We start from the raw sequence: 55,845 nt of genomic DNA, 5'->3' as shown, positions 1-55,845 counted from the left end.
TATCGGCCTATACGATATTTCGATGACTCTACTCGTATTGGTTAAACTCATAAATAATAACTTTATAATTTCATGTTAACTAAGCCAATATGATCTAATTTATTAATGTAATAGCCATGTTTTTACTCTTAATTAGCACTTGATAAGAATATGAATAAGTGAATTGATATACAAAAATAGGCCTCAAGAGCCCATAAATATAAAGGTGTGTTATCCATACACCCATTTCTACTTCTCACACATCCTCTTAATTTTCAGCCGTAGAATTAAATGAATTGAAGAAGATCAAATGATAGAAATCAACAAGGGTTGTGCGAGAAGTACACACCCCTAAATATATATATATATATATATATATATGCATGTTATGTAACTAATGAGTGAGTGTGATACATAATCTCACACCATCCAATTTTCATCAGATGGTTCATATCCAACGTACAGGTGTCATTCTCACGTAATTCCAACAATTAACCAAAATTGAAAATGTTGGATTTTAATTGAAAGACTGTTTGTGACCCAAAATAATGCAACTGGCTGCAGTTGTAGCGTACCCCATCGATTGCATCCATACGTACAACTAGAAAGAAACAAACATTACTAAATTACAAATGCCCGGTTGGTGCAATGCGACCTCAGTAATTTAGGGTTTCACTTAGTCGACACTTCTTCTTTTGGTGGAACAAAAGGTGAATGATTAATTTTTGTGCTTTCAGTCTTGACACCACATAGCTTTAGTGTTAGGTCCACGCGGATAAAAATCTTTTGGGTCCACTCTCACCCATCCATAGGGGTAATGGTAATGTCTCTACTATTAGTCGAAGAAAATTATGTTACAGTCAGTTGTTAATGCACATAAATGATCGTCAAGCTTATGTTTAGTATTATCACAAAAAATTTGATACGTGTACATGGTAGTTTCAAATTGTTAATCATTGTAAAACTAACATTTGATCCATCTTTCAAAATAGCCATTGAGCATAAACGATTGACGTTAACAAAATTCATGATAAAACCTAAATGATAGGGGTGCAACTCGAATGGGTTGGATAATCAACCCAATCCCAACGTAATCTTCACAATTCGGATTTGAATTGGGTTTGAGTTCATGTGGATCTAGTCGGGTTCAGATTATAATTTTGTTCAAACAAACCTATCAATGCTTTATTCAAGGTCTTTAGTAGTCGATCATTCGTCGAGGGACAATGCACCCCAAACTCTTCAAAATGACTAAAAAGCTGCTGTCATCGCTTTTGCTTGTGGCTCCTCTAACATTCTCTATTTTAGGAGTTTCATCTTTTATTCAAGTTGGGTTTATGTTTGCCCAACATTATCAAGTTCAATCTTATAACATCTTACTTTGTATGATTTTGCAAAATTTGGACTAAACAACCTCAATATTAGTTAAAATTTCATTTACATATCACCATCCACACTCGAATACTATTTCTAATGTTTCAATTGTACAAAGTTGAAATTAAATAAAAGACGTATATCAAAGCTTTAACCAAAAGAATTGTAAAAGTAACACTATCACTCATGATCTATATGAAAAACGACAATAAACTATGTAGTCATTCCAAAATTTATACATAACTTATATAATATGAAGTCGAATTGGTAATATGTGCATAAGCGTCGGGCTCAAAGTTGGATTGAGTTTGGGTTGACATGAGCAGATAATGCATCAACCCGACCCAACCCCAATAGTGGTCGAATTGAGGTTGGATTGGGTTTGGAAGAGTTTTTTTTTTCCATCCTAACCCTCTCGGTCAAGTTGGAAACTGAATTGAATATGGTCAAATTCAAATTAACCCAACCCAAATTGCACGATCGAGTTGAAAATTGAATTGAATATGGTCAAATACGGATTGATCCAACCCAAATTTCATGCCTACTAAATGGTCACACAGTGGTAAAATGCCTAAATGGCAAATCCAACATGGACTTTATGTAAAGTAGGTAATCACCAGCTCGATAGTGCACCTCCATTGTGCTTAAATTTTAAAAAGCCTTGACCAAGCTAAGTAAACCAGCAAATCAAATGTGTTTATTTTGGAATTAATTAAAAAATAAAAATAAAATATTGAGAAAAAAGGTTAATTAAAGTGACTCCACAACCGAAGCATGTTGCATTTGGGCCTCATGGGTAATGATGGGCTTCACTCACATCATCATCTTCTTTCACTCTTTTTTTAACACTGACTTGAGCTCTACTCTTTGCATCAATCCCTTCTAAAATACTCTCTCTCTCTCCCTCTCTCTCTCTCTCTCTCTCTCTCTCTCTCTCTCTCTCTCTCTCTCCAAATTCAGTAGGGGGAAAAGGGGTCGTGATTCAGTCTAAAATTAAGCATATTTTACTAATTAAAAACAAAGAAAAAAAGAAGAAGAAAGGTGTTGTGTTCCATGAACCCTTTTCTTTTATGTTTAACTTGGATTTCACTCTTTGTATCACTTCCTTCTGAGAGACTTTTTCCATGTTCAAAAAAGTGAATTTGGTTAAAATCCATATTGACTTTTAGTCTGTCATGGTTTAGGCTTCTAGCACCATGAACATGTAGTGGACTTGGAAATAGATAAGACAATTTCTCAAACGCTATTTAGACAGTAAAAACTAATTCAATTTGGTGTCACATCTATGTTAATGATAGGTCATACAATCGTAAATAACACTTGATTGAATCAGATAGTGCGTTAAACAAGATGATCAGTCGTATGTGTGTGTGCCTAAACAACATTATTCTAAGAAAATACTAGGTCAAACTAATTAAAAGAAGCCTTATTGGCCAATCTTCATATTAACAAATCTAAAAACATGTTTTGGGAATATGCCAAATCATTGAAAGCTTTTGGGGGTTTTTGTTTCCTCATTTATAAAATGCACTCCAACATGACCTCTCACAATTAATGTTTAAACAATATTGCAAGGACGTCCAAGGACAAGCATTTCAGTATATACAAACCAAAGAAACTAATAAATGACAGATTACTTCTTCCCTTCAAAGATAAGGAAACTATAGATTTTGTGGTACCATTATTTACATATATATATATATATATATATATATATTTTTTTTTTTAAATGGGATTAGTTGTGGGGCACACACCACATCAAACTTCAATAATCTGAATCGTTTATTTTACAAGTTTCATCTCATAGATCATCTTTATAAAATATTAGCAAAATCAGAAATATTTGAGACATAGAATTTAGTTCAAAGAAATAGACGGTTCGAATCGTTGAAGTTTGATGTGGAATGGGTCTCACAAGATCCCATTTTTTTGGATCCCTTGGCTATATATATATATATATATATATATATACACATATATACATATATGTATATGTAATCATACATACGTGCGCGAATCAAATTAAAAGTAAACCTTTTTTTTAATGTAAAATATATGAAAATATAACAAATTAGGAACCAATGAAGCCCTAAGATTGTTGCACCGACAAAATGCATGGATAAATAAGGCAACGTGCATGGAAATGGGCACACATGAGAGACCCAGTGCTCCATTAATTACATTCGATAGCCATTTACCGGCACGACGTCGTGTCGATCAACATTGTGAAAGTAACATCTACAATGTCCCCAAATTACTGATCGATCCCGAGAGAGAAGACCAAATTAATCACACTAAGATCATGTGTCGTTGTCACCATTTAACCTAAATTAATATTAATTAGCCATATTAGAAATTAATAAGAATAAAAGCAAATCACAATCTTGCTAGTTGCTCTCTGTGATCGACAATGTGTCGGTGAGAAAAATGTTTAGGGAAACAACACATCAGCTACCATGCACATGCCATTGTGCCCAAATGGCACTATGAGGTGACTACGTCACCATGCATAAATTATTATTATTATTATTATTTTGTTTTAACAAAAATACCCAAGAATAAGAATATCATATTAATATCAAGTCATTGTAGCTTTGATTAGCAACAAATCACCCTAAAAAAGGACTTAATTTTGATTCTTGTACATCCCCGGCTTCATAATTGGTGTCTGTCTTTGCTAAACTTACATATTACGTTGAAAACATCAAGTGCAACTGTAATCGGAACAAAGTGAGACTCATTGGTATTTGGTGAGTTGAAGCTTGATTAACTCGTCAATGTATATAAAACATATCCTTTTTATTTATACTATATTTTATGCATGCGCTGATGTGTGCTCGAAAAGCCTTTACATTTCCTGGGAAAATTCTTGGAGTATATATGGTATTGCTTTATAGATTGGGTGGTTCAATGGGATTTCTGGGGTTTTTTCATTTTTGTTTTCTTTGTGAGGTAGGTTAATTAGATACAAATGTATTTGATTTGATTGGAAGGCAAGAAAGATGAAATGGATTGCATAAAGTGTTATAATAAAAAAAAACATCGAAATTGACAAAAAATCGAATCGAATGAAACCAAATTCATCTCTACTAATCAGAACAGAGTGACTAATTGTTATTTGGTTACTTGAAGCATAAAAAGGAAATTTTCAATTATACCATAAACTTTGTTTTATTTAAAATCAATGTTCTAAAAGACGCTAGACGCTAGTCGGGCCATGGGCTGGGGCCTAGCGCTTAGGCGGACTAGGCGGATTTAAGTAAATCTATTATATTTCGTTTAAATATGTATCTACTTATACTTAATATATATATATATATATATATATATATATATATATATTTCATTATAAACTACAAAATAAAATAACAGATATATTATGAAATATTTGAACATAATGAAAACATGGGACACGCATATAATGTGTGTTCATTTAAATATGCAACAAATCTCTTACAATTTATTTTAAAAAAATGCAAAATAAAAGTTATCTATTTTCTGTCTAAGTAAGTCGCAACCTAGGCGGGCGCCTAAGCAAGTTTGGGCGGGCTAGGTGGGCGCCTCAGTAAGTCTAGACGCTCTAGGCATTAATCGGGACGGTGTCCAACCGGCTAATGCTACCCTGCCTAAACATTACGCGGAAATTTTTCGAACAATGTAGAATTTAACTAATTCAACTATCATGACACAAATTAATGTTAATATTAAATATTGCACTGTGTAGTTGGTCATTCACTGTCTCTAAAGTCCAACATTAATCTGCTACACAGTTGTATTTCACGCGCCAACAAATCACAGTTTTGGTGTTAAGTGTTGGTTGTCACGTACCCATGGAGTAGTTACTCGAAAAGACCGCGTAACCTTCCACTTACAAAAGGACATATTTGCCCTCGAACTTTGCAGCTTCTCATTGTTGATACGCGGCTATTAACGTAAATTCGCTCCTGCTCGCTGAGGTGGCGACCCGACCCGGTGTGACAGGCAGGGGTGGGGGTGAAAGTCGTAATGTCCAAACAGTCATACGCAATTTGCGTGCGAGCATGTAGAAAGAGCCCATGTTGGGGTGAGACCCACATAAAATGGTCTACATTGAACGCTTATGACGTGGCGCTGGTGGGTTTGACTGCATACGGTGGAGCCCACGCAGGGAATCAACTGCTCAATGCCAGCTTGGCGGTAAGCAAGTTCTAACTAAAAGAGGGCATGAGACGTGGGGTCGGGTCACGTGACTCTGCCTCGGGATTTGTCTTCCCTTGCACACACTCACTGCTTTGCCTACTTGGACTTATCATTGCCCGCCATGTTGCACGATCTTACTTTTCTGAGACGAAAGCGTCGCGTACCGTTGGAATTGCTTTTTCCTTTTTTAATTTTTAATTACGAAAATTAATGAAAAAAAATTTAAAAACTTTAAGTTTTAATAAAAAAAAAAGATAAAAAGGTATTATGAGTGAATAGTTAAAAAGGTATTTAACGTTAAAAGTTAACAATATCAAAAGTTTTTCGTTAAGACTTCCTTTTTAATTTCCCTTTTCACACCTTCTACTATTCATGACCAAGACATTTTAGATGGAACGAGGATCCTCTCTGGATCCATTTTGTGAGGATTTCCAGAATCTTCCAATCGCATCCGTTTATTGTACATCGTGTGATCAATTTTTATCAAGTACTGTTTATATTTAACTTTAAATAAAAAAAATTACAATAATTTCTGACCGAACGATATACGATAAACGGATATGATTGGAGAATTCCCAAGATAATCACAATGAGGATCCGAAGAAGATCCTCATTGTTTTAGATGGGCGGTGGGCCATGAGCACAAGGCTTTGTGGGCCTGGACAGAACTGCCGTACAGTGCATTGTTGGCGACTAAATTGTGACGTGGGGCCCATATGTGGGCCATATCTAAAAAAATCAGTTTGTAGTTTTGGAGAGTTATTTATGAAAAGTATTACTCACTCCATTTTTTGTCTTTTACGTCTTATGCTCGTAACAATTGAGCTAATAAGGCAAGCAAAGTTTTTACCGGAGAATGGGCTCTTATTGAATGCCTGCTTGTATTTGCATGTGATTTGTAACAAATAGCTTTTTTCGTGTTGATAGCAATTAAAGCTCTTCTCTGCTCACTTATATTTACTTGAAAATTAAAATGAGCGTGCGAGAAATAAAATAGATGTGTTGATAGCATTACTCTTTTATTTACCCCGAAATATCGTGGGTTCTGCAAAATGTTCCTATTTTATTTTGTTTTATTAAGGGATTGTTTGATTGATTCGCTATTCAAAATAGTTGTATAAAGAAAAAGGTTGTTTTTCTAAGAACAGGACTCTAACCATGTGCATAATGGTCGACATTATGCGTATACCAACTATGTAAAAACCTATACAAAACTGTGTAGAGAAATGTTCAGTTTGAACCATTCTATCTAAAGTCAACCTGAAGTTTGAATGCGAGGACAAATCATATTAAAAAAAAACACATATTAAACTTGAATTAACAGATGATTAATTGTTTGTTCCTTAGGTCGTACTATAGGCTAGTGTTCTTAATTAAGTTAATTTGGAAATCAGATGAATCATCATATGCCCAGGGATTCAATTTGTGACATGTGGTCGAAATCGTCGGTTGCTTAGGTCGTTTTCAAGGGTTTTCTCACCAAATAAACAAAAATTTGTATTTTTTTAATGGCATGTGCCCATCTTGTAAGTAAGGTAATAAGGATTATAAAACCTAGCGTAATTAGAATCCTAACCCGATTCTCCTACACCAAGTTGCCCTATTGGACGGGAGGATTTAACCAAGTTAGGGTTATAACGAATAAACATACATAGAAAAAGTTAAAGAGAATAGAACTTTGTGTTGGAATTTAGCATGAAGAATTTCGTGACTTACGTCCCTTTGTACTTCTTTAATGAGATTGAAATAAGCATATAACTAACGTTCTTAATCATTTAAGTTATATATATCAGATGTTGAATTTCATTATTAAATTACTTTTAAGTAAAACACACACAATGTTTAAAATATTAATATAGTTGGAATATCGATATGCAAATTTATGGAAATATCGATATTGATATCGGTTGTCTTTGACGAAAATTATGAAAATTTGCAATAGATGGTATAATTCAAAAGTTTGAAATTTGTAATGAGTTTTATCAAATTTTCTATGCCATCAATATTAATTAAAAGGTGAAGTTTTCATTTCACTTTCTTTTCTAAATCGATCTTTAATTTTTCAAATACTTCGATGAAAATGAATAATTTTATAGATATTTTAAACCTTTGACATACATAATCGTACATTTAGTAAGAAAAACAACTGAAAACCGTTAGAGATATGGAGTCTGTCACGAGAGTCAAAAATAAACACACCGACGATTTTAGGATCCCCGTGTATCGGTATTGGGGCCCATCAAAACCGTCCGTAACGGGTATGACACAAAATTTGTCAGACCCGTTCACCTCTCACTCCCGGTTACTCTCCCCACTCAAACTTCAAACCTGCTGTCGGCACTGACACGCCAGCTCCATTCCTGGTTACATTCTATTTATATATTTTCCGATTGGATATTTTTACTCTGACACATATTTGGACGGTAGAATGTGCTTACTTTTCCATTGGCTGTCGTTGTACGTTACACACAGATGACGTGGAACTTGTTGGTATTTGTGTTGAAGGTACAGGAAAACCGATGGGGTTGAGGGCGAGGGATTGCGTGTGGTTCGCTGTAGGGTGGTGTCGTGGGAGAAATTTGTCATTGCTGACCGGAACACGGGTGGTACATCATGTATTTTTATATAAATAGTAGGAAATTATATTTTTTAAGTTATTAAGTTATTAACACACATATCCTACTATTTGTATAGTAACACATGATGTATTATCCCGTGTTCCGATCACATTGAAAAATCTATCGTCTCGTAAGTGCCCATAGTAAATGCATTGATTGGTGGGACTGGGGGACCATATGTTGAGCTATTTGTTCGTCACGTGACTTACAGCTGACATAAAAGGGACATCTCTTTTTGTTTTTTGTATATTGGGCCTAGTGAAGTCTTCGTACAAGGGGGAATGTGGAGAGAGAACTAGGATTCTCTTTATCTCATTTTTTTCATCCTCTTTTTTCATATTATTTTATTTTATTTTTCTTTTGTTATGAAAAATTTAATATAAGATATTAACGTGGTTTAACTGTGATCGTTCAATTAGGTGGGCAGGGAAGGGGAGAAAAAAAAATAACGGAGAGAATCCTATTCCATGGAGAGGCACTCTCTTAAGTTAAAATGTAGGGCAGTGCTATTCACACATTTTTTTATCATTTTTGTTCATTGATTTTTTTTTAATTTATTTGTTCGACAGTTAAAAAAATTTGAGAGTCTTGTGAAAAAAATAAAAATATATTGTTTTAAAATGTACAGTGATGCTATTCACACACTTTTGATAATTTTTGTTCATTGATTTTCTTTAATTTATTCGTTCGACAGTTAAAAAAATTGAAAGGCATGTGTGAAAAATAAAAATATATTGTTCTAGCATTACTCATGAATAAATAATTGTTATGTATTTTAAATAGTAAATTATTTGTTTGTTAGTAGTTGTCACAGTGTCAACCTTTCTAAAATAAAATTTCTTTAAGAAGTGGGCATTTGAAAAAATGCAATATGTGGACGGTGTTAAAAAAAATCGAAAAAAGTCCGCTTGTGCTCAGTTAGTTCCATTTTTTGTTTCGTCACTTAAAATTCAAATCGGACTTGTTATATTAACAGTAAGCCTGCCCTCAGAAATAGGCAACTCAATTCCTTTAAATGAACAGTAAGTGTCTAAGCACATCTTCATCCCTAAACTGAATATATAGCCCAGACAATTCGTATTAAAATATTAGTAATTTTTACTTTATAAAATAATAATAGATAACTTTATTTTCAATTTCGAATAATAATAAAAGATTGGTTGAAGGTATTGAAAATATTGAAATGTACTGTAAAGTGGAAGAACATGATTAGATATTTATACAAAAAAATTATAATTTTTTAGTTTTTCTAATAATTCAAATTGTGAACGACGTCATACGTAGAGCACTGGGCTAAGTGATTATTGCCTGACTTCTCCATCCGGCTCCCCTTGAGCCCAATTGCCCGAGTAGGCTGGAGTGTTTTGAGGTGGGGAGCGGGGGGGGGGGGGGGGTTGGCGGCGGGACTGGGTTGCTTATCCCCAAGGCAATAAGCAACGGTGGAATTGCTCTTATGTCAACAAATGTATGGATACATAATTTTATTTATTTAGGCATGAGCTTCCATGATGTTGTAAAAAGGCTAAGAAGAGCAAAAAATGAGCTCAAGGCCAAACTGAACAAAACCGATCAAACTGATCTAAATTGAACATAACGGTTTATTTTATGCAGCTTAATTTTCAATTTTTTCGACTAAATCGAACTGAATTCGACGTGCTCACCCCTAGATCTTCACTTCTATATCTTAAATCTTTGCTCCTTTATCCTTGAGTTAATCTAAGTGGTAGGGATGATAAGTTTATGGGATAGCACTAAGACAAGATCGAAGTTCGATTACTAGTACTAATTAAACCTTAATACATCTGCATGGAGACCCATGCACGTATATCCTTTCGACGCGTTTCCAAGTAATTAACAGAAGGCAACCAAAATATATTATAAGACGTCGTTTAAATTTAAAAACAAAATAAAGTATCAACAGACTAAGAGTCATCAGTTAATATCTGATACATAATATCTTCGAAAGTCGTCAATCAAGAGATATGCACTTCCCATATATTTAGGGACAATGTCATGGTGTCATCTATTTTAACCACAACTACTCTACTGTCTTTATGGCCATTTTTGTCAGATAATAAGGATAAATAATAGGTCAATAATTCAGCTGGAAGCGATCGATCTTGCAACATGGCTGTCATGCAACAAACATATTCTTTTATTCATATATTCATATTCATATTCATACATGTGCAGCTGGAATTATATGTATGGCAGAGGCCAATTCCAAGAATGATACATACTCATCCACGTGGTCGTACTCGTACCACAGTGGCTACGATATGACCTTAGACGAATACACACATTATACGCAGTAGCGGAGCCAAAACTTTACGATAATGGGGTCATATAATTGTAGCAAAAACAACTTCATTGGATTATTTCGTGAAGCTTCTAGTGAGGCCTATCATGGGAAGTTTTTTTATCGAAACATGAGAAATAGGAGAAGAAAGACAAAGAAAAGAAAGAGGAAAATCTACAATACATGGGGTTGCACAAAACAAGCAATAGTTTGTAATTCAGTGTTTTCGATTCATTCTTTCAGTTTGTTAGAGTTATGTATAGGTTTCATACACAAATATACAGATAAATATACATTGAAATTATGAAACTATTGGGGTCATGAGCAACCAATGACCCACTGTTTGCTTTGAAACTGTATATATGTGTATATCTTTCAATACAACAATATATTTACATTAAACAATAAAAGATATGGGCTAAGCTACCTAATGTATCAACTAATAATTCATTCTCTAACTTTAATTCATGGAAATGAACTTAAAATTTCTGATTTAGAATTGAGAAGAAATACCCCGTAGCGCTATGAAACGAAAATACATAACATATTTTCAAAAAAAGATAAGGAATAACGCGTTGGAATTTTATAAGGTGATGGACTGATAGTGGTGTGGAAAATTATTTAAGCATTTGGATTGGGCGCGTTATAAGCGCCGGGAACAGGTGGAATATGAAAGCGATGCTCACATGTGAAGTTTTTGTCAGATAAATAAATCACACAAAATTAGTAACTAATGAATTCAAAAAGGACCCAACAAATTTCTTTTTTTTTTGTTGGAAAAAATATAGAATTTTTAGTCTCTGATTGTGGCCACGTGCCACGTGGGCGCCTCAATCAGGTGACACAACGTGGGGACAGCGTTTGGTATTTTAACTTTTTCATCAGTTTAAATTATCAATCAAACATTCAAACCATGGTATGATGCAGTGTTCTTGAGAAGGGCATTGTGGTCATTTCATGATTCGAGTAAAAATAAAATAAAATTGGAGGGTGGCTTGTCACACCTCTTAATTATTTTTATTTTATTTATTATTTTTATTGTTGAATATTTTGTTCATGTGGGAGTGGGAGCAGTGTGCCTATCACTCCACCAGTTTTCGTTAAAAGCGTATGGTTCCCCACAAATTTATGGCATTTAAAAAATAATAATTATTTTTTTTTTATTGTCATTTTTTAATTTTAGTTTATACTTTGTATTTTGGCTTATTTGTATTAGGGAAGTGTTTTTGGCACTTCAAAAATCACATTTTACACACCTTATAAGTGTATTTTTCTTTCTAAATATAGAAAATTTGGAGTGTAGAATGAGAAATTTAGAGTATCAATAACAACTCCCTTCGTATTATTGTTGTTATTATTTGATTTGATAACCATGTAAGTAACAGTAGCGTGTGAATGGATTGTTTGTAAGTATTTTTAAAATGGCTGAAAGTGTTTTTGAAACCAATTCTTAATAAAAATGCAAATGAATCTTAGAAAAACATTTGAAGTGCTTTTTGCAAAAAGTACATACTAGTGTTTCTCGTAGGAAGCATTTAAGTGATTTTAGAACCCAAGAATATTCTCACTAAAAACGGTTTCAATCATTTTAAAAACACTTTCCAACGAATTTTAAGACATGCCATTAAATTCCAACCACAATTGTAATTTGTACTATATATTTGAATTTTCAGAAGCGTTTCTTTGGATTTCTCGTTATGTTTTGATTGTAGGGACTCAGATAATATGTCGGTAATTCTATACATAATGTTGTAGAGAGAATGTATTTTTAAAGGGTTGTGCTAACTTGACCTGGGTTGATCATTGCCGAGATTGGTTGCATGATTGATTAAAATATTTTGTGGAAAATTTTGAAGTTGCGTTTGGTATGAAGTGACAGGTCCTTGGAAACCCTACTACTAGTTCGTGCATGCAGCATCTAGGGATGAGAGGACGATATAAAAATATTGGATCTGATACTAAAATGTAACTTTGTATGACCTTGTCGGTTGGGTTAACATATTGTAATTTTGAGTTTGTAAGAATTCTAGCTAAACATGTTGTATGTCAGTTGATTTGTGTTTGACACTAACTCGACTTTGTCATTTTTTTTTGAGAAAAACAGTACAGTATTCATTTATAAGAAAATATCGAACAAGAGGAGATGAGCATGAATGACCTCATCAAAACCATGGTTTAAGTTAATCAAATTTTTGAGTGTAGGAGCTTGTGTAAAGTGTTAACACAAACTTGCTAATTTCGTGTTAGCTTTGATTCGTTTCGTATTATAAATTATCATCCCTAATCTAATACTACGCTAATCACTTAAAATTACTTGTTACAAACCCAAGCCAGGTTAAAGCCTTTGCAAACTTGGCCCAATTTTCAAGCTGCTACATATTCAACATATTTGAGCTAACCATCCTCATGTTTTATGCATTTTGAAACGCACCCAAGAACCAACTAATTTTTTTATTTCTATTTCTGTACCAACATATTAGCGGACGACGATTCATACTAAGCCATGCAATAAGACATCCATAACTAAGTATCGAGTTTGTCATTCATAAGAGTCGAACATAAAATTTCATAAGAGTCGAACATAAAATTTCTTACTTACAAGTGAATCTAATGACGAAACCAACTAATTATTAGTTATATGATATTTTATGAATATACAACGGTGAGCAGGAAAATTTTAACATGATAAGGTTCCAAGGAAGTTTGAGATGTTGGCGCTTGCATACAAATTAAGAAATGGCATTTCTGTAAGGAGCCATCCTCCTTGCAAAGAATACACTATTTGATATGTGAGCATAAATTTTTCCTTGTGTTTTCGATGAGTAACTTTTACAGATAACAAACTTCGAATAGACCGTATGGATGCAGCAACGGAAATAGTAACATGTTTTGAGCTATATCTGGGAGGGTGAGATTCAAATACAGAACCTCCGAATTTAGGAGTAAACGCTAATAAACACTCATCTACATTGAGTGAAATTAAAAAGGATTCAATAATCAGTAATCGGATGATTCAGGAATCGTCCATTCAAATTAGATCTCAGGATTGGACAAATTATTCATTAACAAAAAAAAAAATCCATTCTATCGAAAAAAAACTACAATTTGCCTTCTGTGATGGGCTGGATTTTCTTTTTTTGAGTTGGATAACAATTCAATCACACCACAACGGATCACGCTCCACACGACTAGTCCTAAAAAATTATATCATTTCAAGAACATGGTGCACCTCTCTTTTTACATAATTTTTTTTCCATTTTTTTTACTTGCTGGGAGTTCCTATTTTGGGCACCCTCCTCATAAGGATTTGATTTATGTAGATTTTCTGGGTGAAGAAAATCACGGTTTTACAAGAACTGATTTCGATGCATCCAATTGGTTAAGTCTACATGTTCCAAGAAGTACTTCCGGCAGTTCTTCTTCAGTGTTGGCCTGCAAAATTTTTTCTTACTTAGGAATCACTCACGGTAGCTTGTATCACAAGGTACAATGAAATTTTGAGAACATCGTTTACCTGTATCAGAAATGCCATTTCCATGACCAAATTGTTAAGGTAGCCTAGAACAAGATTTGCCACCCCCCTTGCCACTGTTGAAGACCCGACATTGATCTCAAGCTGGTATCAGAAATCTCATAAGTTAGAATTAGATAAAATGCCATGATTCGGCCTTAATCTGAAATGTCATTAGCATATTCAACTGTCACTTAACACGATAAAGGGTTTGGTAAAGTGGTAACTTACCTCAAGATAGTTCATCCCACGGAAATAATGCATTTCGAGCCGTTGCCCTACCAAGCAGGCTTTCTTCCCTACACTCTGCTTGACTATCCATGATCCCTAAGAACACAAATAGACCAAAGTAAACGGTTAAATATGAAAAATATAAGTGTTATACGAATATATGTTCTTGAGGTACTGACCTTAGAAATGTATGGTTAGACAGTTGAATATGAAAGATATACGTGTTATACGAATATAATGTTCTTGAGGTACTGACCTTAGAAATGTATGGTATTAGCTTAAATCTCGAGTTCCTATAGGAATCATCTCCATTGACAAAGTCATGTAGCAAAGGAGTTTCCTCCAGAGGAGTTTTCATCATGTAATAAAACGCCAAGGTATGCATGGTTGTTCCGGGTATCTGATTTATCAAAATGTGTACTGAGTTATCTGCTACTTGATGATGATTGCAGTGCTATTACTTTATGAAACTCGAATCAAAACTTACTTGCATATTAACAATAAAGAAAAACTCTGATCCACCTCGTTCTGCATATTTCTGCATGCATCCATCCAATAGCTTGTATAATTAGTACTTTATATGCAGGTATGTGGAATCAGGTTGCCGAAAAGTTCATGTATAAAAAATTAAAGGTACTAGAAGAATTGATGGATCGGACCTGAACAATACTACCATAACGGCTGCTAATATGATCTTCTCGCTTGTCAGATCTTAGCCAATCTACACCAACCAGTTGCATCAAGGTGCTTTTTGCCTTGATCTGTCACAAAGAAAAATTACTCAGTTCATAAATTAAAGAAAGCTAACACCAAGTTCACTTTCGGAATAGATAAATTGGCTCTTAGATCTTTGAAAGAAAAGGATCCGAAAACAATATTTCAAGACATGTCCTAACTAGAGCATCAGCACCAGCAAAATCAGTATATGATATTACCACTGATTTATCCCATCTATTTGGAGTAGGTTATGCAAATCGTATTCTGTATCTGTTTTGCTATTAACTCCATCCGGGGAATCTGCGTTCACTTAATTATCAAGATCAAGGTATGAACTAGCAAGAATGTGCATGCCTTTCATTTACTTCTTACATCAGAATCATTGTTTTAAAAGGCTCGCCTCAGGGCACGCCTAGGTGGCCTCTAAGGCTGGGCGTCAGTGTTCCCGCCTTTGTTTTGAGGGAGTGGGCGGAGGGCTTCACCGGAGCAAGCTTGGGTGGCAGAGGCGCGCCTCAGGGCGTGTGGGGTGTTCATTTGAGCGTTTTCTTTCTTCAAAATCCAGGTTTTCTGAAATGTTTTCTGCCATTCTAGTTTCAACGAAGAAGGAGAGACCTTCTCTCTCCAAATCCCATAAATTTCCATAATAATTGCTCCACTTAGTCTTTATTTCATTTTAAATACCCAATAAATACTCCACTCAACCTTTTATTTTCGCCATTTATTTCATTTTAAATACCCTATAAATATCCGCCCCATTTATTTCATTTAAATACCCTATTAATACACCACTCAACCCTTTATTTTCCTTTAAATTCCCATAATTATTGTTTTATATCATTTTAAATACCCTATCACTACTTTACTCAGCCTTTATTTCCTTTTAAATTACTTATAATTGCAACATTCAGCCTTTATCTTGCTTGAAATTTTCCTATAATTGTGATCATTCATCCTTATTTTCCTTGAAGTTCTCTATAATTGCTTACAATTAAATAAATAATTATAACATTTTGAGACTCTATGACATAGTTTCCAAGTACAACTAGACCTAGTAATAAAGAAGATGATATTATCTTTGATTTAGTTATAGTTATAATTGTTTTTACAAAGTATTATATTGTTATAAATATAATTTTATATCAATGTAGATTAAAATTTTAGGTTCCGTGAGGCTTACTTCCCTAATAAACCGTCCTGTCATAAACTTAACCAACTTCTCAGAAATTCTTGTTTTCCAATTCCAGCGGAGTCTTTGCATGATTACTCTCTTCCAAATTTTCTCAGTTGAGAGGAAACTAAGATATTGATCCGGCCAGCAGAGCTACGCTTATATCTTACCTTTTACAGAGGTGCCTAAAACTTTTTCCACCACCTTCTGCAATTGAAGATTGACCAAAATACTAACACTCGTTCGAACCACATCATGTATTTTTGAAAAAGTTCACTTCTACTTGGAAAATCAAGCATCACATGGTACATAATCTGAGTTTCTTCTTCACATCCGCATTTCCTTAACCTCTTAATGGTAAGATGCTCAACGCATCGTGCAATAAGACCATCTTAATCAACTCTTAGATATTATTTACCCCATCTAACAGAGTAGATCAGGTTTGCAGTCAAATTATGCTTCATCAAATTTGGTTGGTGTGTAGTAATTGAATTACAATTTACAACAGGTTCTATGCAAGTCAAAATTACTACTCATAATCTAGAACTTTCAAGGAATCTTGTTGTATTTCAAATTCTTTGGCTTCTTCTAAAACATAGCCTAACTGAAAAATAAATAGTTACCTTCTGACGATGTTGTAAATAATTTGGCCCGCGTATCAAAAATGAAGAAGGATCGGCTGATCCCCAGCTGCAAGGTAGAGCACAACTTGGATCCTTTTGAAGGGTTGCCCCATAAGGGCAGACATTATTTTCCTTGGACACCTCTTGTAAGTCCGTACAACCCTTCTTTTGAACTGCAGTGTAAGAAATTTTAGGCCAAAATAATCAAAATACAACCGAATACACTAGACATCCCCATCCATCCAGAGCAACTCATGCTGATGAAACAAACTGACCTCTAAGTTCATGCAATCTCTTCACGAGAATGGCAGCTGATGACAATTTGGGATGTTGTATACTCTGCAGATCCAGTGTTGACACACATAGTCAGAAGATAATAGATTGTATTGCAACAGTGTGCATGACAGAATATAAAACTTGACAGGAGCAATTGGAAGCGAATATTGAGTCTGAAAATTTGGATATCTAAGAGATAGTCTTGGTGATCAGTGAAGTTACCGGGGGGTTCTGTTCCATGCTCATATCTGAAGGCCACTCGTTCTCGAACTGGTCATACTCTGTTGGTTCTGGAACATCAAAGAACTCGTCTGCAGCGTCGTGCAGCCCGTTCAAACTTGTGTGACCTTCTGGTTTTTCCACCTCATCTTCCACGAGAACACCCTCCATCTCTTTGACTTCTCCAGGGTGCTGAACTTCGGTCCTGATATTCTGCTGTCCACTTTGAGATAATCTGATCTCTCCTGACATGTCTCCGGACGAGAATTCAGGGGAGCTAGTTCCAGCTTTTGCTCTGAACAGCTCTCTTAATGCTGCGAATTACGGAAACAATGAAGGTTTGCATCGACAAGAACCTGAAAATGGAAAGGGAACAAAAAGTGCAATCCTAAGCAAAGAATGGAAGGGTACCGGCAACTATCTCAAGCATACGGATGGTAATGCATCTTGCTGATGAATGGAATAAAGGAAGGAAGAAAAGAAGAACAATCATATATTCTGTGTTGACATTAGGCAAAAATTTTCAGAACAGTGTAGAATTTAACGAATTCAACTCTCATGACACAAAGTAGTTAATATTAATATTGCACTGTGTAGTTGGTCATTCACTGTCTCTAAAGTCAAACATTAATATGCTACACATTTGTATTTCACGCGCCAACAAATCACAGTTTTGGTGTTAAATGTTGGTTGTCATGTACCCATGGAGTAGTTACTCGAAAAGACCGCGTAACCTTCCATTTCCAAAAGGACATATTTGCCCTCGAACTCTGCAGCTTCTCATTGTTGATATGCGGCTATTAACATAAATTCTCTCCTGCTCACTGAGGTGGCGACCCGGCCCGGCGCGACAGGCGGGCGTGGGGGTGAAAGTCGTAATGTCCAAACAGTCATACGCAATTTGCATGCGAGCATGTAGAAAGAGTCCATGTTGGGGCAGGACCCACATAACATGGTCTACCTTGAACGCTTATGACGTGGCACTGGTGGGTTTGACTGCATACGGTGGAGCCCACGCAGGGAATCAACTGCTCAATGCCAGCTTGGCTGTGTGCAAGTTCTAACTAAAAGAGAGCACGAGACGTGGGGTCGGGTCACGTGACTCTGCCTCGGGATTCGTCTTCCCTTGCACACACTGACTGCTTTGCCTACTTGGACTTATCATTGGCCGCCACGTTGAACGGTCTTACTTTTCTGAGACGAAAGCGTCGCGTACCATTGGAATTGCTTTTTCCTTTTTTAAATTTTAATTAGGAAAATTAATGAAAAAAAATTTAAAAACTTTGAGTTTTAATAAAAAAGATAAAAAGGTATTATGAGTAAATAGTACTATAAATGACTTTTTAAAGTAAAAATGTATTTAACATTAAAAGTTAATAGTATAAAAAGTTTTTCGTTAAGATTCTCTTTTTAATTTCCCTTTTCATTTTAGATGGAATGAGGATCCTTTCCGGATCCTCTTTGTGAAGATTCCGGGAATTTTTCAATCACATCCGTTTATTGTACATCGTGCGATTAATTTTTATCAGGTACTGTTTATATTTAACTTTAAATAAAAAAATTTACAATGATTTCTAACTGGACGATATACAATAAACGGATTTAATTGGAGGATCCCCAAGATAATCACAATGAAGATCTTTAGAAGATTCTCATTGTTTTAGGGACAAGGATTCTCTGCCCTCCCGTGTCCTTCTGTTTGTGTGGTCACGGTTAAACCACGTCAACATTTTATATTACTATTCATTTTTGTCTTATTATATCTATATAAAAAAAATAATATAAAATATTGACGTGGCTTAACCGTGACCACACAAAATACGAGGGGCACGGGAGGGCATCGGAAGTGGGAGGGCAGACAATCCTTGTCTTTGTTTTAGATGGGCAGTGGGCCATGAGCACAAGGCTTTGTGGGCCCGGACAGAACTGCCGTACAATGCATTGTTGGCGACTAAATTGTGACGTGGGGCCCATATGTGGGCCATATCTAAAAAAATCAGTTCGTAGTTTTGGAGAGTTATTTATGAAAAGTATTACTCACTCTTTTTTTTGTCTTTTACATCTCATGCTCGTAACAATTGAGCTAATAAGGCAAGCAAAGTTTTTATCAGAGAATGGGCTCTTATGGAATGCCTGCTTGTATTTGCACATGATTTGTAACAAACAGTGTTTTTCGCGTTGATAGCAATTAAAGCTCTTCTCTGCTCACTTACATTTACCCGAAAATTAAGAGGAGCGTGCAAGAAATAAAATAGATGTGTTGATAGCATTACCCTTTTATTTATCCGAAATATCGTGGGTTCTGCAAAGTGTTCCTATTTTATTTTGTTTTATTAAGGGATTGTTTGATTGATTCGCTATTCAAAATAGTTGTATAAAGACAAAGGTTGTTTTCCTAAGAACGGGAGTCTAACCATGTGCATAATATTCTATCTAAAGTCAACCTGAAGTTTGAATGCACGGACAAATCATATTAAAAAAAACACATATTAAACTTGAATTAACAGATGATTAATTGTCCGTTCCTTAGGTCGTACTATAGGCTAGTGTTCTTAATTAAGTTAATTTGGAAGTCGTCGGTTGCTTAGGTCGTATTCAAGGGTTTTCTCACCAAATAAACAAAAATTTGTATTTTTTTAATAGCATGTGCCCATCTTGTAAGTAAGGTAATAAGGATTACAAAACCTAGCGTAATTAGAATCCTAACCCAATTCTCCTGCACCAAGTTGCCCTATTGGACGGGAGGATTTAACCAAGTTAGGGTTATAACGAATAAACATACATAGAAAAAGTTAAAGAGAATAGAACTTTGTGTTGGAATTTAGCATGAAGAGTTTCGTGACTTACGTCCCTTTGTACTTCTTTAATGAGATTGAAATAAGCATATAACTAACGTTCTTAATCATTTAAATTATATAAATCAGATGTTGAATTTCATTATTAAATTACTTTTAAGTAAAACACACACAATGTTTAAAATATTAATATAGTTGGAATATCAATATGCAAATTTATGGAAATATCGATATTGATATCGGTTGTCTTTGACGAAAATTATGAAAATTTGCAATAGATGGTATAATTCAAAAGTTTGAAATTTGTAATGAGTTTTATCAAATTTTTTTTATAGTGAATCAGTACATGTCATCAATATTAATTAATTTTTTTTATATCTCACCAATATAAGGTGAAGTTTTCATTTCACTTTCTTTAATTTTAATCGATCTTTAATAATGAATCACTTTCTTTAATCGATTTTTAATTTTTCAAATACTTCGTTGAAAATTGATAATTTTATAGATATTTTAAACCTTTGACATACATAATCGTACATTTAGTAAGAAAAACAACTGAAAACCGTTAGAGATACAGAGTCTGTCACGAGAGTCAAAAATAAACTCACCGACGATTTAGGATCCCCGTGTATCGGTATTGGGGACCATCAAAACCTTCCGTAACGGGTAAGACACAAAATTTGTCAGACCCGTTCACCTCTCACTCCCGGTTACTCTCCCCACTCAAACTTCAAACCTGCTATCGGCACCGACACGCCAGCTCCATTCCCGGTTACATTCTATTTATATATTTTCCGGTTGGATATTTTGACTCTGACACATATTTGGACGGTAAAATGTGCTTACTTTTTCGTTGGTTGTCGTTGTACGTTACACACAGATGACGTGGAACTTGTTGGGATTTGTGCTGAAAGTACAGGAAAACCGATGGGGTTGAGGGCGAGGGATTGGGTGTGGTTCGTTGTAGGGTGGTGTCGTGGGAGAAATTTGTCATTGCTGACCGGAACACGGGTGATATATCATGTATTTTTATATAAATGGTAGGAAATTATATTTTTTAAATTATTAAGTTATTAACCCACATATCACTATTTGTATAGTAACATATGATGTACTATTTCGTATTCCAATCACATTGAAAAATCTATTGTCTCGTAAGTGCCCATAGTAAATGCATTGATTGGTGGGAGTGGGGGACCATATGTTAAGCTATTTGTTCGTCATGTGACTTACATCTGACATAAAAGGGACATCTCTTTTTGTTTTTTGTATATTGGGCTAGTGAAGTCTTCGTACAAGGGGGAATGTGGAGAGAGAAGTAGGATTCTCTTATCTCTTTTTTTTCATCCTCTCCTTTCATATTATTTTATTTTGTCTTTCTTTTGTTATAAAAAAATTAATATAAGATATTGATGTGGTTTAACGGTGATCATTCAATTAGGAGGGAAGGGAAGGGGAGAAAAAAAGAAGAAGGAAGGGAATCCTACTCCGTGGAGAGGAACTATCTTAAGTTAAAATGTACGGCACTACTATTCATACATTTTTTTTATCATTTTTGTTCATTGATTTTTTTTTAATTTATTTGTTCGACAGTTAAAAAAAATTGAGAGGCTTGTGTAAAAAATAAAAATATATTGTTTTAAAATGTACGGTAGTGCTATTCACACACTTTTGATAATTTTTGTTCATTGATTTTCTTTAATTTATTCGTTCGATAGTTAAAAAAATTGAAAGGCATGTGTGAAAAATAAAAATGTATTGTTCTAGCATTACTCATGAATAAATAATTGTTATGTATTTTAAATAGTAAATTAGTTGTTTGTTAGTTGTTGTCACAGTGTCAACCTTTCTAAAATAAAATTTCTTTAAGAGGTGGGCATTTGAACAATGAATATGTGAACGGTGTTAAAAAAAATCGAAAAAAGTCCGCTTGTGCTCAGTTAGTTCGTTTTTTTGTTTCGTCGCTTAAAATTCAAATTGGACTTGTTATATTAACAGTAAGCCAGTTCTCAGAAATAGGCAACTCAATCCCTTTAAAAAATAATTAATTTCTTTTTTTTTTATTGTCATTTTTTAATTTTAGTTTATACTTTGTATTTTGGCTTATTCATCTTAGGGAAGATTCTAAAAATTTCATTCTACACTCCTCATAAATGTATTTTTCTTTCTAAATATAGAAAGTTTAGAGTGTAGAATGAAAAATTTGGAGTGCTAATAACAATTTCCTTCGTATTATTGTTGTTATTATTTGATTTGATAACCATGTAAGTAACAGTAGCGTGTGAATGAATTGTTTGTAAGTGTTTTTAAAATGGCTGAAAGTGTTTTTGAAACCAATTCTTAATAAAAATGCAAATGAATATTAGAAAAACATTTGAAGTGCTTCCTGCAAAAAGTACATACTAATGTTTCTCGTAGGAAATATTTAAGTGATTTTAGAACTCAAAAATATTCTCACTGAAAACGGTTTCAATCATTTCAAAAGCACTTCCAAACGAGTCTTAAGACATGCCATTAAATTCCAACCACAATTGTAATTTGTACTATATATTTGAATTTTCAGAAGCGTTTCTTTGGATTTCTCGTTATGTTTTGATTGTAGGGACTCAGATAATATGTCGGGAATTCTATACATAATGTTGTAGAGAGAATGTATTTTTCAAGGGTTGTGCTAACTTGACCTGGGTTTGATCATTGCCGAGATTGGTTGCATGATTGATTAAAATATTTTGTGGAAAATTTTGAAGTTGCGTTTGGTATGAAGTGACAGGTCCTAGGAAACCCTACTACTAGTTCGTGCATGCAGCATCTAGGGATGAGAGGACGATATATAAGTATTGAGTCTGATACTAAATTGTAACTCCGTATGATCTTGTGGGTTAGATTAACACAATGTAATTTTGAGTTTGTATGAATTCTAGCTAAACATGTTGTATGTCAGTTGATTTGTGTTTGACACTAACTCGACTTTGTCATCATTTTTTTGATAAAAATAGTATGGTATTCATTTATAAGAAAATATTGTACAAGAGGAGATGAGCATGAATGACCCCATCAAAGCCATGGTTTAAGTTAATCAAATTTTTGAGTGTAGGAGCTTGTGTAAAGTGTTGACACAAACTTGCTAATTTCGTGTTAGCTTTGATTCGTTTCGTATTATAAATTATCATCCCTAATCTAATACTACGCTAATCACTTAAGATTACTTGTTACAAACCCAAGCCAGGTTAAAGCCATTGCAAACTTGGCCCAATTTTCTAGCTGCTACATATTCAACATATTTGAGCTAACCATCCTCATGTTTTATGCATTTTGGCACGCACTCAAGAACCAACTAATTTTTTTTATTTTTATTTCTATACCACCATATTAGCGGACGACGATTCATACTAAGCCATGCAATAAGACATCCATAACTAAGTATTGAGCTTGTCATTCATAAGAGTTGAACATAAAATTTCTTACTTACAATTGAAGCTAATGACGAAACCAACTAATTATTAGTTACGTGATATTTTATGAAAATACAACGGTGAGCAGGAAAATTTAAACATGATAAGGTTCCAAGGAAGTTCGAGAAGTTGGCGCTTGCATACAAATTAAGAAATGGCATTTCTGTAAGGAGCCATCCTCCTTGCAAAGAATACACTATTTGATATGTAACATAAATTTTCCCTTGTGTTTTCGATGAGTAACTTTTACAGATAACAGACTTCGAATAGACTGTATGGACGCAGCAACGGAAATAGTAACATGTTTTGAGCTATATCTGGGATGGTGAGATTCAAATACAGAACCTCCGAATTTAGGAGTAAACGCTAATAAATACACATCTACAAAACCCATTCTATCGAAAAAAAAACTACAATTTGCCTTCTGTGATGGGCTGGATTTTCTTTTTTTGAGTTGGATAACAATTCAATCACACCACAACGGATCAAGCTCCACACGACTAGTCCTAAAAAATTATATCATTTCAAGAACATGGTGCACCTCTCTTTTTACATAATTTTTTTTCCATTTTTTTTTACTTGCTGGGAGTTCATATTTTGGCCACCTTCCTCATAAGGATTTGATTTATGTAGATTTTCTGGGTGAAGAAAATCACGGTTTTACAAGAACTGATTTCGATGCATCCAGTTGGTTAAGTCTACATGTTCCAATAAGTACTTCCGGCAGTTCTTCTTCAGTGTTGGCCTGCAAAATTTTTTCTTACTTAGGAATCACTCACGGTAGCTTGTATCACAAGGTACAGTGAAATTTTGAGAACGTCGTTTACCTCTATCAGAAATGCCATTTCTATGACCAAATTGTTGAGGTAGCCTAGAACAAGATTTGCCACCCCCCTTGCCACTGTTGAAGACCCGACATTGATCTCAAGCTGGTATCAGAAATATCATAAGTTAGAATTAGATAAAATGCCATGATTCGGCCTCAATCTGAAATGTCATTAGCATATTCAACTGTCACTTAACACGATAAAGGGTTTGGTAAAGTGGTAACTTACCTCAAGATAGTTCATCCCACGGAAATAATGCACTTCGAGCCATTGCCCTACCAAGCAGGCTTTCTTCCTTACACTCTGCTTGACTATCCATGATCCCTAAGAAAACAAATAGACCAAAGTAAACGGTTAAATATGAAAAATATAAGTGTTATACGAATATATGTTCTTGAGTTACTGACCTTAGAAATGTATGGTTAAACAGTTGAATATGAAAGATATACGTGTTATACGAATATAATGTTCTTGAGGTACTGACCTTAGAAATGTATGGTATTAGCTTAAATCTCGAGTTCCTATAGGAATCATCTCCATTGACAAAGTCATGTAGCAAAGGAGTTTCCTCCAGAGGAGTTTTCATCATGTAATAAAACGCCAAGGTATGCATGGTTGTGCCGGGTATCTGATTTATCAAAATGTGTACTGAGTTATCTGCTACTTGATGATGATTGTAGTGCTATTACTTTATGAAACTCGAATCAAAACTTACTTGCATATTAACAATAAAGAAAAACTCTGATCCACCTCGTTCTGCATATTTCTGCATGCATCCATCCAATAGCTTGTATAATTAGTACTTTATATGCAGGTATGTGGAATCAGGTTGCCGAAAAGTTCATGTATAAAAAATAAAAGGTACTAGAAGAATTGATGGATCGGACCTGAACAATACTACCATAACGGCCGCTAATATCATCTTCTCGCTTGTCAGATCTTAGCCAATCTACACCAACCAGTTGCATCAAGGTGCTTTTTGCCTTGATCTGTCACAAAGAAAAATTACTCAGTTCATAAATTAAAGAAAGCTAACACCAAGTTCACTTTCGGAATAGATAAATTGGCTCTTAGAGCTTTGAAAGAAAAGGATCCGAAAACAATATTTCAAGACATGTCCTAACTGCAGCATCAGCACCAGCAAAATCAGTATATGATATTAACACTGATTTATCCCATCTATTTGGAGTAGGTTATGCAAATCGTATTCTGTATCTGTTTTGCTATTAACTCCATCCGGGGAATCTGCGTTCACTTAATTATCAAGATCAAGGCATGAACTAGCAAGAATGTGCATGCCTTTCATTTACTTTTTACATCAGAATCATTGTTTTAAAAGGCTCGCCTAGGCGGCCTCTAAGGCTGGGTGTCAGTGTTCCCGCCTTTGTTTTGAGGGAGTGGGCGGAGGGCTTCACCAGAGCGCGTCTGGGTGGTAGAGGTGCGCCTCAGGGCGTCTGAGGCGTTCATCTGGGCGTTTTTTACTTCAAAATCCAGGCTCTCTGAAATGTATTCTGCCGTTTTAATTTCAATGAAGAAGGAGAGACCTTCTCTCTCCAAATTCCATAAATTTCCATAATAATTGCTCCACTTAGTCTTTATTTCATTTTAAATACCCAATAAATACTCCACTCAACCCTTTATTTTCGCCATTTATTTCATTTTAAATACCCTATAAATACTCCGCCCCATTTATTTCATTTAAATACCCTATTAATACTCCACTCAACCCTTTATTTTCCTTTAAATTCCCATAATTATTGTTTTATATCATTTTAAATACCCTATCACTACTTTACTCAGCCTTTATTTCCTTTTAAATTACTTATAATTGCAACATTCAACCTTTATTTTGCTTGAAATTTTCTTATAATTGTGATCATTCATCGTTATTTTCCTTGAAGTTCTCTATAATTGCTTACAATAAAATAAATAATTATAACATTTTGAGACTATATGACATAGTTTCCAAGGACAACTAAACCTAGTAATAAAGAAGATGATATTATTTTTGATTTAGTTATAGTTATAATTGTTTTTACAAAGTATTATATTGTTATAAATATAATTATATATCAATATAGATTAAAATTTTAGGTTCCGTGAGGCTTCACCTCACACCTCACGCCTCGTGCCCCCCCTTCCCTTTAAATACATCGATCAGAATGGTCACTTCTACTTCCCTAATAAACCGTCCTGTCATAAACTTATCCAACTTCTCAGAAATTCTTGTTTTCCAATTCCAGCGGAGTCTTTGCATGATTACTCTCTTCCAAATTTTCTCAGTTGATAGGAAACTATGATATTGATCCGGCCAGCAGAGCTACGCGTATATCTTACCTTTTACAGAGGTACCTAAAACTTTTTCCACCACCTTCTGCAATTGAAGATTGACCAAAATACTAACACTCGTTCGAACCACATCATGTATTTTTTAAAAAGTTCACTTCTACTTGGAAAATCAAGCATCACATGGTACATAATCTGAGTTTCTTCTTCACATCTGCATTTCCTTAACCTCTTAATGGTAAGATGCTCAACGCATCGTTCAATAAGACCATCTTAATCAACTCTTAGATATTATTTACCCCATCTAACAGAGTAGATCAGGTTTGCAGTCAAATTATGCTTCATCAAATTTGGTTGGTGTGTAGTAATTGAATTACAATTTACAACAGGTTCTATGCAAGTCAAAATTACTACACATAATCTAGAACTTTCAAGGAATCTTGTTGTATTTCAAATTCTTTGGCTTCTAAAACATAGCCTAACTGAAAAAATAAATAGTTACCTTCTGATGATGTTGTAAATAATTTGGCCCGCGTATCAAAAATGAAGAAGGATCGGCTGATCCCCAGCTGCAAGGTAGAGCACAACTTGGATCCTTTTGAAGGGTTTCCCCATAAGGGCATACATTATTTTCCTTGGACACCTCTTGTAAGTCCGTACAACCCTTCTTTTGAACTGCAGTGTAAGAAATTTTAGGCCAAAATAATCAAAATACAACCGAATACACTAGACATCCCCATCCATCCAGAGCAACTTATGCTGATGAAACAAACTGACCTCTAAGTTCATGCAATCTCTTCACGAGAACGGCAGCTGATGACAATTTGGGATGTTGTATACTCTGCAGATCCAGTGTAGACACACATAGTCAGAAGATAATAGATTGTATTGCAACAGTGTGCATGACAGAACATAAAACTTGACAGGAGCAATTGGAAACGAATATTGAGGCCGAAAATTTGGATATCTAAGAGATAGTCTTGGTGATCAGTGAAGTTACCGTGGGGTTCTGTTCCATGCTCATATCTGAAGGCCACTCGTTCTCGAACTGGTCATACTCTGTTGGTTCTGGAATATCAAAGAACTCGTCTGCAGCATCGTGCAGCCCCTTCAAACTTGTGCGACCTTCTGGTTTTTCCACCTCATCTTCCATGAGAACACCCTCCTCCATCTCTTTGACTTCTCCAGGGTGCTGAACCTCGGTCCTGATATTCTGCTGTCCACTTTGAGATAATCTGATCTCTCCTGACATGTCTCCGGATGAGAATTCAGGGGAGCTAGTTCCAGCTTTTGCTCTGAACAGCTCTCTTAATGCTGCGAATTATGGAAACAATGAAGGTTTGCATCGACAAGAACCTGAAAATGGAGAGGGAACAAAAAATGCAATCCTAAGCAAAGAATGGAAGGGTACCAGCAACTATCTCAAGCATACGGATGGTAATGCATCTTGCTGATGACGGATGTAGATATGATTTCCAGAATTTCCAATCAATAGCAAGCATGTGTCTCACAAGTGATTGTTTCCCTTCGTTCACAGGAGTTATAACATATCCTCCACCTGCATTTTTACAGAAATAATATTCATATAGAAGTTATCTAGGATGAAAAGTAAACCTAAAAAAGAACAATTGAGTTGCAGATGAATGGAATAAAGGAAGGAAGAAAAGAAGAACAATCATGTATGCTGTGTTGACAATTATTTAGCAGTTGAAAATAGTTCATGATACGGAAAACAGAAGAGCATTTTGCAAATATCAAGCCATATATGTAAGTCAATAAGTATCTCTAGCTCAAAGCATACATTACTTTTAAGGCAAGCACGGACATAGCCTCTTTTTGGTGGACATTTCTTGTGAGACGCAGAATGGTAGAGGATTACTGTGACAAAACCAGATACAGAAGGTCAGGGGCAGCTATAAAGTGGCTCCATAGCTTCATGTTATGGTTTAGATTTTTGAAGAATTTCATTACCATATGTTCCATCATCCTCCCTTCTCCAATAGCGACGCATCAGTAGATCTCTTCGTTTCATCCCCCTGTAAACCATGATGTGTCATATAACAGCATATATATTTTATATAACTCTCTTTAACACGGTTTGAAATCTAACCAAGGTAGCCAATCAATGTATAACTGCTGGTGAATAATATCTGTATGACCATCAAGGCTCTCAACCACGCTACCCCGGTAGTAACAGAAATCCCATCTGCAAGACACTTGGTTTGAATAACAGCATATTTTTATTTATATAATCAAATAAACCAATACAATGTCATCAGAAACTCCACTGTATAAAAATGTTGAAATACATGTCAGTGATCTTACTCTGATCTTGAGGGGCCAAGAGATAAAAGAGTCCGGAAAATGGCCTCCGAAGTTCCATCAACTACTCCTACTGCCATTATAGCCGGATGATCATCCCAGTGCTGAAGTTATGGACGTCATTGAGGTAAGAAAAGTAGACAAAAAAGTACAAAAATCAAGAATTTGTATATCAAAAGAGAAGCTCACCCTTCCACAGGAATCCCAATCTTTTGCTTCTTTGAAAAACCGTAGTCCTGCAGCAGAAGAGATGAACTTTTCACACATACACATTCAGTCACTTGCAATGCAGATAAGAAAATGAAGTCTTACCATTCTGACAACCAAAAATTTTCCATGGTGAGGGAGCAATAACATCAGATGTCATTCTTTCTGTGTGCATCAATGAGCTAAAAGTCCGGTCAACGGAGTTTTTGCATTCTGTCCTCCTGGAACCACCCATTCTGTCAAAACAATTAAAGTATGAAAAGAACTGTGACTGTAGATTTGCAAAGTGATACAGAGTTATACAAAAAAGTTCAGCCGACTTCTTCAAATCTAAAAGAACATGTTAATTGTACTCGCTACTACCTCCAATTAATATTGTTTTTCTTTCTTTATAAGTAAAGCACTTGGAGATTCCTACAACCTATGTGATATGTAAAAATGCACAGTAGTTCAATCAGTTCAGAACAAAATATAGTTCAGGTTTGCAGATAGAATATAGTTCAAGCGATTTTACTGTAGCTTTTAAGACCGAGATATTCAATCCTGAAAAAAAGTTATAACCGCACAGGCGTGTATAATTGTTACAATGAATTTGTACAGGAATATAAGTTAGTAACTATGAGATGAAATGTGTCCAAGGTGCAACCAATATATACCTCAAAGATGGCCATCTTCTCTTGGAACGAGCCACAAAATCCTGTGCTGTATTCGGACACACCTGAAAATATATAAAACTTATAATACATATCATGAAAATATAACTACTATACCAATGGAGTGACTTCGCAGCATGAAACCTTTAATGCTGCATCCTGCCATGAACGAATCCATTTTGCTGCTTCTTCTGAACTACTTGCTCCCAACTATCAAAAGTTCAAATTTCAATAACTTATCAATACAACGAAAAATCCAAGTAATGATGTATGACTTGGAATACACCCTACCTTGAGCCTATCGTTGTTATTGGAAGTATTGTAGAGCGTGAAAACAAAGAAGCCCTGCAGGTTGCCCAAATCATTAGATATTTAATGCTGAGTTAAAAAAATGTATCTGTCACATTGCAACAATAATTTATCCAGAATCTCTGAAAATCATAGGGTACTAAGGTCCATACATTTCTATGAATGCTTGCCCTTCCATTATCCGTAGCCCGAATGCAGCTATCTATTACCGCACTTGTAACTGGTTCCTGATCAAGGAAAGTTTTCAGTGAGCATTTCTACTGATTTTGTACCAACAAAACCCTTGCTGAAATTGCAAAATTAAGGAATGCTGAAAAGCGTCACTGGAGGTAAGATGTCACTGTCATCGAGCATGTAAGGAAAAAAAATGAATTCCAGATCGGCACAAAACCATCAAATCAAATTATCAAACCACATATTACATCTGCACAAAACCAAAAATCAATGGGACATGGAATTCCACATCAACGAATTTTCACCGCACATACACTATCATCACATGTCATAGGCAACACATGTCATAACAACACAAACAAAGACAACAATGATTCTGCAACATGGTTTTCACTTCAACTTAGAACTTTTCAAAGACAGGCCAGAGAAGAACAAAAAGCACAATGAGACGAAGAAGAACAAAAGAACTGTACCTCCGAGTCCGAAGAAGGTTTGGCTTTGAAGCTCCTGAGGCAATTATCCTCCAGAATAAAGTACCTTTTGCGAGAGTGTTGCAGCCCAAATCGATTGGACCCGATGACATAAAGCCAACCTTCCATTTTACCATCATTCTGTGAGATATCCATTTGAGCAGAAATCACAAGACGCGCGCTTTTGATTTCCCAAAATCACTTGTCGTCGGAAGCGGCTTTTAGCTTATCAAAATTGCGTGAATTTTTTTTTTTGTTTCCTTTCTCCTTGATCAAATTTGTAATGCCAGAACCAGTAGAATCCGAAAAAAAAAAAAAAAAAACAAAAGGGAATGTGCCCAGTGGGGCAGGAAAGATGAACCTCTGATCCCAGCAAAGGGAATCAGAGAATCAATACAGAAATTTCAGAGCTGAATTCTCAGAGCAATGCTCTGCGCTTGCCTTTCGTGCCACTTTTTTCTTTCTTTTCTGTATATTTCCTTCTCTGTTTCTCCTCTCCCGGTTTGAGAACAACTGACTTTGGGGTATTTATACTTTATACGATTCAGAGTTTGGTTGTGAGATTACTGTTTTACCCCTATTTCTTTGTTTTGTTTTTATTTTTATTTTTTGGGAAAAAATAAAATAAAATATATTATTTCTCTCCATCCTCTTACATAATTTGAAAATATTATTCTTCCTCCATGGAAAATTTAAATTTTCTGAATTTTATGATTTGCTTACAAAATAATTGCATATTATGCATCTTCAAACGAATATAAAATGTATATTATATTCCCAAAAGGACAAATATATATAGTACCTTCTAAATGTTTGATTAAATTAGTAAGTGCCTTCTATGTGTTGTAGATGAACCCGGTTTCTCTGTTCTCTCACTTTCCATATACTCTTATGTCTTTCTATTTTGTGTGTTCACGGTTAAGTCATATCAAAATTTTATATTAATAATAGTAATATAAAATATTGACGTGATTTAACCATAACCGAACAAATAGAAATATATGAAAGTGAATAGAAGGTGAAAGGGCAGACAAGCCAGTCCGTTGTGGATTCTGGGTTTTCAAGCTTGACTAAAGATACTTGTCAATTGTCACTATCATATATCAGAAGGAAGATACATGTCACTATCATACATCATGAAGGAGGATACATTTCATTATCATACATCATGAAGGAAGATACTTGTCACTATCATATATCATGGATTTTCAAGCTTGATTTAAGATAATTGCGATACAGTTGAGCAGTTTGTAACTTTGTATTGATGAACATTTGGTAGGTTGTTTTAGCCATGTGCACACTTAAGAAGGAGAAGGCTTTTCAATGATACGAATATATCGTTACGGTGGTGTTTTATGCTAATGATGTATTCCATATGCAGGTTTCTTTAGACATGATGTTGTTTTAATATAGAACGCAACAGTTGTAATGTATTTCTGTTATGTAAGTTTTTCTCTACGAAATATAGAAAATTAAGTAGAATTGTAAAGTTATAATGCATTAATTAAATTTCCAATAATTTAATGACAAAATATAAATGGTACCAATCAGAAGGGGAAAAAGGTAAATTTGAAATATTTGATCACTTTTTTTATTTATTTAAAAACACCACGTAGGTGTGACACTCTAATCCATAAAAAAAGATGATGAGTTGTAGAGTGATTAATGGTGGAAAAAACCATAGTTAAGCTTCATTAAGTTACTCTCAACTCTCAAGAGTTTCTTTTGAGTACGATTTTTATTTGTTTATTGGTTGGAAGAGACAAGATTCTGTGTGCTTTTGTTTTGCTTAAAATAAGAAAATTGAGCTGTTTAGGCAAATCGAAATGGAGGTTGTCCAATCAATGGATTCCAAAGCCTCTCCAAAGGCTTCTCTGGCAGTTCCTCCCACAAAGTGCTTCTCTGGCTTTTCCTCCATTCCTCGGTCCTTTTACCAGGTCAAAACCCTATCCATTCGCAAAATCTTCTTTAAATCAATAAAAAATGGAAAAGGGAAGAAAAGGAAAAAGAAAGTGTTTATAGCCCTATGTACAGCTTCACAATCACACCAAAGGCTAGGAAGATCATGTGTTTACGAGAGTAGATTCTTGAATACAGTACTCATCAATGTTAACATTAGTTTTTCTTTATTAGTTACGTGACAGGAGTGATATTAACGAAAGATAATATTCGTGATTACATGTCAAATTTTTCAGCTTATAAACCAATCTCACTACCATGAAATATACATCCTCAAGAATAAGACTAAAAAATTCACTGTTGATGTCGATGCAAATTTCGCCGTCTTCAGTTTTAATGAAAAATGCACCTACAAAACAATCAATACCTTTGATCAGAGACCTAAGGCTCATTCGCCCATGAGGTGTGGGGGGGGGGGGGGTTAAGTCAACGAATTTCAGATGCCTAAGTTAGTTTCTCTCAAAGAGTAAAGTGTTTAGGCCTTTTTTAGGGTTGCAAAAACTCTGAAAATTTGATAAAATATGGGGTATTTATAGGAATAGGGCTGGCCATAGTTTTCAATGGAGAGATATTCTCTAAATATTCCCAAGATTTAAATAGGAAATAATATCTTGAGATAATGATGTAATAATCCTAATTTATTACTTGATTGGAGTCAATCTTCAATTGGGAATGTATTAAAGATAGGATTTGGGTAATTAATCCTTATCTTTAATTCCTTGCCAAGGGCAGGTGAGCTGTGGGCAGTTGTATTCAGCTGCTGAGACCTCCAGGGGTGTGAGCTGCGTGTGGGAGCATCTGAGAAACCTGCCCATTTATTGAGGGCAATCTTGTCTTTCTTGAATAAAAGTTCACATGTCGCCTCTAGAATTTTTGGGATTATTTTAGGCTCTACAAATACCCCCACACTTACTGTGCTGCACGCAGGAAAATGATAATAGGTGTAGGAATCCCAAGCTGCTTAGGCTTGTAGAATTGTTTCCCAATTTGAAATTGATCTTCTTTCTGGATTTGGAGATAGACTTCTTCTAGGAAAAGGAAAATAATTGCCCCCAATACCTATTTAATTTTGCCTTAAGCAAGGGATTAAATAAATTTGGAGAACAATCATTATTCTAACAAGGCAGAGAAGTCAAAGGAAATTTTTATTCCCCCACCCCTAGCGTTCTTCTTTTCTTGCCCTTGCAAAGAGTCGTTTCTCGTTGTTCTTCTTCTTCTCTGTGCCGCTCCAAGGTAAGAAAAATTTGAATTTTCTTCTTCTTGAATTTTTTGGGAGTCTTGGGACTTGAAAAATTGGCGTGGTAGGTGCTAAGAAGGTGTGAATGGCATGGTAGGGATGCCACAGGGCTGCAGGTGGTGCGGCAAGAGGGTCGGCTTGGCTTGGCAGAGGTGTCGGCGGTGCTGGGACGCTGAAAGGTTGGCATGGGCAGACCTTGTAGGTGGATGGGCAAGGGCCTGTGCAACATAGAGGTGAGAGAGAGGGAGAGTCTAGCTTAAGCTGGCTCTCGGTCTTTGGTGGCCTAGGTCGCATAAGTCGACCTTGCTTTTTGGGGCGCCTAGCGCTTGAGCGAAAATGGGAGAGGAGGTGTGGGCTTCCCCCCGCTTTAGGTCGGTCTGCATGCAAAAGAGAGAGGGCCGAGAGGCTTTGGGCCTCATTGGGCTGTTTGGCGTATGAAGAAGAGAAAGGGGAAGGAGGCGAGGGCCTATCCCCCATGTTGGGCCGAAACGACTTGGGCCGTGGAATGTTGGGCGTGAGAGAGAGCATGAGGGCCGCAAGGCTTGGCGCGGGGGCGCTGGGATTACGGTACTTCTTTTTATTTTTTATTTTTTTATTCTCTTCTCGCGAGTTGCCTTCTAAATATTTTTCCTCATACTTTTTGCAGAGACTTTAAGATGTCTTCCTTTGATTGCAAAAGTGACGACTATCATCCACCCTTGTATCATCAAGGTGGTTCTTCTGGCAAGGTGGACTATTTCAAAGCTGCGCATGTCAAGATTAATTCCAACGAGCTATTTCGGGATTTTCATGAGGCGTACAAGCATGCGATTCCATCAGGGGTTTGCGTCAAGCGTGTGAAAGATGGCAGCGGCCATGAACCATGTGGCGAGGACGCCATTGCTAGGAAGAGGGCCATCAAATTCCATCCGTACTACTTTGTGTTGGGATTTACTTTTCCCATGCCGTGTCTTTTCCAAGAGGTGATATGCTCTATGAAATGCGTGCCTGCTCAGTGTTCCCCAAATGCAATTCATGCGATGGTGGGATTCTCAAACTTGAGCAGGTTCTTTGATCTTGCCTTTGACCATAAATGAGTATTGGTATTTCTTTGAGATTGGCCACAAGGAAGGTGTGGGGTAGCTGAGATCTTGCCATAGGATGCTCGATGCTTCTAGCAAAGGTGATCAAGGATGGGCGAAAGATACCTTGGAGGTAAGCGAAGAGTGGGAGTCTGACTTTTCTCCTGAGTTGCGTGTCCTGACTACCTTTATCAGTGGTAAGTGAACTGCTTCATTTTTGTCTTGCTTGAATTTTTGTTGAGTTGCTCCATGACTTCAATTTTTTTATCGTCTTTCTTACTTTGCTTAGATTTAGAGTTTGGCTTAACTCTAAGGATTTCGATAGATATGAAGAAAGTGCACATCGCTTTGGGTATTCCTGCTAAGTACCATGAGTGGCGCTGGCTGCTCAGCCCTCTTCATCGGGAGAGAGGTGGCTTACCTCTGAAGGAAGAGATAAAGCGAATAAAGGATGAGGAGTTGGCTTGCCTGATCGCTGTTGTAGAGCTTGTTGCCAATGATGGTGGAAAGAAAAGGTATTCCTCACCTACTTATGAGCTTTCAGCTGAGAAGAAGCCAATGACTTCTTCTACTGCTCGTGGGAGTTTGTCTGCTACTGAGAAGCTTGTCATTAATCTAACTTCCTCTAAGAGGGCGGAGAAAACTGTTAAGCTTGAGCCTGTGAAACCTGCTGTGCCGAAGGTGATCGCATATGTTGCTGAGAGACTTGCCTAGCAGAAGGGTTTGGTGATGTTTCCAGTGTCTGGGTTTGTATCGAAGCGTTCGTCGGGAGCTAAGTCTAGATCGGCTTCTGAGAGGCTTGCCGCTATGAAGAACGGGAATGTGGATTCTACTGCTAAGGTGACACCTGTGCATGTTCCTCATTCTGCTGTGACTGATTCGTCTGCTGAGAAGGGGAAATCTGCTCGCACGGGCAATTGTGAGAGATCCACTGAGTTTGAGGCTGGAGAGTTTCCCGAGGATTGTGCGCTGTTGAAAGCTGACCTGCTTGAGGACGTCGATGCATGCTCCAAGTTTATAGATAAAGTTGGGAAAACTGTCATTCGCTCAGACTTCTTTACGAAGCGTCCTGCCTACTTGAGGAGGTCCTCTCTGATTGCTACAATGCATAAGACTTTGATCTTAGCAGCTGAGTCTATGCGCATTGATTAGGATGCTGTCAAGTGTGCTAAGGAGACCGAAGTGGCATTGGTGGCTCAGCTTTGCTCGTTTGCTGAAAAAATCAAGAAGCTCGAATCTGAACTCGTCGTTTTGAAGGGGTTTGATGTCTTCGCAGTTGGAGATCGCTCATCAGGAGCTGCAGAGAAGAAAGTCAGTTGTGTTTTTCCGTGGTCGAGGACCTTGAGTGTGTCAATTTGTAGCTACAATCTGCTTGCTTTTCCAAGGACGAAGAACTTATCTTCATGAATGCTGAAGTGTCTCATCTCAAGGAGGTTGCAAGTAAGCTTGAGTCAAATGAGGTGGATCTGCAAGTTGCGCTGTCTGTTAGCGAGAACCTGAACAAAGAATTGGATGAGCTGCATGATGCTTATACTGGGCTTGTTGAGAAGAGTGTGCAGCTAAAGAATAAGATAGCTGGTCATAAAGTGGCACTTGCTTCTTGTCAGGCCGATTTTTACAAGCTTGGCTATGTAGACCATCTTTAGGGCAGGCCGTCAGATTATGAGTTTTCTAAGAAGGACTTTAAGACTTTTTCCATTTCTCTAGTTGATCTACTTGATTTCTCATTTGAGGCAGCCTTTGGTGGAGTAACTGAGGGTCAGGCAGTCCAGGCAAGGGCAGCTGAGGATGAGCTGATAGAAGCTTTGGTTGCTAGGAGCGGTGTGGCTGTCGAGGAACCAGTGGTTGCGCAGGTTGCCAAAGAGTTGTCTTTTTGCTTAGACTTAGGAATTTTCTTCTTTTCCTTTTTGTTCTGCTTTATTTGAGCTTTGTTGACCTTCAAGCCGGTTTATTAATTTGCTAGAAATTTAATAAATAGCTTTCCTTGTTTTGCTTCAATCTTTTAGTTTTGCTATGTTTTTTGCAAAACTTTATCCTAAGATGTTCTGCAGGGTGAGCTGCCTCAATGAAGTAGCCGATCCTACATCGTTACTTAGGTTTTAGCTTTGTCTTCGGGGCTTCTAGAGCTTTACTTGCAAGAGGAAAAATGTGTGATTTCTAACTTATAGAGTCGGCGGCCGAACTCGTTGCCTCCGTAGGAAGCAGGCGAGTTTGCGTAGCTATTATAGCTGTGAATCTCGGCTTTATTTAGCTTCGTGAACTTTAGCCTTCCCGAGGTGTATTGCGAAATTTTTAACCTATAGAGTCAGCAATCGAGCATGTACTTCGCATAAAAAGCAGATGAGTTCGTGGGGCCACTATGGTTGTATTCCAGCTTTCAAGTGGCTTTTTGAGCTTTGGCTATCCCGGGGTATGTTGCGAGATTTTTAACTTATAGAGCCGTCGGCTGGACTCATGTTTCTCGTAGGAAGCAGAGGAAGTCCGCGTAGTTGCTATAGTCATACCTCGACTTTATCCCAGTAAAACTTAAACTGTAGATAGTCGGCCAGAAGCACTGCTTTTAAGTAAGTAGGCAAGTCCATATAGTTATAGTCGGCATAAGTCTCAGCTTACAGATTGCCTTGGGCTGCCAGCCGTTGGGTCATCGGTCGGGCGTCTTACTTACAGAAGTAGATGACCCGTGTAATCACTTCAGGCGTCGTCCCTGGCTCTCAGAGGTGTTTTAGGCATGAGGTGTAGGTGAAATTGCGCCTCAGAGGCCATATCCTTCCGAGTCGCAACTTTGATTCCGCAAGTTGCTTAACTAGTATTGCAACATTTTAAAACCAAGTCACTTCATGAAGATTTGCACGTCGAGGACGAACCATCTTGTCACACGAATTCTTTCATGGGCAGGGGTCCCGCACTTAACGTATCTTTTGGTTAGAGACCCGGGATCCCGCAGAATTTAATCATTCAGTTGGCTAAGTCTATTCCAGTGGAAAGATTGTGGCCAATTCTAGGAGTCGTTTGGCTTAGGTAGTCACTGTATTCAGGGGAAACTGAGCAGTCGTACCACCCATTCACGTCTGGATATTCAGGTTTAGTTTACCTTTTCGTATTGGAGATCACACGCCATGTCTGAACAAGCATATGGTGTATTCTGCTTATCATAGGGGTGGTTGAGGAATTAGTTTACCCTGTGATGTTGGAGCGCTTACGCCATGTCTGCAGGGCAATGGTTGTCTTTTGCTTGTCATAGGGTTGGTTAAGGAATTAGTTTACCCTTTCGCGTTGGAGCGTTTACGTCATATCTGCAAGGCATTGGGCATCTTCTGCTTATCACATGGTTGGTTAGTTTGTTTATGCATTTAGCCCAGGTTTGTGAATAATTCATTCAATTTTCATTGAAAATAAAGGCTTTTATTAACTTTGCTCGTAGGCAGTACTGGCATAACAACTGATAATTCTTGGCATGCGAGGTCTTGTTTGTCGAGCTGTTTGAGTTTTCAAACTTTTTTTTTGTCTTGAACGAGGTCTAATGAATGGTGGGGGGTCACACATAGTAATTTATTAGGTTGTAGGCATTCCACTGTTTGTCGATTTCTTTGTCGTTCATAGTGGTAAAGGTGTAGTTGCCCCTTCTGCCTACTCGGCTGATTTTGTACAGACCTTCCTAGATGAGAGCCATCTTTTTGGAGCCTTCCCGTCAGGAGAGGAGCTGCTGCTGATATTTCGCAATGCAGGTGATAACTTTCTTACAGTCTTCCTCTGCCAGGTCTAAGTTGGTGGTCATCTCTTTTTTGTTCTACTTAAAATTCGGTAGTACAATGCTATTGCTTGGCACTATGCGTTGGGATAAATGATTGCCTTAGAACCATACACTAGGGAGAATGTCGTTTCGTCGGTTGCTCGAATTTTGGTGGTGCGATATGCCCATAGAACACCGAGGAGCTCGTTTGGCCACTTATCATTCTTATCTAAGAGGGTCTTCTTAAGGCAGTCGAGGATGGCCTTGTTGGACGCCTCGGCCTGCCCGTTACCCTGCGGATACTGGGGCGTGGACATGTGCTGCTTAATGCCATACTTTACCCACGAACTGTGGACCATTGTCGATGACTATGGAGTGTGGGATGCCAAAGCAGCAGATGATGTTCTTCCATATGAAGCGCTCTATATCTGTCTGGGTGGTTGTAGTCATGGGTTCAGCTTCGACCAATTTTGTGAAGTAGTCAGTCGCTACGATCATCATGCATCTGCCCCTAGTAGAAAGCGGTACTGGTCTTACCAGGTCAATTGCCCACTGCATGAATGGCCAAAGGCTCGTTTGCGGGTTGAGTTCGTTGGCAGGTGGTGCAGGCAAGGGCTTGAAGCGTTGGTAGCTATCGCATCTTTGTACATACTCCTTTGCATCTTGATGCATGGTTGACCAGTAATAACAGTGTTGAAAGCTTTTTGGGCTAGGGAACGACCTCTAGAATGGTTTCCACATATGCCTTCGTGGATTAAGCTGAGAATCTTCAAGTCGTCGAGAGGCGATAGGCAGCGGAGATATAGTCATGAAAATGATCTTCGAACGAGTATGCCATTCCACATGTAGTAGCGTGCTGCCTTCATTTAGAGCTTCCTGGACTCCAGTCTGTTTGCGAGGAGCGTTCTATTGACTGCAGTTGATGATGGGATCTTGCCAACTCGGGGTTGTGTTGATCTGCGCTACCTCAACTGCTGGTTCCTCATCTATGCTTGGCTTTTCCAAGTACTCGATTAGGATGGAGCGCTTGAGCTGATGGTCTAGTACAGAGCCTAGGCTTGCTAGTGCATCTGCGTGGGCATTTTCTGCTCGTGGAACCTGAGTGAGTATGTACACTTGGAACGTCACTAGCTGCTCTCATACCTTCTCGAGATACCGGGCCATCTTTGGATGCTTTGCTGTGTACTCCCCTGAGGTTTGGTTGGTGATCAGCTGGAAATCGGAATAGATCGCGAGCTTCTTCATTGCTAGGTCTTTTGCTAATCAGAGACCTGCTAATAGGGCTTCAGACTCTGTTTCATTGTTTGATACCTTGAAGCTTAGAATGATTGCCTGTTCGAGCATCGAGCCGTCTGGGGTAATAAGAACTAGCCTTCGATCCTTAGTAGTTGGATGATCCGTTAACGTGCAAATGCCAAAAATCTCCATCAGGTGGGGCTGGTACGGTTATGGTGTGCTCAGCTGCCTCCGGGGCGTTCTCAGGCTGTGTTGCTTTATCTTTCAGGTTTGGGGTGAATTCTGCTATGAAGTCCGCCAACGCTTGGGCTTTTATCACCGTGCGGGGTTGGTATGCTAGGCCGTATTGGCCGAGTTCCAACACCTACTTCATCACTTATTAAGAAGCGTTTGGACTATGCAAAACTGATTGCAGTGGGTATTGGGTCATGATGATGACCATATGCCCTTGAAAGTAGGGTCTGAGATTCTGAGCTGCAATAACTAGCGCCAAAATTAGCTTTTCAATCTTCGGGTATTTGGTTTCTGCATCAAGGAGAGCTTTGGATGTATAGAATACATGCAGTTGGCCCCCCATCTTTTCTTGTATGAAGGCAAAGCTTACTGCTACTTCTGATACCGCCAGATAGATGTACAAGTTTTCCCCTACTTCCGGCTTGGACAGTAGTGGATGTGATGTCAGGTACTGCTTCAAGTCTTGAAATGTTTTCTCACACTCATCATCCCACTTGTTTTTTTGTGCCTTTTTGATTGCCTTGAAAAAGGGCTTGCATCGGTCAGTGGATCGCGAGAGGAAACGATTGAGTAAGGCTGCTCGTTAGGTCAGACCTTAGATCTTCTTTAGAGTAGTGGATGACTTCATATCCGGGGTCGCTTAGATCTTCTTTGGATGTGTGTTTAGGATGGTCTGATCGTTGTTTAGGGTCAAGGAAGATGTGCTCAGCATTTTCTTTAGGTTTCCATCCTGATTCATCTACCAAGGCATTGTCGACCTTGACGCCATCTTCTTGACCTGCATGCTGTGATTGGTATTGGGCAGAGGTAGAGTCGTATTTCTGTACTTCAGTTGCTACTACTAGGGCGAAATACTTATTCCTCGTCTCCTTAAAAACTTGTACAGTGCATCGACTGGACATGGCATGGTCGCTTTTGATCTCTCTGATTGCTCATTCTGAGATACAAAATCAAATTTTCTGATACTTGATCGAGGTCATAGCTCCATTCTTCACTAGCCAGGGTCAGCCTAATATCTCGTTATGGGGAGATGGGTCGTTGACGATCATGAAGGTCTGTGATGAGATAATCGGTGGGCTGTTTACGTCGAGTGTGATGGTGCCAATGGCAGTTGAGGTGAGTTCGTTGAATCTGGTCAAGACCTCTGCTTTGCTTTTGATCATGTTTTCCAGGCCTATCTTTTGGATGACTGACAGTTATAAGATGTTGACTGAGCTGCCGTTGTCCACCATGATTCTATCAACCATGGCATGGGCCAGTTGTACAGAAATCACCAGAGCGTCATCGTGGGAAAAATCTACTCTCTTAGCGTCTTGTTCGCTAAAGCCGATGATTGGTCTAGGCACATTATCTATGGCTTGAACCTGATAGACCGATCTCGCCTGTTGGATCTTCTTTTTCTTAGAGTTACTGGTGGCCCCTAGATGCTCGAATTCGGCAAATATTTTGTTGATTCAGATTATCTTGGTTAGGGGTTCGGCATTGGCGTCTGCTTCTCACCTTGGTTGGGCAACTGGTCTATCAATATACTGGTCGTACTTGCCTTCTTTCATGAACTGCTCAAGGTACCTCATCCATGTGGTGCAGTCATTGGTTGTGTGCCTAGGGCTTTTGTGGAATGCATAGTACTTGGTCTAGTCCATCTTAGAGGTGTCGTTCCTTATGGGTAGTGGTGGCTTGAACCATGGCTTGTCCTTGAGTTCGCGAAAGATGTGGTTGATTGGGATTGAGAACTTGGTGTACGTCTTGCGAGATGTGCCTCCCTTTGCTAGGGACCGGTCCCTGTGTCTGTCTTCTGGCTTGCTTTTGTTATTGAGCAGTTTATCACTCGCCTTCTTCTAAGTCGGTTCCACGTCTTTGCGCGGCTGTTCAGGCGGCTTCTGGGAGCACTTTTCCTCATCCCAGAGGGAGTGCTTTTTTGCTAAAGCATAAGAGTTTGCCAAGGACAGGTTCTCTCCTATAATCAATTCTCCCAAAAGTGGGTGATCTGCTGGGAGCCCCTTTCAGAAAACTGAGCATGCGATGCTGTCATCACATCCGACAATCTTCGCATTCTCCACCTTGAATCTCTTGACGTAAGTGCAGAGTGACTCATTCAGGTCATTCTTTATGTTGAAGATGTGGTCAGACTTTTTTTTTATTGAGCGGTATAATGAATATTCCTTAGTGAAAACCAAGGAAAGTTCGCTGAAGTTCCAGATTGAACGTGGTGACAGGATGTGGAACCAGTCTTGCGCTTCGCCTTGGAGCATAGTAGTAAAGATTTTGCACTTGGGAGTGTCATTGTTGGTGTAAAGGGTCATGGCGTTTCGGTAGTGCATCAAGTGTCTATCCAGATTTTTATCTCTTTTGAACAAGGTGAAATATGGCGGGCTAAACTTCCGCGGTGGTTTCGTCTACTCGATCTCATCTGTAAAGGGTGACCTGCTCAGGTTGGCCATGTATTTCCGAAGGGCATCGTCGGTAGTGTCAATGCGTTGGAATATGCACAGCTGCTTTGCTACGAGCCTTTGTATTTCCTCATGGATTTGCACCTGGTGGAGCAGCGGAGCCTCGAGCTGCCCCTAGTGTTAACCTGCTAGTCCATGTTGCTCTTCGGCGTGTCCTGCTTGTCTGTGCTGCGGTTGCGGTGCACGCGGTTCGCCCTGTGCTGCTTGCCGTTGCTCTTGGCGGGGGCTGCCAGTGGAACTTGAGCTGGACTGCTCACGTACTTTTCGCTGGGCATCATGCGGCTGCCTACTCCGTTGCCTCATAGGAGGATCTTCTTGTGGGCCTAGCTTCGTGTAGACACTTCTTCTGGAATATCTTGAGTGCTTGACGGAGTGTGGACCCAACCTCGAATGCGCACTGACTCGTGAGCTGAGTCGGGAATAAACACTTCTCTGCGTATCTAGGCGGGAGAAGACGTTTCCCCGAGGACCCAAATGAGAATGCACACTACTCGAATGCACAGTTCGTGACAGGCTAAGCGGCTCTTTGCCGGGACGCCGTTGGAATGAGTCACGTTCTTCTGCCATTGTCCTGCTTCGGGACACCTCGTATAGGGTGTGCTGCATCTCGATACGTTCAAGAAGTTGGTTCACCAAGGTGGTCTACTGCGTGATGGCGTTTGTCAAATTGGTGACCTGCAGGGACAGGTGATGCTCGCCATTTGGATTGGAAGAGTCTGGAAAATGGGCGTCTCTATGTGTGGTGGAAGTATAGTGGACTGCAGGTATAAAGCTTGAGCCCAAAACGGGTATTCTTGCAGAAAAATAGGGTGAAACTAACCTTGAATCGATCGTAGGACCAATGGTTGGAATCTGGATCACTGTAGGTGGCCTTAGAATGGACCGGGTTGCGGAGGGTCGTCGGAGCGGGTCGTTGGGCATGTTGGACCTCCTTCTGGTCGCCTTGGGCCTGCATAGCAGTGGGCTATCTTGGCCGTTGGTCTGCCACATCATGGCCTGCTGGCTGGGTGGCTTAGGCTTGGGCCCGTTGAGCTGCCTGGCTAGCAGCAGTTGCCACGTTTTAGGCTTGGGTTTGGGCCTGTTGTGCAGCAAGGCCTGCTGTTGCATTAGGCAGGGCCTCCTGCCCTGGGCCTGCTGTGGTAGCTGCCAAGTTTTGGGCCTCCTACCCATGGGCTTGGAAATGGACTTAGGCTTCCTGCCTAGGGCTTGGTTGGGTTCGGCGCTGCAAGGGTAGTGGAGGTGGGAGTGGTGCCATGGCCTGGTGGCCTTGTCGTGGCTGATGGGTAACGGTGGTGATGATAGTGGCGCAGCTCCGTGGCGGTGGGGCTCCTCCTGCTGTCGCGTTGAGCCTTGAGGACCTTCGTCATGGGGCTATATCGTCATCTTCACTCTCCGGTCCAAATCCTTGCACGTACGAGATTCAGTTCGTCGTAGTTTCTGAATTTCCTACCATTGTATCCTTTCTCCAAGGATTGATCAAGAAACTTTTCTAGGAAAAATTAATTGATACGACGTGTGGGAAATTCAACGTAACAGAAAATTCAAGAAACTAATGTGAGAGGCTTTTTCGAGTATTTGAATCAGCTCTTAATGAAAACACCAATTTGTTGATGCAAATTTCCGCCGTCTTCAGTCTTGACGAAAATACACCTACAAAACAATCAACACCTTTGATCAGAGACCTAAGCCTCACGCACCCATGAGGTGGGGAGGGGGGGTTAGGTCAATGGATCTCCGATGCCTAAGTTAGTTTATCTTAGAGAGTAAAGTGTTTAGGGTTTTTTTAGGGTTGCAAAAGCTTTGAAAATTTGATAAAATATGGGGTATTTATAGGGATAGGGCCGACCATAGTGTTTAATGGAGAGATATTCTCTAAATATTCCCAAGATATTAAATAGGAAATAATATCTTGAGATAATGATGTAATAATCCTAATTTATTACTTGATTGGAGTCAATCTTCAATTGAGAATGTATTAAAGATAGGATTTGGGTAATTAATTTTTATCTTTAATTCCTTGCCAATGGTAGGTGAGTTGTGGGCAATCATATTCAGTTGCTGAGACCTCCAGAGGTGTGAGCTACTCGTAGGAGTATCTGAGAAACCTGCCCATTTATTGAGGGCAATCTTGTCTTTTTTTAATAAAAGTTCACATGTCGCCTCTAGAATTTTTGGGATTATTTAGGCTCCACAGTTGAGATGTCCAAAAAAGTGTAGAGTATTGCTTTTAATTATTAGCATTTTCGTTCACCATTTTTTTTTTTTTTTGAACAAACGATATTATCTACACTAAGGGAGAGAGAGTAGGCTTAGCCTCACAATGGCCTATCAATAATGTAGTTTAAATTTGTCTTTGGAAAGAATTGAACCTAATACCTCTCCCAAAATATATTGTTGTCTTGTCTTTAAAATGTTCAGAACTTTATGATTAATATCAACTAAACATACTTAGTAAGGACTCTAATTAAATATGAAGAATATAGTTAGGAGGCGGTCTTGTTTAAGTCATCCTATCTAATTCAAGTCATAAACCAGTAAATTAAATTAGGTTCAAGCATCGTACATTAGGTTCAAGCATCGTATACTGTTCTTTACAAAGTTGATAAAAGTTGAAAGAAATCGTAACCTAAAGTCAGCAAAATTGGATAAGTTAAGAAAGATGTGTTGTTAAGCCCTCGTCATAATGCATGCATGGGTTTCGTTATGGGAATGCTAAAGGAACTTACTAGTTTGTTTTAGGTAGATAGGGTTGGTTGGTACGGTGACTGGTGAGGAATGAAATGGGGAAGCAAAACACATTGATTTTTCTTGGTGGGATGGCTGTGCTGGAATATGCTTGCAAAACACATTGATTTTTCTTGGTGGGATGGCTGTGCTAGATTGAATGCGTGATTTCAGATTTTTCTCTTTCAGAGTTTGTGCTGCTGCCAGCTTGCTGGGATTTAAGGTTGAAACGACACTGCATTATACAAAGTGTGAAGGGGAATTTGAAATTTGTATTCCGGATCATTATGATTTTCCTTTTTCCAGATCATATATATGCATGCTCTCTCTCCCCATATATATATTGTCATCTATGGAGAAATTTTTTAATATGTCGGGAATATGACTTGGTGCAGGTGTTATAGTATAATTGGTTGGATATTTGAAATTTTTTTTTTAACCACTTGTTTTATAACATTTGGTATACCTAGCATATAGTGTTGCTGAACCAGAAGCAATCACTGCAAGCATTCATATCCATCGAAGTGTGAACCTAGAATATTTAATCAAGGTCAGACATGTTAACAGCTCCTATATTATTTTCTTCTAATGCTACAGTGATCCAACTATTTTCTCAACTTTTTGCTTCCAACTACTTTTTCCTATCTTAATTACGTGTTTACGTACTGAGTGAGATAGGTGTAGAATATGGACAAGGATGCTCTGCGGGTCCTTTTTGTGAGTGAGACAGGTGTAGAATATGGATGAGGATGCCCTGCGTGTAGAATATGGATGAGGATGCTCTGCGGATCCTTTTTGTGAGAATTGTAGGAATCTTCACATTTTAACCATTTATCATACATCGTAGAATCAGTTTTTGTTAAATATTATGATTTTTGAATCAAGATGAGATCCAAATCTGTAAAATATGAGCTCTCAGTACTGTCTTGTTTTCTTTTTCTTTTTCGTCGATTAATTTGTTCCTTTTTTATCTAGACATCCTCACATTCTATCATTTCCCAGTTTGATGAAGAAAATAGTTGTCGTGTAGGAGTTGCACATCTAAATTGTAATTTTTCTGTTGTGCAATACTTTGTAATTAAGTTTCAATTTTGCAGGTATATCGATCAGTCAAATTCAGAGAAGTATCAAAGACAAATTGATATCAGTAGAAATGTGGGTAAAGATTTAAAATGACAGAAGCTTGCTATGAAACATAGAGAGTTATGTTTCCAACTAGCCGCTTTTGGGTATCTATCGGTTTGGCCACTTAATTAGGAGGTTATTTATTTTGGGTTGAAACCCTTTATACATTTCTATTATTCACCGTTTTGAAATCTCTGCAGGAAGAAAATAATTACTTATGCTTTGTTTGCTTCAGTGGCATTCTTTTCGTAGGCTGGTCCCTTCTAGGACTCATTGTAAGTTGTTATATGTCTGTTTGGATTTTGTTTAATGAATTGCTCTACCTTTTAACAAAAAAAAAAACCCCAACTTCAACAACTAATGGATCAATGTTTAATGTAACAGATAAAGTTGGGTGAACTGCCAATTAATTTAGTTCTTAAATTATCACCTGAGTAAAAATTAGGTTTCTAAACTATTTTTTTTTCAGAAAAACTTAATTATAAAAATCTACTAATTACATTCCTAATATTATATTCGAAATTACTATATTCAATTTTCCGTTAATTTAAGTCACATTACCTGCATGTGAATTGTGATACATATTGGAGAGTAGATTGGTAATTTTTCATAAAGAAATAGAGTATGGAATTAACTTTGGAGGGTAAATTAGATATTAGATTTGCAACCTATATGAAATATTAAGAAGTTATAGGCGAGAAAATGACGGTATTACACTATAAAGTGTGTCAAGTGACTTAAGTTGACTAAAAATTAGATAAAATAACTTTGAATAGAAATTAGCATTTTTAATGAATTTAGGGACTTATTTTACCAAAAAATTAATTTAAAGACCTGATTTTTACCAAGGTAGTTCAGGTAACAGTCCACTCTTAGTGAAAAAATTCATGCACCAAACCAACTGTTATTGCTCCACATAATTTCAAATTACAATTGTGAGATATTAATTAATGTTCAAAGTCCACACTATGAGTCTATGAGAGTACTTCATAGTATAAGATATTCATATTCAGAGTCCATAGCTTTTACGATCCATGCATGGGAGGGTTTTGGATTGACTTTTTTGAATATCTACCCCTTTTTCTAGTTTTATTCTTGTAGGTCACATTTAGAATGATTCTTGAAAGTTTCTCAATTGGGATACTTTTAATGTTCATCAAATTAGCTTAATTAACTAAGCTTTTTATTTTATTTGACAGATGATAGGATAATCTACATTAAAATTATAAAAATTACAAAAAGGACGGAGAGTTTGAATCTCGAGATACAATGGCATTTTGTGCCAATAATCTACCGCAAAGAAGTTTAATTATTTCATACAGTCGAGCAGTTTTTGTATTTTTGAACATTTGGTAGGGAGGTTTAGCAATGTGAACACATATAGAGGACTTTATCACGACAACATTTTGTGCCAAAAATATATCATCAAGTGTAACGGTATAAGTTTACTTTTATGTGACAAATGATGTCGTTTCATAAACATGAAACACCAGAATGGCAGTGTATTTGTTCGATATAAGTTGCTCTCTCAGAGGATGAGAGTCAATAAAGGAAAGAGGGGCCGCATAAGGTTACGGTTCTTTTTGGGGGTAACCAATTTCTTGATTTTGGCCCCCTACAAGCTAGTGGGATGGCTAATTAGTTGGTTAATAGGGGTTTAGATAATGATTTAGCGCGCTTTACGGGCAAATGATGTAATGAAACATGTACTTGATTGGTTTTGGGTAGTAGAAGAGGAATCGACATTTGGTAATTATGTTTAGCTTAGTGACCTCTGGGCTGAGGGAAGGTCTTTTCTTTCACACTTGGGGTGCTGGGTTGAAGCTCTCTTCCGTTAATTGCGTCATTCCTCCATGCGCACATTGGGATTGGGTGTTGTGTTTGGAGGAATAGGATTTAATTGGATGAATACTGATTAATGGCTGCATAGCCTTGATGAGTGATGGTTGAAGAACTAATCTCAAGTGCCTAGATCTAAGTATGGGGAATTCAAATCGATGGTGTAAGAGTGGCCAGAACACTAAACTTGAGGGTAATTATTATCTCGATATTGTCTTAATGTTTTTTAAAATTACTTTATCTTGTGAAATGTGGCTTGTTGAGTCGGTTGGGCTGTCTAGCTCGTCAATCATTGCTGTTAATTACTTGTGCTTGGTTAAGAGTAATGTAATTTGCGTTGTGTGTTGCTTCTCTTTATTTCCGACGTTTAATTTTCTCATTGGTTTGTATGCATGCCCATCTCTCATCTTGCTGTTTATAAATTACTTGTTGTTGAAGGGTTTTCTTACCTTTGCTTTGTTTCTGAAAAGCTGAGCCTTTAACGTTCCTCCCCAAAATGACTATTATCTCCCAACTTGAAGCTTCGTCCTCTAGACACCCTAGGATTCCCTTTAGTCCCAATTTACCTTCATGGGTTAATATATTCGTTTCTTCTCAACCTGGCCAACCCCCTGTGGTTGTTAAGGGTTCTAGGGGCACCTTTACTCTGGAGAGTGGAGTTAGTAGGGTTTCGACTAGTTTCTACTTGAACCTCAATGTGGAACATATGGAGAGCTGGATACTCATGGAAAAACTTGTGGGGAAGTAGATTGAAGCTAGAACCATTAAGTGGAAGTTAGGGCTTACTTGGGGTACAAAGGTCAAGAATCCCTTTTATCTTGACCACTTTGGTCACCATTAATATGCAGTGGAGTTTATTGACCAAGAGGAGCTTGAGTATGTGTTAGACAACAAACCTTGGTATGTTAGGGGTTAAATCTTCCATCTGGAGAAATGGACCACTTTTTTTCGTGACGCGGAGATGATTTCTAGTCTTAGAGTCTGGGTTCGGATTCTAAGACTTCCGGTGTAGTATCGGGATGCTGAAATCCTGGAGGTGATTATGCAACCTGTGGGCACTTTCATTAGGGTTGATGAGAATTCTCTGTCGGGTCTAAATGGTTTGTTTGTGAGGGTGTTGCTTGAGGTGGATCTGAGGCTACCTTTGAAGAGAGTGATGGTTATCATTGATGAGGAAGATACCCCGGTGTTGCTGAGTTATGAGAAGTTGTTCGAAGATTGTTTTTATTGTGGCTGTAGAAGGTCGGAGGGCCACAAATGCCCGACTATTGAGGATAGAGATGGGTGGTTGCTGGTGGATTGGTTATTTAAGGATGAGCTGCTGGTTTATTCAGCTGGTGTTGAAATTTCTGAGGAAACCAGGCAGGAGCTGCATGAAGGGGTTATGCTGGTATTTCCTCAATCGGTGTTGGAGGCGAGAGAACAAGTTAGAAACCGGGAAGAGAATATAAGTGAGGGTTGGAATACTGTGGTTTCTTGGAAGAATAGGTATACTGGCAGGGGTCGTAGTGGTGCACGAAGGGATGGTAGGACTTTTGACAATATAGTAAGGGGCAACAAGACTTGGGTCTCGAAGGCAGACTTAATGTTTAAGTGGATGCTTGATTGTGTTTTGAGCTCTGGTGCAACTGTGAGGGGTGGAGCTGAGATTGAGGCAGATGTTGACAAGGGTAAAAACACGATGGAGGAGGATGAGGAGTTCATGGAGACTGAAGAGGAAAACAATGAGCATGTGCAGTATTTAGGGAGTAGGAAGAGGGGTAGAAATAGTGGTAATGGTGATGTTGGGGCTAGCTATGTCGTTGAGGATGTTGATTGATGAATTGTCTTGTCTGGAATTACAGAGGGTGGGGCAGACCTGATTTTGTCCCTCAGTTTAAATTTCTTTGTAGTTTAATTAAGCTTGATGTCTTTTGTGTTCTAGAACCTAGGTCTGGTCTTAGTAAAATTTCCAAGAATGTTTTTTTGTAAGTGGTTTAATGGAATGTTTTTTGCAGAGGGGAATGGGAAACCGGTGGGCTTTGCCTGTTCTGGAATGACCAGAACTTATCTATTAATGTAATTGCCTCCTGCCCTAGATTTATCCATTGTAGTATTAATTCGGGAGTTACTTTTTTATGCATTTTTACTTATGCCTTTCCACAAAAATGCATGCAATCTCAACTATGGGAGGATTTATTGAGTTTTTATGGTATCAATACTAACTTGCAACCCTGGATGTTGATTGGAGACTTTAATAACATTTTAAGTCTCAGTGAAAAGGTGGGGGTAGATAGAAATACAAATGTGCACATGGTTAACTTTGCTGAGTTCTAGAAAGATGGAGGCCTTGTTTCTTTCTCTGCTTTTGGGTTTCCATTTACTTGGACTAATGGGCACAAAGATAACACTTTAATTTTTGAAAGATTAGATAGGGTTCTTGTAAATGCAACCTGGTTGAACACATTTCCAAATGCTAATCTCCACAATTATCCTATTTTTTGCTCGAACCATAGTCCTATTATGTTAGATTGCCTTCCAAATAACTAGTGTATTGTCGTTGGAAGTTGTGACTTCAAGTTTATGGCTATGTGGTTGAATCACCCAGATTTTATTAATATTGTTAAAAAAGCTTGGAGTATGGATTTTAATGGTAACCCTAATGATAAGCTGAGGGGTTGTCTATGAGCTTTGAAATCTCTGGCTAGAGTTTGGAACAAAGAGGTCTTTGGTAATGTCCATGAAAGAGTGCATGAACTTTTTTGAGCAAATTAATGTACTCCAAGCCTAGAGTATGAATGATCCGAACAACCTTCATTTACTAGCCGAAGAGGCAATGTTATGAAATGAGTTGAATAGAGCTCTTCGTAATGAGGAAATCCTTTGGGGTCAAAGACCTCGAGTCAACTAGCTCCAACTTGGTGATCAGAACACTAAATTTTTCCAAACGATGACGAATGTGTTAGACAAAAGAGGAATGAAATTTTGAAAATTAAGGATAATATGGGGTTTTGGTGGTTGAAGGGGGAAGAAATGGAATAGGTTTTTGTGCATGATTTTAAATTGTGTTTCACTGGTTATCCTGGTTTGAATAATACTATGATTACAAGTTTCATTGACATAATTGATACTTGCATCATTGAAGACCAGAATAGGGCTTTGCTTAGCCCAGTTAGTGATGATTTGGAAGACTGTTAATGGCATTGGAGCTTTGAAGGCTCCAGGCCCTGATGGCTTCCGTGCCTTGTTTTACAATAAGTGCTGGGATGTTGTTGGTCCTTCAGTCATAATTTTACTCAAAGATTTCTCTAAGAATGGATCAAGCCTGAGGTTAATTAACCATACGAACATTGCGCTCATTCGTAAAGTAGAAAATCCAGAAACAGTGGTTAATTTTAGACTTATTAGCTTCTGCAACGTGGCGTATAAAATAATTACGAAGTTGATGGTTAATAGACTTAAACCGATCCTAGAAACTTGCATTTCCAATAACCATGGGGCTTTTGCTTCTAATAGGTCCATTCATGATAGCATCCTCATTGCTTATGAAATCCTTTTGACGTTTAAACGTAAAAAAGGGAGAACGGGAGTGATGGCGGTTAAATTAGATGTTGAAAAGGCTTACGATAAGCTGAGTTAGGATTTCATTAGGTTGGTGCTTGATAGATTTGGATTTAACAATCACTGGATCAATCTCATTATGGAGTGTATTACTTCCACCTCTTTGTCTATTTTGATTAATGGTAAGCCCCATGGGTATTTCTATCCTTCAAGGGGGAATTAGGCAAGGGGACCCCTTGTCTCTATATATTTTCATTTATGCATGGAACCTTTAATCAGGCATTTTAATGCTCTGGCCTTCTCTCCTAGAACTAGCGTTGGGCTTTTGACTTCGCCTACAGGTTTTAAGGTTTCCAATTTAATGTTTGCTGACCTTTGTCTCATTTTTGCTAAAGCGTCAAAAGGTGTTGCTAGGATTATTTTGAATGTTTTAAATACGTTTGCGTCCGCTTCTGGACAAAAGATAAATTTTAATAAATCTTCTCTATATTTCTCGAAGAATACTACTGATCACATTCGTAATGAGGTCGCTAATATTATCAAAATCCAACACAAAACTACAATTGGTAAATATTTGGGGATAAACAATATTATTTGTTGGAAAGACCTAGTATATACAAAGGATGCTTGATAAGGAGAATAGGAAGTTCCTTTGTGGGAGGGAAAGTAAAATGAACCCTGCGGCTTGGAATGAGGTGTGCCAGCCCAAATGCAAGAGGGGTTTGGGTATTAGGAAAAGTGATATCTTCAACAATACTTGTCTTATGAAGTTTGGTTGGAAGGTGCTCACAGATTATCAAAATTAGTGGGTTCAAGTAGTTAAACAAAAATATTTAAGGAGGGAGAATTTTATGGAGGCTAAGGCCGAACAAAATCAATCGGTTGCCTGGAAAGGAATTTTTAATGCGAGATAAGTGATTGAAAAAGAATTACGATGGATTGCGGGAAATGGGAGGAACATTCTGTTCTGGACCCAAAACTCAGTTTTTCCTTTCCCTATCCTTAACCTTTTTCAGGAGAATCAATTAACTTATCTAGATTTAAGTCTTAAGGTGCGCCAGTTTATTATGAATGGGACATGGAATAGAGCCTTGTTGAGTGAGTTTGTGGATGAAGAGATCACTAATAAGATATGCAACATTCCTTTGCCGCTCTATGACAAGCCTGACTCTTTATGCTAGGGCTTAAATGCAAATGGTGCTTTGAGCGAAGTCTGCAACTTGGATTCAAAACACCATGATCAATGATGATATGAAGAATAAGCTGCTAAAAAGAATGTGGAAGTTAAATATCCCTAATAAAATTAAAATCATTAGTTGGCTCTTAATCCTAAATAAGCTTCAAACCAGGAGTAAAATTCATAAATTCATTAACACGATCTGTGATATTTGCTTGTTATGTAATGTGTGCCCTGAAGACCAAAATCAGGATTTATCCCTTGTGAGTGTACCAAGCAAGTTTGGACGTATAGTCCGAAAGTGAAACCTCCTGCTAATCAAAGTAATTATAGTCTGGAAGAGAAGATGAGGAATCGAGTTGTTTTTAATAATGCCAAAGCGAATGACTACACTAATGCCAATAAGAAAAATCTTATAGCTAGCAGGAAGCAACAGGGGCTGATTAGATAGCAACCCCCTCGTGGTGATTTCTTCAACTGAACTTCGATGGCTCTGTTAAGAACTCTGCGGCGGCTGCGGGATTTATAACAAGAGACTGCAGCTTGGAAGTTCCATGCATACACATTCTGGGCAATCAGAATGAGCTTCAAGTCTTCTGTCACATTATCTAAACAAGATTTATAACACGGTATTTTCGCTATCGAAGCACTTCTGAATCCTTGTGTGTGTAAAACTACGACAATAATATAACCCCCTCTTTGGGAAAGGGAGCTTACATCCAGCTACATAAAGTGAGAGGGTCAATGCGCAACAAAATTTTCCTCATGGTAACCAACATTATATAAGGTAGTTTATAACTTTAGAACCGAAAGTGACTGGAAACGTTCACGCTCAAAGTCCTGGCTCCTCTCCTCCACAGTGATCTACAAGTCAAAACAGTTTCATCAGATAAGCTACAAAACATGGGTTTGAAATGTAAAGATTCTTTTCGGTAAGAGTGTAATTCCAGGTTGTAGAAACCCTACCTTTGTGAATCAAGATGATTTGCATATGGAAAAATCTATGTGTAGGTAAGCTACACTGGCCATGAAAACGAAGAAAAACGTAGACACCAACATCAGTGGTTCTGCCAGCATAAAGACTGGGTTGAAGGTGTAGTAAACCTGCCAAATAAAGCAAAGGAGAGAGATAGGTTCAGCCACTAATATACATAATATTTTAAGGGTTGTGCAGAGCATACATGTATCGGGACAATATATAAAGAACACGAATCTAGGAAATTTAATTCTGTCACTACACAGCTTCAATACTAAACAACCTAGTGGTTCAGCACAAGTTGTATGACCATTTCGAGGGTGAACATATATATACTAGGTGAGCATAACTGATCCTAGATACGCTCCCACGAATGACACAGAGACAAAGTCAAGCCTTGAAAAGTCCTGCGCACACTTTACATGAATTTAAAGGGCATTAAGTTCTCCAAGTGGTCAGATCAACCTCAAAACTTAATGCCAATATAAGGAGAGCCAAAATTATAATTTTAGAGTTCAGAGTAGCAAAATGCCTCAATAAGTAATTATAATACTTGATAAAGTCCAACCAATGTGAGTGATAGAATAGCCACCTGGAAATGAGAGTTGTGTTCTGGAACTACATTTCTCTTTTCGAGAACCACCACAGTCCTTCCAGCAACATCAAGGTATGAATATTTGGTCTGCAGATATAAGAATGAAAGACATGCACTTAATCACTATCATATAGAAAGAAAAATTATTTTACTTGCATCAAAAAACAAAATTGTTGTACGATTTAGATAATTCCAAAAATAATGAAAAAAAAAAAAAAAAAAAAACATTTTCTTGGCAACGAAAAATAGAGTTAAAATTGCTTCAATGCACTTTACAATTAATCAGCTGTATAGAGAAGGTTTAGAATTATATTATATAATGGTGTTTTTGGAATCAATAAAGGCCTACTATCGGATTACCTCTAGATGTTGCTCAACTGAAAAAGGAACCACAGCAGAAGGATTTTTTGATCCCTCTGGTAGCACAACCTGAAATACAAGAGTTCCTGAATCAGTAAATTAATATTCCCACGTCTAAGGGCAAACAAAATGGAAAAAAATCTGACAAATCTGCAAAATATAGAACATAAATGCAAAAACATAGTACTAAACCCACTTTTACGGTTAACTTGTCTACCACCGTCTCAGCAAGAGGACAACCAAAAGTGAAATTGAGGTATCGCCTGCCATCAGGTGACTCAAAAAGGAAGTCTTCCAGTGGTAACCCGTAGCCAATTACAAATGTAGCTTTCCAACCACCAAATAAAGGATAGCGTGGCTCAATTTCAAGATCCGACTGAAAAGAAGGTATTGAAATAGTCATGATTAATAGAACCAAAATCCGAGTTGTATATGCAAAACATGGGGATATTATTCTGCATTGTTTTTCTGTGTGAACTTCCCCATCCATTTGCTATAATGATATTATGTTTCCAATGGACAGATAAAGAGAGAGCCTAAGAGTATGGCAACAAGCAAGTAAAACAAATGTACAAGGATAGCATCATTGCATATATAAATTGTTTCATTGCCGTGGACAAAAGCTACCTTTAAATAATCTGTACGTAAATGTGAGGATGAGATGTTTCCGATTTCATCTCGGTAGTAGACAGAATGAACCCTAGGAGGTAGTCTGGCTAGAAGATGTTTGAATGAAGAGACACCACCAGCATGTGGCCTAGATTGATAGTCAACCCTGCCAAAAGGAAGCCTTCAAAGATTAATTTTAAGAATGAACAAGAATACAGTTTTTTTATGGGCATCAACATACATATTTATTTCTGTTATTTTTCCTAATAAGCATAAGACAAACTATAGGCTGTTTTAACATTGG

The 55,845-nt window shown here is 37.6% G+C and overlaps 3 protein-coding genes across 5 annotated transcripts in view; all 3 read right to left on the bottom strand.

Moving 5' to 3' along the window:
* Nucleotides 1-13,461: 13,461 nt before the first annotated feature.
* On the bottom strand, nt 13,462-17,782 carry LOC137734096 (protein ENHANCED DISEASE RESISTANCE 2). Its single transcript, XM_068473375.2, has 10 exons — nt 17,606-17,782; nt 17,198-17,508; nt 16,975-17,038; nt 16,700-16,872; nt 14,851-14,952; nt 14,679-14,729; nt 14,448-14,591; nt 14,192-14,287; nt 13,964-14,065; nt 13,462-13,881 (listed from the first exon to the last, which is right to left on the bottom strand). Exons 1-10 carry the CDS (start codon nt 17,685-17,687, stop codon nt 13,789-13,791), a joined length of 1,218 nt encoding a protein of 405 aa, XP_068329476.2. The 5' UTR covers nt 17,688-17,782; the 3' UTR covers nt 13,462-13,788.
* Nucleotides 17,783-23,640: 5,858 nt separating this feature from the next.
* LOC137734095 (protein ENHANCED DISEASE RESISTANCE 2) lies at nt 23,641-31,197 on the bottom strand. Of its 3 annotated transcripts, XM_068473373.2 has the most exons (22): nt 30,693-30,977; nt 30,370-30,385; nt 30,198-30,272; nt 30,028-30,081; nt 29,881-29,946; nt 29,740-29,801; nt 29,189-29,319; nt 29,066-29,112; nt 28,880-28,980; nt 28,665-28,760; nt 28,526-28,590; nt 28,361-28,432; nt 27,966-28,112; nt 27,555-27,868; nt 27,332-27,395; nt 27,057-27,229; nt 25,156-25,257; nt 24,984-25,034; nt 24,753-24,896; nt 24,497-24,592; nt 24,269-24,370; nt 23,641-24,186 (listed from the first exon to the last, which is right to left on the bottom strand). In XM_068473373.2, exons 1-22 carry the CDS (start codon nt 30,827-30,829, stop codon nt 24,094-24,096), a joined length of 2,208 nt encoding a protein of 735 aa, XP_068329474.2. In that variant the 5' UTR covers nt 30,830-30,977; the 3' UTR covers nt 23,641-24,093. The 3 variants fall into 3 exon arrangements, 2 of the variants coding, with proteins under 2 accessions (XP_068329474.2, XP_068329473.2); XR_015964043.1 differs by lacking the exon at nt 30,370-30,385 and having other exon boundaries at nt 24,676-24,896; nt 30,693-31,194; XM_068473372.2 differs by lacking the exon at nt 30,370-30,385 and having other exon boundaries at nt 30,693-31,197.
* Nucleotides 31,198-53,348: 22,151 nt separating this feature from the next.
* The window catches only part of LOC137734837 (dolichyl-diphosphooligosaccharide--protein glycosyltransferase subunit 1B), a 4,802-nt gene continuing 2,305 nt past the window's right edge, over nt 53,349-55,845 (bottom strand). The window contains exons 4-9 of the mRNA XM_088696588.1: nt 55,560-55,707; nt 55,129-55,308; nt 54,933-55,001; nt 54,570-54,659; nt 53,968-54,105; nt 53,349-53,865 (exon numbers count right to left, since the gene is read on the bottom strand). Of these exons, the coding sequence (XP_088552714.1) occupies nt 53,977-54,105; nt 54,570-54,659; nt 54,933-55,001; nt 55,129-55,308; nt 55,560-55,707 (616 nt within the window). The 3' untranslated portion in view covers nt 53,349-53,865; nt 53,968-53,976. The remainder of the gene's footprint in view (nt 53,866-53,967; nt 54,106-54,569; nt 54,660-54,932; nt 55,002-55,128; nt 55,309-55,559; nt 55,708-55,845) is intronic.

Source organism: Pyrus communis, chromosome 7 (genome assembly GCF_041283825.1).
Source record: "Pyrus communis isolate YQ-2024b chromosome 7, ASM4128382v1, whole genome shotgun sequence".
Taxonomy (NCBI): Eukaryota; Viridiplantae; Streptophyta; class Magnoliopsida; order Rosales; family Rosaceae; genus Pyrus; species Pyrus communis.
Note: the sequence above shows the minus strand (reverse complement) of the source record. Positions and strands in the feature narration are given on the sequence as shown.

What these genes read in the sequence shown, in the direction of transcription:
- LOC137734096 (XM_068473375.2), bottom strand. Translation starts at nt 17,687, where the DNA reads ATGATTGTTCTTCTTTTCTTCCTTCCTTTATTCCATTCATCAGCAAGA. An exon ending in TATGCTTGAGATAGTTGCCG is followed by an intron (nt 17,509 to 17,605) that starts GTACCCTTCCAT and finishes CGTAATTCGCAG; the next exon opens with CATTAAGAGAGCTGTTCAGA. An exon ending in GCATGGAACAGAACCCCCCG is followed by an intron (nt 17,039 to 17,197) that starts GTAACTTCACTG and finishes CTGGATCTGCAG; the next exon opens with AGTATACAACATCCCAAATT.
- LOC137734095 (XM_068473372.2), bottom strand. Translation starts at nt 30,845, where the DNA reads ATGGATATCTCACAGAATGATGGTAAAATGGAAGGTTGGCTTTATGTC. An exon ending in TACATTGATTGGCTACCTTG is followed by an intron (nt 28,591 to 28,664) that starts GTTAGATTTCAA and finishes CATGGTTTACAG; the next exon opens with GGGGATGAAACGAAGAGATC. An exon ending in TCTTTATTGTTAATATGCAA is followed by an intron (nt 24,897 to 24,983) that starts GTAAGTTTTGAT and finishes TTGATAAATCAG; the next exon opens with ATACCCGGCACAACCATGCA.